Raw genomic sequence first — 63070 nt, 5'->3', positions numbered from 1 at the left:
ATCGCTTCCAATCGCTGCTTCTCTCCTTGATTATTCGGCTCACTCTTTGTCTCCTTTGGCATCCGCTCCCTCTCCCTCCTATCTCGCCAGCCCCTACCAGTTCCTTACTCTCCTTATTCTACCTCTTATTATGTCTCTCACCGTTTCTTGCTTCTCTCCTGTTATTATTCTCGTCCCCGGTCCTTTTTCTGACTCTGTATGCTATTTCAGCCTCTCTTCTTCCCCCTCCGTTCTTGTCTCTCTCCTTCCCCTGTCTCTTTCACCCAACGATGGGTCCGATGGAGAGCGCGGCCTTCACAGGCAGCGTGGCTCTCTCTCCCCGGATCGGTACCGTGGTTACCACGGGCTCCAGGCTGTTGTCAGGGACGTCGGTCCCGGCGGTGGGTGGCCTACCCTCACCAAGACCAACTACGTCGAGTGGGCTGCGGTGATGAGGGTAAAGCTCCAGGTGCGGCACATGTGGGAGGCAGTCCGGTACGGCGACGTCGACTACGACCTAGATCGACGGGCGCTGGATGCTCTCATCGCTGCAGTCCCGCCCGAGATGCAGTTCTCGCTTACCAGCAAGCGGACTGCCAAGGAGGCTTGGGACGCCATCGCTGCGGCACGCATCGGCAGCGACCGCGCCCGCAAGTCCACACTGCAGGCACTTCGCAAGGAGTGGGAGAACCTGGCCTTCAAGCCAGGTGAGGACGTTGATGACTTTGCTCTCCGTCTCAACACTCTGTTGCAGAAGATGGTGCAGTTCGGCGACGACACCTACGGCGAGGAGAGAGCTGTCGAAAAGCTCTTCCGCTGCGTCCCCGAGAAGTACAAGCAGATGGCTCGCTCGATCGAGTCGCTGCTGGATCTCTCCACGATGTCGATCGAGGAGGCGATAGGTCGCCTCAAGGTCGTCGACAGTGATGAGCCACAGTCCCTCTCGGGGCCCATCACCACTGGCGGGAAGCTCCTTCTCACTCGGGAGCAGTGGCTTGCCAGCCAGGTGACCGGAGGAAGGGGGAGCCTTCTTCCGCGACAGGCGGCCGCAAGCGTGGCAAGCCACGCAAGGCGCGCAGAGACGCCCAGGCCGGGGCGAGGACGTGCCGAGGGTGATGCCCGCGGAGGCGCCCAGGGCGGCGCCGCCGGCAGGCACAAGCCGGCACGAGACGACACCTGCCGCAACTGCGGCCAGCTTGGCCATTGGGCCAAGGACTGTCGACAGCCACGACGCGGCCAGGCCCACGTCGCACAGGCGGAGGAGGAGCCGGCTCTGTTCATGGCACATGCCAGCATCGAGCTACCTCCAGCGGCACCGGCCGCAGCGGCTCTCCTCCACCTTGACGAGCCAAAAGCACACGCCCTCCTCGGCGACAGCTCCGGCAACGACAAGACTGACGGGTGGTGCCTCGACACCGGCGCCACCCATCACATGACCGGTCGACGGGAGTTCTTCACCGAGCTTGACTCTAGCGTCCGAGGCTCCGTCAAGTTTGGGGATGCCTCCGGCGTGGAGATCAAGGGCGTCGGCTCCATCATCTTCACCGCCGTGTCTGGTGAGCACAGGCTGCTCACCGGAGTCTACTACATCCCCGCGTTGAGGAACTCCATCATCAGCTTGGGACAGCTGGATGAGAACGGTTCGCGCGTGGTGGTTGAGGACGGAGTCATGAGGATTTGGGATCGTCGTCGTCGCCTTCTTGCCAAGGTATCCAGAAGCGCAAATCGACTCTACGTCCTTAACGTGCAGGTGGCACAACCCCTCTGTCTCGCTGCTCGTCGGGACGACGAGGCGTGGCAGTGGCACGAGCGTTTCGGGCACCTTCACTTTGAGGCCCTGAAGCGGCTCAGTGCCACGGAGATGGTGCGAGGCCTGCCGTGCCTCGACCATGTGGAGCAGCTCTGCGACGTCTGCGTGTTGACGAAGCAGAGGCGACTCCCCTTTCCCCAGCGGGCGAGCTTTCGAGCCAAGGAGAGGCTCGAGCTCGTGCACGGGGACTTGTGTGGCCCGGTGACACCGGCCACACCGGGAGGACGACGCTACTTCCTGCTGCTCGTCGACGACCTCTCCCGCTACATGTGGGTGATGGTCCTCGGCAGCAAGGGAGAGGCTGCGGACGCCATCAGCGCGCAGGCTGCTGCGGAGGCGGAGTGCGGCCGCAAGCTGCGCGTGCTGCGCACCGACAACGGCGGCGAATTCACGGCGGCTGAATTCGCGTCGTACTGCGCTGACGAGGGCATTCAGCGCCACTACTCCGCGCCGTACAGCCCGCAGCAGAACGGCGTCGTCGAGCGGCGCAACCAGACGGTTGTGGGGATGGCTCGGGCCCTCCTCAAGCAGAGGGGGATGCCGGCTGTCTTCTGGGGAGAGGCGGTGGTGACGGCCGTCTACATCCTCAACCGCTCGCCTACCAAGGCGCTCGACGGCAGGACGCCGTACGAGGCTTGGCATGGGCGCAAGCCGGCGGTCTCCCACTTGCGGGTCTTCGGCTGCCTCGCGTTCGCCAAGGAGCTTGGCCACATCAAGCAAGCTCGGACTACAGGATGCACTCCGGGAGTGTTCATAAACCGGCTACGAGGAGGGCTCGAAGGCCTACCGCATCCTCGAACCCGAAGACGACAGCGTGTGCGCACAAGGCGCGCGACGTTGTGTTCGACGAAGGGCGGAGGATGGGCGTGGGACAAGGCAGTTGGACGACGGCTTCGACTCCGACGTACGACGACTTAGACTAATCGAGTACGTCCACATTCGAGGGAGTCTGGGTGAGTAGGCAGTTCTTCTTCGGCGAGCGCGCTACCCCAGTCCTCCGAGCCTCCACCGAGGCCCCAGGCACCTGCTACGCCGACAGCACCACTCTCTCCAGCCAGGACCATCGCGCTGATCGATGAGCTCTTCGCCGGCCTCCACCACAAGCCGGCAACGCCACGACACTACCAGCAACCGCCAGGCAAGCCACCACTCCGGGGCACGTCTACTCCACCACCAGCTCGTGTCGAGCACGGCCCGGTTGAGCTCGCTACTACTCCGCTCTCTCACACGAGGAGCGCGTCGACGCGTACCACGACGGTAGGGAGCCGTTGCGGTACCGTACGGTGGAGAACCTTCTCGGCGACCAGCCGGTGCCGGGACCGGTGGCCTCACGACCTGGAGGCGCAGTTGCACCTTGCGTGTGACGACGGCGAGCCTCGGTCGTTTGGCAGAGGCCGAGAGACACGCGGCATGGCGCGCCGCGATGCAGTTGGAGATGGATGCGGTTGAGAAGAACCGCACCTGGGAGCTTGCTGACCTTCCTCGTGGTCACCGCGCGATCACCCTTAGTGGGTGTACAAGTTGAAGAGGGATGAAGCCGGCGCCATCGTCAAGCACAAGGCTCGCTTGGTGGCACGAGGTTTCGTGCAGCAGGAGGGGGGTCGACTTCGACGACGCTTTTGCTCCCGTGGCACGAATGGAGTCCGTGCGACTCCTCCTTGCGCTAGCTGCCCAGGAGGGCCGGGCGTGTTCACCACATGGACGTCAAGTCGGCGTTCCTTAACGGCGACTTGAAGGAGGAGGTCTACGTGCACCAGCCGCCGGGATTTGCGATCCCCGGCAAGGAGGGCAAGGTGCTCCGCCTGCGCAAGGCCCATCTATGGCGTGCGGCAGGCACCGGAGGGGCGTGGAATGCCAAGTTGGATTCCACGCTAAAGGGGATGGCTTCGAGCAAAGCCCGCACGAGGCGGCCATCTACCGACGGGGCAATGGAGGAAATGCCCTGCTGGTGGGTGTCTACGTCGACGACTTGGTGATCACCGGCACCAAGGGATGCGGATGGTGGCGGCATTCAAGGAAGAGATGAGGCCACCTTCCAGATGAGTGACCTGGGGCCTCTCTCCTTCTACCTGGGACATCGAGGTGGCACCAGGATGATTCCGGGATCACGCTTCGACAGACCGCCTACGCCAAGCGCGTCGTTGAGCTAGCTGGGCTTCACCGACTGCAACCCAGCTCTCACTCCGATGGAGGAGAGGCCTGAAGCTGAGCCGCGACAGCACGACGGAGGAGGTGGACGCTACACAGTACCGCGCCTTGTGGGGAGCCTTCGCTACCCTCGCCCACATACGGCCGACTTGGCATTCTCCGTCGGCTACGTTAGTCGGTTCATGCAGCGACCGACAGACGGAGCACCAGCAGGCTGTGAAGAGGATCATCCGCTACGGTTGCGGGGACTCTCGACCACGGCCTCTACTACCCGAGGTGTCCTGGGGCGGCACACTTCGTCGGGTACACAAGCGACAGCGACCACGCCGGCGACATCGACACCAGCAAGAGCACGAGCGGGATCCTCTTCTTCCTCAGGCAAGTGGCCTCGTTAGCTGGCAGTCGGTCAAGCAGCAGGTGGTGGCCCTGTCCAGCTGCGAGGCCTAGTACATACGGCCTCCACCGCTTCGACTCAGGCGCTCTGGCTCGCTCGACTGCTTGGTGATCTCCTCGGCAGAGACACTAGAGCGGTGGAGCTCAGGGTGGACAGCAAGTCCGCTCTGGCCCTGGCAAAGAACCCCGTGTTCCACGAACGCAGCAAGCACATCCGGGTGAGGTACCACTTCATCCGAGGCTGTTTGGAGGAAGGGAGCATCAAGGCGAACTACATCAACACCAAGGACCAGCTTGCGGACCTGCTCACCAAGCCCCTTGAGAGGATCAAGTTCCTTGAGCTCTGCTCCAGGACCGGGATGGTTCAACTCTCCCACAAGACGACGCACAAGACTTAGGGGGGAGAATGATGGATAAGTCATGTGTGGCTGGTCTTTGTGGGGCTGTTGTTGCTCACATGGTCCTTGTGGCTGTTTTTCTGTTTTTAGGACAACATCTTAGACTAGAGGACAGCATATTAGCATCTTAGACTAGCATCTTGGCATATGCTTGGCTGGCTAGCAGTCTATAAATATGTAACCCACAACCCCTCAGGTTGGTATGTGCATTTGTGTGAGCTTGTGTGAGAAATAGACAAGAAAATTGCCCCAACTCCTAGTGTCATCCTCTACTCGATGAAGTAAGAATTCTCCTACTACCAAGAGTGAGAATTCAGCGACTAACAAACTTCAGTATTTGCAAGAATAACACTGTACAATCAGCATATTGGAGATGAGTTAAACCTCCATCAGGCAGGTGTGGAAGCAGACCTGAGATAATTTGGCTTTCTCTGACCTTGATTAGGATTTCATATAGTGAATCTCCAACGAGGTTGAACATAAGAGGGGACAGGGGACCCCCTGTCTCAAACCCTTGTAGCTTCTAAAGAATTCACCCCCTTTCCCCATTTAAGTTATTGGGTGTTTGGTACTTTGATTTGAGGAATGGAGTAGTCCATCATCTTTTCACTCACTTTTTTGTTTGGCTTGTGAAATGGAATGGGTTGATCCATCATCACTTCATTCCTCAAACCACAAGCTAATAATTAGTGTAAGCATGAGGAGATGGGAAATGAAGTCACTCCACCAAATTTGAGGGACGGACTCATGATGCACCACCTCAAGGATGGGGTGATTCCTCAAACTAAACACCCTATTAATAGATATTCTGCCTCCTTCAACAGCCTTTACCATGCAGCCTATCCATCTTTGAGAAAAGTTTTTCCTTAGTAATTAGTAATACATATTTCAGGAAATTGCAAGTTTGCAACTAACTATGTCATACGCCTTCCCCAAAATCCAGTTTCAAAATGATACCCTTCCCTAAGTTCACATAGGACTTCATGCAGAATAAGAACTCCATCCAACATATGATGGCCAGGCATGAATGGTCTTTTATTAGCTCGAGTTATCTTTTCATCCACTTTGGTCAATCTGATAGTTAACGCTTTGGTTATAATCTTATACACCACATTCCGTAGACAAATTGGGATGTTGATGACCTATACGGTTATTGCTTGTAATCGTCCCACTCCTATTTTTATTCATGTTTTGTATTGTATATATAATTGATATTATCCGTGCTTTCTAGTACTGATGCTGATGCCCTTTTGCTTCTTCGTGGATATATCTGGTAACAAGCCAGGAGATCTCAACGCTTGCAGTTTCCTTGTCAACAAATGCACTAAAGTTTTATTCTCCGGAAACTGGACAGTATCTAGGGGAATGTAAAGGACACGAAGGAACAATCCATGAAATCTCCTTCTCAGCTCCATCGTCACCACAAGTAATCTGTTCTTGTTCTTCTGATGGAACTGTCAGAGCTTGGGATACAAGAAGCTTTAAGCAGGTTATTTTCTAATACTTTATGTTTGATGAATATTCTTGTCAGCATGTCAGTTTTCGTTGTATGTGTGTATGATTGCTTAATAAATAATAAGACTACCACATCTACATATTTGACAAACAAAATGAAAAAGATAATCATATATTCATATTACCCTACAGGCTAGAGGCGTAGAACATCTGAACACTGTGACCATGACCGTGTGTCCCTGAAATGGTTATGTATTGTTCATGCTAATGGAAATTAGTCAATATTTCTGTTATGTTCTCTTAAGGGCGTACCCAGTGCAGAGAGCTCCCGCTCTGTGCGGGGTCTGGGGAAGGGTGTCAGTGGCAAGCCTTACCCTCGCCTGTGCAATGCGAGGAGACCGCGACTCGAACCCGGGACCTTCCGCGACTCGAACCCGGGACCTTCCGGTCTCTTATGTTCGAAATTGTTCATGCTAATGGAAATTAGTCAATATTTCTGTTATGTACTCTTATGTTCGATTTTTTTTCATGTTCTTGTTAACATAATGGCTATATTCATGTTCACTTCATTTAGTCATTTGCTCATTTGTTCTACGTTTAGATTAATATATGCTGGCATGTGCACTTTATTGCTACTGCTTATGCATTCATATTGGAATACTGCCCTACTCCTGCTTAAAACAGTTAGTGCCATGACTATTTCTTCTGTTCGCTTTGTAAATTCTACTACTCAAACAAGTTCTGTTTTTGTTTTCATGCTTGATTTGGGTTGGCATTGATCCCAGTTGATGGAAAACCGAGTATATTTATCCGTAGTTTGTACCTACTTTTCTTTATACTGGGCAACTCGAAACTATCTTCCCGTTCAAAAGAAAGAGAAAAATTAGAGAAGTAAATGGAAGTTCAACTCAAAAATGTGATGTCATTTTTGGATTGCCTTTGTGACCATCATTACAATGAACTTATGCAGTTTGCTGAACTTAGATGACATAGTTTTGTTACAACTTTATGACAGTATCAATTCTTCATTTCAATATGAAAAATGTCATTGCTGTTGAATATGATTTACATTTTTTATCTAATTAGCTACTAATGTAATGATATAGCACTTCATTAGATGCTACATGTGTCCCTGTTGTCAAGAGTTTTACCACTTTGCATGCATTTCAGGATTTGATATGCCATTAATGATCAGTGTGCTGTATGGCAAGCTTTTTTAGTTTTTTGTTTCTCTTTTTTGTACCAGTAAGTATGTCTGTTTGTGTAAAGTTCTGTATGTTATAAATTCAACCGTTCACCATCTCTAAATGTTACCCAGATATCTTTGCTAAGAGGAGGCGCGTCACAAGAAATGTTTACCTTCTCTTTTGGTGGATCAAGTGGTAGCCTACTTGCTGCTGGCTCTAATGCCCAGGTAACCGAGTAGATTTGTAATATTAGGGAAGACATATTAGCTTAGGGTTTTCTTGTATTCATCATAGACCTGCATTGTTCATGTTTCTATAGATATGTGCACAAACTTTTCATTTGTATATCAAACCAGTACAACAAAGATGGGTGGGCCTGCAGTCGTAATCTCTCTTCACTTGTGGCTTGGAGGTCGTGGGTTTGAACCAGCCTCCCTGTAGAATTATGTAAGGGTAAGGATGTCTAGAAATTCCATTCCCTAGACCCCACCTTGTGTAGTTGTGTGGGAGCTTTCAGCACTGCGTGCTTCCTATTAAACCAGTTCAATTACTTCCGACATTGAGGGTAACCAAGATGTGATATTTTGTCAAACATTAAACATAAATTTCATGTTCAATTACTGTCAACATTGAGTTTCGAGAAAAAAAAATACTGTCAATATTGAGGATAACCAAGATGTGATTTTTTTTTTATCAAATGTTAAATAAAAAGAACTGAAAAGGAAAGGTAAAGACAAATGTTAATATGTTATAGTACGGACCACATATCTCCGTTTGTTCTATTTTTCTTTTGGCACACTTTTCAATTTGGACCTGCAAATTCTAAAGTTTGATGCAACATCCAGGCGACTACATCTAGGAAGCTTTTGGTTTGACATTTTTGTGTTGCTTTTGTACAAACCACCAAGAAGGTGCATGTGCACCATGTGGTTCTTATGCACTAGATATTTAGTTGATCCTAGCTGTACATATTTCTTGAATAAAAATTGGAAATGTATTGGTGTTTTATAGCATAGGAATATCATGCATAATAGATTGGTAGATTAAACTAAAGGGTGGTGGGAGCAACAGCAAGGAGGGCACAGATGGACGAAGTGTCGGAAGATGCAATAGGTAGAGCGGGGCCCTGACCATCTGTGAAGGACCAAGAGAATCAAATTCCACAGAACAATTATTGTCAGTGGTGAACCGACGAATGGTCAGGTGGCAATAGCTCTGGCGGACAAATGGGATGAAGGAAAATGGGAATGTGGCGGACAAAACAAGGAGATGTTACTGGTGTATGGCGTCATATGGGAAGAGGCACGAAGTAGGTGGAAGCCAGAAGAGTGACGGTCGCCGAGCCGCTGGCAGAGCGATGCCAAGGGTAAGCCCGGGCGAGTCCAGCAACTCTTGCTGCTCGAGTGGGCCATGTTGCTGCTGCGGACCACCTAGTGAAGGGTGCACTAGGCATCTTGGATCGGGCCACATCTGGATAGTCCTAGTCGAGGATTGTAGAAGGATGGCCACTGAGCTAGCCCAGAGTTGGACGAGTAGTTGCCATGGCGCTGCCGGTGGCCAACGTCCGGTTGGTAACGAGCTCTCCTGGTTGGAACCCTGCTAGCCAGCAGGTGGCTCACCAGTGGGCACCCCATTTGCTGTAGAGGAGCCCCTTGGAGTTGGTGGCGATGAGGGCAGCTCGAAGGGCACCTCAATGAACGTGGGGAAGGGCTATTGCTGTTTGAGAATGGTGGAATGTACTGGAAGCACTTGAACAAAGCCACAAAGGACATTCAAGATGAGGGTACGGTCAAGAACAACTTCACCGAGATCGGCGAATGCATCGGCCATGCCCTTCATCTTTTGGTAGTAGTCGGAGATGGATAGGTTGCCTTGCACAAGATTGTGAAATTTAGCGACGAGGTGAAGGGCACGAGTCTCGTGATTACCTAGGAACTGCCACTCGATGTAAACCGATGTGTTGCATGCCATGGTGCCACTGTTGTGCATGATCTCCCTGAGCTAAGGGGAGACCATGCTGCACATCCACAAAAGGACAACACAGTTCATGGGATGCTATGAGGGGACGCAGGGGGAATACGGTATCATGCAGTACATTTTCAGTGAGGGAGAAGAGGCCGCAAGTGAGGAGCATGAGGTCGCACCACTTGTAGTGCGTCGAGAGGATATTGAGAACAAAGGCACGAGGGCCCAAATGTCTTGAATTCTCACAGCCTGGGCATGTAGGTTGGTGATGACTGCGGACTCGTATTGCTCGGTGTCATCGTGGATGGAGGCGCCGTCGTTGTCGAACACGTCGTCATACTAGCCGACAGAGTCACATTTGCAGGCTACAGTGGCCTCACGTTCGAGTGCAGTCACCAACTTGCATTGCACTCCAACCAAGTGATGGCGTGGCACGGGCTGCAACATTGGCAATGATCGTGTGGGTTTCGCAATTGCGACCAACTGCTGCGTCGTGTTCGTGGGCAGCAGTTGCCTCAGTGTTGTCGTTGGGTTGGCGTCGGTGATGATGGCATGACTGGCCATGGCAGCCAGGGCAAGTGCGTTGGGGTCTAGGGGTTGTGGTGCGGAAGCAGTTGCTCACAGGAGATGAACTCTCGTGATACCATGATAACATAGGAACTTCACATGTAATAGATTGATAAATTAAACCGATCAAGGGTTACAAACACCTACTAGCCTACACAAGCTAAACCAATCTCCCATGATTTATGGAATCAATATCAGAGAGGTCAACCAAGATCGGATATAGCTGGTTTTCTGCGAAATCTATTTCCCTAGAGCGTATGATGTCGATGGCCCGAGGTAGAGCACTCAATGGGCTAGGGTGGCCCCCATTTCGCTTTACCAAGTACCAACCCCAGGGAAACTCCGAATACAGGCTGTCATCCACTCATCCTTAGTACAGACAGACTGATTGGGTGCTAAGATCCAAAGTTGAGAGGGAAACAGCCCAGATCGTACGCTAAGGTCCCTAAGCAGAGGGAGGGAAGGGAGGGGAGGGAGGGAGGGAGGGAGACTTGGATGACCAAACAGGGATATCCATATCATTAGTTTTCCTGAAGAGTTAATCACATGTCACCGATAGTTTCCGTCATGATCCCTATGTATAGACACTCGCAATTAGTTTCTCTATTTTATCCCACTAGGCTTTAAGTTATATGTAGTTTGTCCTGAATTCTCTACATGTATGGTGCAAGTTAGGCGTTTGGATTCTCTTACCAAGGAAGGCATTTTTGCTGTGGGAATCCCATACTCCCAATGTTGCTAACCTTATATTATCCAAAAGTTATTATTCATCGTCGTAGTATATAACTTAAAGTCATTTGCTTCTGGTATCTTCAGCTTATAAACATTTCCAAGCTATCACACATGGTAGCTAGAATTATGCACTTTAGTTGGTCTGCGATCTGCATCTTTTGGCATGGAGGTGTTGTAATTTGGTTGATATGTTTTTTTAACTTTTAATTAATATTGGATCTCCTAATCACTTCATTATAGGTTTTATTCTGGGATTGGAGAAGTTCAAAACAAATTGCATGCTTAGAGGAATCCCACATGGATGATGTGACACAAGTACGTATTATTCTTGTTGATCCAAGTTTATTTGCATTTTTTCATTGATCAATTTGAAAAGAAATTCTCTCAAACCAAAGAATTGTATCATAGTATTTGTACTTGTATTAAATAATGCGATTCCCTCAGTATTTTTTATTCATACTAAGAACTGTTAGTATTATGACACTAATAATTAATGTGAAGCTGGATACAAACGATTATTTGTAGAGCATGACACATGCTGAACAAAAGCTCTGCTTCAGACTAATCAATTTATATGAAGGTTTAGCAGATGATATTCGCACCAACATTAACTTATCTTTTTTTAGGAAAAAAAATTCATGTGTCCTTGCAGTGTTGTTATTTTATTTTTCTTTTTTAGAAACAGTTATTATCCTAAGAATTGAACAACTTATACGTTCTTGTAACATGCTGAAGGGTCGAGATGGCGACTAGAGGGGGGTGAATAGTCTTTTCTAAAACTTAATCGCGTCGGCTAACCGATACAAATGCGGAATTAAAACTATCGGTCTAGCCAAGACTATACCCCACTATATATGTTCACTAGCACCTTGCAAAGATAACAATTATGCAACAAAGGTGCCGGGCTAGTTAGAGCTCTCCTAAACAATTATAGGAGCAAGGTTACACAAACCTATGCCACTAGTATTTTAAGCAACAAGGGAGCTCCTACACATGCTAGTAAGCAAAAGCACAAAGCTAACTAAGCTCACTAGCAATGCTCAATAACAAGACAACCAATGCCTAATTAGAGAGCGCAAATACTTAGCTACACAAACTAAGCAATGTGACTAACAAGGTTACTAAAACCAAATTAGCCACGCAAGGGAGCTACTTCTATGCTACACAAGCAAGAAGGTAATTAGCAAGCTACACAAGCTATCTAATTACAAGAGCAACTACACAAGCTTAATATGTATAAAAGTAATTGCAAGCTTGTGTAATGGGGATGCAAACCAACGGGAAGAACAAGGTTGACACGATGATTTTTCTCCCGAGGTTCACGTGTTTGCCAACACGCTAGTCCCCGTTGTGTCGACCGCTCACTTGGTGGTTCGGCGGCTAATTAGCATCACCCGCTAAGCCCGCACGTCGGGCGCCGCAAGAACCTACCCCTTGAGTGAGGGTAGCTCAATGACACGCTTTACTAGAGTTGCTCTTCGCGGCTCCCGCGGGGCGAGCACAAGTACCCCTCACAAGCTCTTCTCCGGAGCCCCGCACAAGCTTCTTGCGGGCTTCGACGGAGACCACCACCAAGCCGTCTAGGAGGTGGCAACCTCCAAGAGTAACAAGCACCACCGGCTTGCAACTCGATCACCTAGTGCCACTCGATGCAACCTCACGATGCAATCGCACTAGAATCGTTCACTCACACAATCGGATGATCGCTATCAAGTATGTGTGAGATGGAGGGCTCCTAAGCACTCTCAAGCATGGACACAAAGTCCCCCAAGGTGCTCCGCACCAGCCATGGCCGAAGGCCACTTCTATTTATTGCCCCAAGGGCTAAACTAGCCGTTACCCCTTCACTGGGCAACGGTCGGGCTGACCGGACGCTCCGGTCGTGTTGACCGGACGCTGGACCTCAGCGTCTGGTCGCCCGCAGACGGCCACGTGTCTTGGTTCCAACGGTCACTTGACTTGACCGGACGCAGCAGCTTTCAACTGACCGGACGCTGGACCCTCAGCGTCCGGTCGTTTCCAGTAAGCTCCCGAGCATGACCGGACGCGTCCGGTCGAACGCGATCGGACGCAGCACCAGCGTCCGGTCACTCTCCAACTACTGCTACACTCCACGTCAGCGCGACCGGATGCAGGCAGACAGCGTCCGGTGCTTTTGGATCCAGCGTCCGGTCACTTGACCGACGCTGGCATCTCCTTCATTCTCTTCACCCTTGCTCAAGTGTGCTAACCACAAGAATTTGCATCCGGCGCAATAGAAAGTAGGCATTCCATTTTCCCGAAAGCGCCGAATCCCGCCGAGCAAGCTCGGCGGGAGGGAGAGAGGGACCCAAAACCCATCTCACCCCTGCAAACACCACCTCCTTTGTAAATGTGCCAACACCATCAAGTGTACACCACCATGTGTATGTGTGTTAGCTTTTCACAATCATTTCCCAAAGGATGTTAGCCACTCAACTTGCCACGCCACTCGATCCTAGCGACGATGCAAAGTTAGATCACTCGAGTGGCACTAGATGACCGATATGCAAACAAGTTTGCCCCTCTTGATAGTACGGCCATCTATCCTAAACCTGGTCATAAACTTCTCTACACACCTATGACTGGTGAAATGAAATACCCTAGGTTATACCTTTGCCTTGCGCATTCCATTTCATCTCCTCCAACGTCGATGCAACACATGCACCAACACGATCAACAATGATATGATCCACTTCATATCATCACGTGATCATATTGGTTCATCGATCTTGACTTCACTTACTCTTCACCGTTGCCATCGTCCATCGGCGCCAAGTCTTGCTCAAGCTTCACCGCCACGCGGTCCATCACTCCAAAGCCTTCTACTTGCCCTTCACGCTTGCAACCGGTCCATCAAGCCAAGTCTTGTCTTGATCTTCTCCACCTTGATCACATGACTCAATGTCATGTCTCATGTGCAATAAGCTCCTTCATCATCACATGTGTGAGCTTTGCAACATCTCCAAGCCATTTTCACCTCCATGGCATATGTTGCTCATACACATGTACCTGTGGACTAATCACCTGTGTATCTCACATAAACACAATTAGTCCACCTAAGTTGTCACTCAATTACCAAAACCAAACAAGAACCTTTCACATGCACAGTGTATTTAAAGAGAACAAGATTGTGTCAGTTCTTTAAAGACAATCACACAATCTGCTTTTGCCCCTTAAGCACTATACACTTCATCAATATGCTATTTTTACGTTACATCTACTTTTGCATTGACTCAATTTATACCAGGCGCATGGCTCTTGCAACTTCTAGTGTGGATGATTTATTTTTATTTTCGTTCGACAGGTCAAATTCGCACCACATCAACAAAGTAAACTCATTTCTGCGGCAGTTGATGGATTAATATGTGTTTTTGACACTGATGGTGATATTGACGAGGACAATCATCTGCTATCTGTATGCTTATACTCATAGTTGTATCTTAAATACTTTGTCATCTTTAACTTGTCAAAAAAATTAAGTGTTCAATCTTCTATACTTGTTATAGTTAGTAGTGACCTATTCCAAAGAGCTTTGAGCAATATTCCTTGTGGTCCTCTATATCAATGTTATCATGCTGTTGAATCTTTATAGTGGTCCTGTGATCATTAAAAACTAATTCATTAAACAACTGATACAGCTTTTTGTAGCTGGTGCTCTTTCTAGCTTGTTGTTGGCAAGTAAACTTGTGCTAAATACTAATTCAGATGTTATACAAGATTGTGCTTTTAGGTTATCTTTACTTGTTGTGACATTTTTTCTCTCCATAATTTGTATCAATTTCTGGTGTTTGCTCTCTGATAATTGATCTCCCATAGGTTATGAATGCGGAAACATCTGTTGCCAAAGTGGGGTTTTTTGGGAATACATATCAGAAGCTTTGGTGTTTAACCCATATTGAGACATTAAGGTAGCTTCTTTGTGCATTGTTAGATTTTTATTTTATTACCCCATTTGGAGAGCTCCAGCTCTCAGCACCACGTCAGATTTGGAATCTGTAACTTAAAATAAAGTGTCCTCGATAACTTGAATTTGGGTGCTTGTTTCTTCTTAATGAAAACCCATTTTCCTAGTTCCTCCTAGTTTGGATCTCGTTTTTGCAAACTGAGCTGTAGCCTGGTGGTAAGAGTGCCTGGTATGCCCTCACCAATGTGGCCTTTGAACCCTGGTGCCACACCTTTCTTATTAACAAGCGGCCGGCGGCATGCGCCCCCCCCCCCCCCCCCCCCCCCCCCCCCCCCCCCCCCCCCCACACACACACACACACACACACACACAAAAAAAAAGACTACCACAAAACACTGCCCCAGGTAGCTCCACGAACTCTTGGTGCCTGTGATTACCCAGGTAGAGCTGTGCCGAATAGGCCCTTAATCATACACTTGGTAAAGACATTTGTTTGAGCTTTCTACTCATTGCCTTGATAGTCATGAGTTCATGACTCATGAGGCATCCCTTTTTTCCTACAGTCTGATTGGTTGCCTGTTTAGGCTTAGTCTGCACTAGACCTTATGCATCACAACCTAAGCCAGCATAAATGTATGCAGTGCCTTCGTGTTTGGTTGTCCTGCATAGGAAAGCCGCTTCTGGTAAAATTGTGTTTGTTTATTTACATTTTATTGCATATAGTCACCTTCTATGTTCTACTAATGGTCTCATGTTTCTAGTAAATGTACAGAATGTGTAAATAATTTATTTTTGTATGCCCATCGGCTTATGCAAATCTGCATTGTCTAATACGGAAAAAATTTAGCATACTAGTTAATGCATTGGTCTGCTTTGAGCACTGTGCAAGCCTGCACAAGAGCCTCTGCAGGCAACCAAACATGGGTAAACTGCACTGCACAAGCCTGAATACATGCTAATGCAGGCAACCAATCAAACCCTAAAAAATTCAAATAATCCAAGTATGAGAGCTTGAACATTGGACAATTACATTGTTTTCCTTACATTCTTGCAGTGTCTGGGACTGGAATGACGGGGCTAGAGAATTGAATATAGAAGATGCTCGTTCCTTGGCCACTGATAGGTGGAACCTTGATCATGTGAGTATTCATTAGGATCAGTAATGCATGTATTTGTTTTTGTACATTTATGATATTCGGCCTCGCATGGAGCTTTGATGTATGCTGATGGACAGTTTCATATATATTACTCTGCCAAAATCTAGGGACTTTTGAGTTTGTCTTAAGTCAATATTTTAGGTTTGACTAAATTTATGAAGGGTTTTAACATCTACCACATCAAAAGAGTAAAATATGAAAATATTTCATAATGGACCTAATGGTGCTCGTTTGAGATCGTAAATATTATTGTTCTTTTCTATAAGCTTGGTCAAACTTAGGATAATTTGACTTATGACAAACTCAAAAGTCCTTACTTTTTGGGACAGATGGAGTATTATAAAGCATTTCTGGTAATTAAATAAATATTAGTTTATTTAGAGATAAGGCCCCCTGCTTTATTTCAATGTGAAACAAAGCCAACAGAATAGCATATTTGAACGCGCACCCACCACACCACTCGAGTTCAGGTTATATTATATAAACTAAGTACCAGCAAGACTAATGCTCCCATCACCCTATCCTGCTCAGAATTCCTCAGATCTACACAGGAAAGGGATGCCACTCAGCTTGATACATTTGTCATGTCTGAACATCTTCCTAGCTCTGATCACCTTGACGTTGATTGCCATCCAATCCTGATTGGTGCTTTCATCAACTTGTCCAACATTCTTATGATATCCATTATCCACCCTTGGTAGGTCTTCCTGTCTGTACAGAATTCCACATCTTATCATCATCTTCACCTCAGCTCTTAGCACCCTCTTCACATCCAATCAGCATTCTCCCTGAAAACAAAGAGTATTTCGAGTTTTCTATAAGCTCCATAAAATATCTGCATAACAGACATTTCTCGTAGCATGTTTCTTATTAGATTTCTACTATTTGGCAACTGGCTCAAAATCAGAGCCGATCTGTACATCTAGAATCTGTGAAATTATATTCCAAACATCAACTGCAACACAACAGTTGAAGAACAACTGTTGTACAGTTTCCTCTACACAACAAAAGAACCAAGTCTTAGCTGGAATGCTGGACTATACACGAGTAATACCTCTGAAGTTCACTGCTGCATTCAAGGACTGAATAGAATAAGTATCCTTGGATGAAGTTCGATATAACTGAATCACACTCATTGGTAAAACTGATCGACTCAGCATTTCCATCAATTCTTAAGGTAAATTTCAAATTGACATGCAATATTAACGCCTTTCTCATTGACAATATTATAAAGCTGCTAGAACTGAATGGCTAGGCTTGATGAGCCAAATATACAGTCCTCCAAGGATATGATTTTTGCCCCATCTCCAACTTCCCATCTTTTATGTAAACCTCATTCTAGCAGCATTAGCTGCTCAGAGCACTCCTTGCCAGAATTAAATAATTACTTCCCATGCTACTTTTGCTCTTGACTCTTGTGGTTCAAGGTACGCAATGAAAAAGGCATTCAAACTTAGTGGTTACTTTGTTGAGAAAATTCCTTATACAGCACTGGAATTTATCGGCTTCCCTCCATGGCCTTGGAAAATATTTCTTCGCTATTTGACATTAGATTCATTATTTGTGCCTCATTTGGCCCTACGGTGAGCTCCATCCATATGTTTTCTTAAACTGAGATCAGATTATTCACAGAAGGAAGAAAATGCCCTTGATACATTCAGCTGCCCCTTAGGACTGAACAGCCAGGGTCGCATGCATGGCCCTCTCTATCTCTCCTTGTCATCTCTCCCAAATCCTAACATGCGGCAGTGATGGAGACAGAAGAATCTGGTGGGGCTGGAGCTCTTCTGGGCCCCCACGCAGAGCCCGTGTGACTCAGGTTTGCGGCACATGGAGTTCTTACCCGGATCATCCCCATTAACCAATGATTATGGGCAGCTGGATTTGGGTAATTTTGGGGAGGGTATAGAGTGGGCATCAGCTACTTGGATTTGAGTGTGGAGAAGCGCGGGTGTGCCCACACCCTCCCCAATGACTGGTCTACTGCTGAGGCTAACACTAGTAGACAATAGCTATTACCTTTCTTTTTTTTAAAAAAAATACGTGGCTGACACTAGTACCACAATACATTTCATCGTATTCTTTTTACCCCACTTTACATGCTACTACATCATAAATGTCACTTACATTAACAATCCATCAAAATAATATATGGTCTTAAAATGCTCAAAAGCCTGGTGTGGTGCTTCCTAGGATATATGGTGCCTAAAAACTCATGATGGGCAAAAGGGTCATTTCATCAATGATTTAACACTTTCAACAGCAAGAACTAACAGTGGGCTAAATAATGAACCCAGTGTCAAATAGATAAAGAATCTATTTTTTTCAAGGCCAAGGAGGGAAGACAGTGAATTTTGGAGACCAAATAAGGAATTTTCTCTACCGTGTTTGATTCTTGAGAGATGAGTCTTGTTGTACTTCTCTAGTAATGGTTATCCAGCTTTAGATATCTGTTCCTGGGATGACACTTGTCCAGTGAAACTATCTTGGTTGTCTTATTCATGCAGATTCAATTCTTGTTTCTGTTTATTTTCATATAATCCATCAAACTACTGTTTTATTTCGCTTGGGTTGCCTCGAGCCCTTTTTCCAAGGGCATAGTTAGCACTGAGGAAAATCATATCATTTGTATGTTTACTTTTGAACGTATCAAGGATATTATTATTTTTTGCACCTTCTATTGTTTCTTTTATATTTGGTATTTTTTCCATTTTCTCAATTTCTACTACTCTTTCTTTTCATATGGCAGGTTGACTATTTCGTTGACTGTCACTATTCTATGCCTGATGACCGGCTATGGTTGATTGGCGGCACAGCTGCAGGGACGTTAGGTTACTTCCCTCTAAGAAATGATCATGCAGGAGCAATTGGTCCAGCCGAAGCAATCCTTGAAGGAGGCCATACAGGAGTTGTTAGGTCCGTGTACCCCTCTGCAGGAATCCATGAGAGCCTTGGGCAAAACAGGGGCATCTTTGGATGGACAGGAGGTGAAGATGGTCGTTTGTGCTGCTGGCGCTCTGACGAAATTGCAGAGATAAACAAATCTTGGATCTCTAGTTCACTAGTGTGGAAGCAGCAAAAGAAAACCAAGAATCGGCATCAGCCCTACTAGCTGCTATGGATATCGTTTGTAACGTTTGGCACTGACAAGGGAAAGCCCTGTATGTGCTGTGAGCATGTTTTATCTTCTCTTTGAATTCTAGGCCGTGATGAAACATACATGAGTATCCCCTCCCCCGGAGCTATTGTGGGTGCAGTTTTGACGTTGCTTATTGTTTGAGAATCCTACCCTAGTTCAGCAACTGATTATCAATCTAGCAAAGATCATGAAAAGTTGGGTATTGAAGTTTTAGTACTCGGAACTTTTAGCAACCCTGAATTGAGTAGACGATGACGTGTCCATTTGGACCAGCTCAGCAAGACATTGTCCGCATAGTATAGCATAAATGGAGTAGCTTATAGTGCATTTGATTCTTGGATTTATTCCTGGCTAGGCAAGAGTTTAACTATGGCCCTAGCTAGGTAAAGGTCCATATTACTCACTCCAAGTTTGGCCTATGTCCAAATAATCCCTCAGACTAACATTTGGTTCAATTTACTCCATCCAATTATTTAAGTTGGTCCAATCAACACCTTAAAGAGATTTTTCTTTTTTGTTTCTCTATGTACAAATTATATTTTAGTTTTAAATTTTGTGAGGTGATAGAGGATATTGTATTTTGTGTTAGAAAAATGCACTATGAATTTATCATCATTATGTTTTATACGATATTGTATCTCTAGTGTTAATTTATTATTAAATTTCCTAAGCTATCAAAATAGTGGCAAAAAGTTAAGATATATTTTTCTAACATAACTTATGGTGTTCTCTATCATGTCACAAAAGTTGATATTAAGACTCAACTAATACGTTGAATTTTTTTTAACAAATTATGTTAAGGGGCAAACTAGACCAACTGAAATAGCTAGAGGGAGTAAATTGAATCAAATGTAAGTTTAGAAGGTAATATGGACCTATGCCAAACTTGAGGGGAGTAATTTGGACTTTTTCCCCCTAGCTACCAAGGGCTTGGTGTTTGGTTGCATGTCAAGCTCAGCTGGGTCGAACAAAACGCCCCGAGCAAAACGTAGGTTTAGATGAAAAGAAGCCGCCAAGCCTGGAAAAGAGAAGAGGAGGTGAAATTGCCGATACTCAACTACCACCTCTAACTTCAATTATAGATCGCTTTGGCTTTTTCTTAGTTATTACGCAGCTTTTGCTATGCACCTTAAAATATGTTTGTCTGGAAATGTCAAAAAGACTTATAAATTAGAACGGAGGGAGCAGTACAAAGCGGAGGACAACCAGAAACCAAACCGTCGGAACGCTTGGATTAGTACGAAGAACCCTAGGGAAAACTAGATGAAAAGAACCGCTATCGCTATGCAGAAAGTATCGGATTGAGTTACGGGCCTGTTCGGAAGTTGCTCTTAGCCCATTTTAGTGCTCCTATTTCGCATCCAAAACCCAAAACATTTTTTAGCCGTTACTTACGTATCAGAATCAGACACAAACATGCACCGACGTTGTTCCATGATGTGCAGAAAGTATCGAGCATCTCACATCACCGAAGACAGGAGGGAGGAACAACGCGTGATTCTCTCTGGAGCACACGGGAGGGAATCTCTCTGCTGGTGCCAGTGCAGAGTGCACGTACGTACGTACGCTGTGAGATCCATGATAAGATAACGGCATATATTCGTCGCACAGCTCGTTGGTTTCGTTTTCATTTGCAGCCCCTGGACCGTGGTGGTGCACCCCGAAACCAACGGTTGTGCTGCAGTGCTGCTGCTGCGTGCGTGCGTCAGCTGGGCTGGCTCGTCGGACTCACGCCTTTGGCTAAAGACAGTTAGACAGCTCCGTATCCTTTATCGCGATCGGGGTTCGCCGCGTAAACTGACCTGGCCCAGATTCTTGGACGTCTCTATCGCGACAGGCTGCACCAGAGATTCGAGTCCGCCAGCCCCGCCCACCCGCCCTAAAGACGGGTCGGATGTCGGGTTCGCGAGCGAACTGACCTGCATGCATGGCTGCATGTTTTAATTGTACAAAATATATTGCTTCCAGAACCCTTGACCGCTGATGATTAGCAGCAGTAGCTGCAGCCACCCCGGACGAAGAAGGCTTAATTGGTTGCTTATTACGCTCCAAGTTCCCCGGCTTGCATTGGGAGGAATCTCCTGTTCCTGTATTCAGCATTTGAATCAGAAACAAAAGTTTTTCTTCTTCTTCTTCTTAAGAAAACTCCGCTGAGAGGTGTGGACCTAGTAACAACTACTAGGGCTAGGAGGGTCTCCTGACTCCTCTCATCATCTTCATTCTATTCTAACCCTTTCTTTCAATCTTCTATCGCTGAAGTGGATGATCGGAGGGGTAGAGTAGAGGGCTTCAGCCGCCCTGGCTGGCCAGTGCTACATCCGCATTTGCCTCCGCTAATCTAACATTTGAATATAAATTTGTAAGCTCGTCCAAATAGGTAGGTTTGAGCTTTTAAAACTTCAGGCCTCTCGCTAATTAGCCACCTAGCTCTCATGGATCATCAGGAAAATACACTGATTCTAGGGCGTCGTCTTTACTTTGACGTTCCTGGGATGTTAATTAGCAGCTCTAGGTTATCATCCTCTGTTCAATGACGTGATCACCTTCTCCTATATCATCATGGCATGCAATTATCCGTGCTTACCGAACCGTACGTTAGCTAGCTATAGGCGGACATGAACGAGCGGCTAAACCAGATCGAGCATGATCAAGGGTCTTGTTGACGCCGATTTGGCATTATTAATATTATTGCGCTACTAGGTCGAGCTATCAATGTTCTCGTAGCCAACCTCCACACCAGTGCTTTCTTAGTTACTTTGATTTTAAATCGTATATACGTAGGTAAACCGAGGAGCAGCTAGCGAGGCCACAGATCGATCGAGACCGAGTAGCGACGAACACCACTGCCTTATCGTCAGGAAGATTTTTCACACACACTGTACATAACTGTACCCCCTTCATCAGAAAACAGATGCAACAACATTTTGGTTAGCTATGGCCGGTTTCAGAAATTAAACCACACGATACTGGTATACTCCAGGCTTTCCAGCTGCCGAGGGAGGCACCAATCCATCGTTACAATGTGCATCAGTGAGTGCATGATAGCAGTCCAGATAAGTCCAAGTGAAAGAGACGTCGTCGGCGTAGCGGACTAGCGATGCAGTGTTTTCCCGGAATTTCGACGGAGTCACGGGTCCAGCTGCTTGATTGATTGATTGGCAGGGAGGAAGAATAGGCTGATTGCTCACTCGTGCATGCAGCCCATGTGAGCGGCCCTCTTTTCGTACGACCGCACGAGAGTTTTGTGCGCATTGCATGCGCTCAGCTCGTTCCGGCCGTTGCTCGATGTTAATTTGGGCCCGACACTGCCGCGCCCAACTGGCAGAAGGTTTTAATGAGCACACGTACCGGTCGCCGGTGTGCAGGTGTAACAAACTTCCAGCGGTGACCAAAGGCCTGAATCATGAAAGGTATAGCGGCAGCGCTGGCTTGCTGGTGCCATAAAGAACTGATGATGCCTCTGTGTTACCAGGGCCGCTCGCTGTCTTCTCTTTTTCTTTTCTTCGGGTGTGTGTCCCAGTGTGCGGATGCAGACGTCATGCAGTGCAGGCTCACAGAAGCAGAGCCATGGGCAGGGCAAACCGCGAACCAACTGCTCCCAATACAGTGTGGTTTTGGGGGTCTCCAACCTGCGGTCGAGCCCTTGACCAACGATTCAGCTAACGGTTGGCTCTCGTCGCTGCTCGAGGCTGCTGCCTGGCTTGACCAAGCGTTCAAGGCTTTGCAGTTTCGAATTTCCAACTGGCCAGTCCCTCCACAATTCATTCTCCGGGTCGGAGAAAAAACTGCGAGAAAAGTATCATGCGGTGGCCGGGCCCGGGAGCCAAAAGGTGGGCACGGACGGAACGGAACCAGCTTGGTAGGCCGTAGGCCTTGGCGCCTTGTTGGCACGGCCAGTTGGGCTCCAGCCAGCCAGCCAGCCCTCGTGCCTGCGAATCCTCCTCCTCCTCCTCCTACGGCTGTAAAACTTGTTCCGCGGACTGCTACACCTGACCGTTCTGCGTGCGCCAAGTGTTTGCGTTTGCACGCTCGGATTCATTCAGATACGCTCCCACGTTCTTTTTCGTCTCGTCTGGCAAACGCGGAACCGAGGAAAAAGTGACGGAAATAAGGCACTCGGAACTCCACAACTTTCAGACCTCTTTTGATTTTATTTTATTCTCGACGACCAGCAATCACTTCTGGAAGTTTTAATTTTATTTATTTTTGTACTCTATATCCGTAGGGTCAGCTGGTTGCCAAGTTCTTCGGGCGATTATTGGCTTGAAGATTTATTTAGCGATCACGTCGCGTGTTTCAAATCATCTAGAAATCAAACTTTGTACTATGTTTAGACACATGGTACTCTAATTTGTATACACGAGGGTTAAAGACTTATTATTAGTCATGTCATGTGTTCTAATTTGTTTTGGGATCGAAATTCACGTCAATGACTGGACACTTACCTCGTACACGGAATGGAAGAGAGTGATGGACCATGGAAACACTCTGTCTTCAGGTTGTTTCGGAATCAGTTCCACACTTTAGACACGCTGGTGCTCTAATTTGTACAAGAGAAAGATTGAGTCCTACGGATCCCTAACAGTTGTGAGCGATGAAGGACCAAGAAAATTTTCGCTCTATATTATTTCCCAAGTAAATAGATACTATGTCCATTTGAAATGTATGTTTGACTTCCCAAGTAAGATCCCGTTTTGTTTTCTGTAAGGACCCATTTAGCACAATCCCAACTTCAAGATCTATGCTGCATCTACAGTTATCATCTAAACTAAAGTAATTTAATTTTTTATATGTTTAATATAACTATATAATAAATAAAATAAGTCATATAAATGTATTTGACATTCCTGCAGCTCTAGATACAATTTTTTTTTCTAGAGTTCCATTCCACTAAACAGGGTCTAAATAAACATCGTGTTAGCTTCTGGGATGTTAATTAGCAGCTCTAGGTTATCATCCTCTGTTCAATGACGTGATCACCTTCTCCTATATCATCATGGCATGCAATTATCCGTGCTTACCGAACCGTACGTTAGCTAGCTATAGGCGGACATGAACGAGCGGCTAAACCAGATCGAGGGGTCCTGTTGACGCCGATTTGGCATTATTAATATTATTGCGCTACTAGGTCGAGCTATCAATGTTCTCGTAGCCAACCTCCACACCAGTGCTTACTTAGTTACTTTGATTTTAAATCGTATATACGTAGGTAAACCGAGGAGCAGCTAGCGAGGACACAGATCGATCGAGACCGAGTAGCGACGAACACCACTGCCTTATCGTCAGGAAGATTTTTCACACACACTGTATATAACTGTACCCCCTTCATCAGAAAACAGATGCAACAACATTTTGGTTAGCTATGGCTGGTTTCAGAAATTAAACCATACGATACTGGTATACTCCAGGCTTTCCAGCTGCCGAGGGAGGCACCAATCCATCGTTACAATGTGCATCAGTGAGTGCATGATAGCAGTCCAGATAAGTCCAAGTGAAAGAGACGTCGTCGGCGTAGCGGACTAGCGATGCAGTGTTTTCCCGGAATTTCGACGGAGTCACGGGTCCAGCTGCTTGATTGATTGATTGGCAGGGAGGAAGAATAGGCTGATTGCTCACTCGTGCATGCAGCCCATGTGAGCGGCCCTCTTTTCGTACGACCGCACGAGAGTTTTGTGCGCATTGCATGCGCTCAGCTCGTTCCGGCCGTTGCTCGATGTTAATTTGGGCCCGATACTGCCGCGCCCAACTGGCAGAAGGTTTTAATGCCCGTTCACTTATCTACAGTGTTTTTCTCTCACAACAAAACAACTTTAGTCGATTTACCAGTCGACTTTAATACCGGCCGAACATGCCGTTAATGAGCACACGTACCGGTCGCCGGTGTGCAGGTGTAACGAACTTCCAGCGGTGACCAACGGCCTGAATCATGAAAGGTATAGCGGCAGCGCTAGCTTGCTGGTGCCATAAAGAACTGATGATGCCTCTTTGTTACCAGGGCCGCTCGCTGTCTTAGGGCCTGTTTAGAACGCAGGAATGGAAAACAGAGGAATAGAAAAAACACAGGAATAAGATGTAGTATAAAGCGAAAAAACGCAGGAATCTAAAACAGAGGAATACTTGAAGTTTGCTGTTTGGATTGCAGGAAAATTTTGAACATTCACGTTTTCCCATGCAAGGAGGAAATAGCCGTTGGCTAAGTTAGCCGTTGGAGCCCTGCAAGTGGCGTTGCTGGTCTGCATTTTTTTTTACCCTGGCATTGCTACATCACCCTGCTGCTCCTGCTATATATAAGCTTGTTCGGTCAGCATTGTGTGTTGTCCAGCAATATAATAACTTTGCCATTCTCTCATCCATCCATCACAGACAATAGATTTCTTTCTATGGATTCAAGCTACCAGCGTAGATCAAAAAATGAAGAGGAATTTTTTCTCTTCGTACTCCCTACCTTACAAGAAGCTAGTTCATCCCAATCACCACAAAGGCAAGCCATACATACATCAGTCCGGAATGGAGCCACATTTATTGATGAAACACTAAATGGGCATGAAGTCTTATGCCAAAGGCGATTCCATATGGAGAGAGAGATTTTCCGAGCTCTGGTTCAAAGATTGCGTGAAAAAGGACTTGTTGATTCAAGGTATGTCTCGGTGGAAGAGCAATTAGCTATATTCCTTTATGCAGTATCAAAAATGCAAGCAATCGAGTATTACAAGATCAATTCCAACATAGTGGGGAAACAATTAGCCGTCACTTTGCAGCAGTGCTCAATGCACTTACACAACTCACATGCCACTACATATGCTTGCCTTCTCCACACCCACATCGTATATTAAGGCAGCCTAAATTTTCTCCATACTTTCAGGTAATAAAAAAAATAGTTCACTTTCATGTCAATTTAATTATATTTAATACATGTAAAGTGGGCCTTTTATATTGACTTCATTAATATATATACAGAACTGTATTGGAGCTATCGATGGCACTCATATTCCAATGACTATTCCTGTTGCAAAACAAGAACCATATAGAAATAGAAAGCAAGGTCTATCACAGAACATGATGGTTGCATGTGACTTCGATCTAAAATTTGTGCTTGTCCATGCCGGTTGGGAGGGGTCTGTTTCTGATGCAAGAGTTCTACATGATGCACTTAACCATGGATTTAGTGTCCCCCCTGGTAAATTCTACCTTGTAGATGCAGGCTATGCAAATACACCACAATTTCTTGCTCCATACCGTGGGACTAGATATCACTTACAAGAACAAGGAAGAGCAGGTCAAAAACCACAAAATCCAAAGGAATTATTCAACCTTCGGCATGCACAACTACGAAATCATATAGAGAGAGCTATTGGTGTATTAAAAATGAGGTACCCTATACTAAAAGCTGCTTCAGCATATGCCATAGAGACACAGGTTGATATCTCTGTAGCTTGTTGTTTAACACACAATTTCATTCGGTTACACAATGGAGATGCTAGTTTGGTACATGGTGCTACCACAGATATCAATCAAAGCAACATGACTGATGTACCAGAAGGAGATGACCAATACAGTAATGATGTGCCAGCATTTAACAACTTGCGACAAGCTGGAAATGAGATGCGAGATCACATAGCAAACATGATGTGGGAAGATTACATTGCAAGACGTACAGTTCAGCGATAATGATGTACTACCATGTAACTTAACATTCCTAGGCATTAGAATACCTAGTTAGCTTGTACTATAGTTCAGTACTTTACAAATGACAGTGACAGGTACTGTAAACTAGTCACTACAGGATGCTAATCCTAAACATCCCTATGCATTAGCATACCTAGTTAGCTTGTACTGAAATTTCTTGGTAATTATCAGTACTGCAGTTTAGTACTTTACAAAAGACCAGTGACAGGTACTGTAAACCAGTCACTACAGGATGCTAATCCTAATCATGTGAGCATATATGCACATGAACCAAAAGTGTACCAAAATATCAGTTTGCTTAGGTAATCTAAATTTGTCTAAGCAACCATCCTACTCGTAATGCATCACAACCAATTGAGAGAAAAACTTCCCTGTTTGACGGATTGTCTTTGAAGATGTCTGCTGCTTTTAGCATATCTCCAGTTTGTAGCTCACTAAGCCCCTCAAGTACAGTGATGCATTTTTTTATACTGAAAGGATCATCTAGCTTCTTCTCCTCTATGGCAGCGAATCGTTCAATCTCTTGTTTTTTCAGCTTCAAGTACTTCTCATGAAAATGTTCAGTTGTAATAGTGTGCTTGGTCTTTTGCCTTTTATCACGCTTACCATCAACTGCCTCCGGAGTTGAACTAGATGGCCGGGCACTGTGACGAAGAGTTTCTTCAAATTGTTCAGAAACATGTGGTGCTATATTTATGGAAGATGGTCCATCTGGTGTTTCTTGAGTAAATGCATCATTACCAAACCAATTAGTATCATCCCTGTCCTCTTCAATATCAAAACTGAAAGAACCAGGAGCAGGTATACTAGCTGAAGGTGACTGCAGGTGCACATCAGGAGAAACTTGTGAAGGCGATATTGCCTTATTGGCATAATGATCCATACCACGACAACTTCTTCCTTCGGCATAACGCCCTGTAAAAATTATGACAATATTTTAGAGTGGTCGTAAGTACTGTAATCACATCCAGTGAAAATAATAACTAATCAGGCTCATATCAACTCACCATCATATAAAGCAAACAGATAATCATAGTACGGGAATGACTTGTCTCGCCAAAACATAGCGTCCTTATTCTTGCGTGCCTCCATTGCTGCCCAAACATCTGGTGGTGCCGTCACCATCATTCTATCGGAATCCCAGCCAAAACCACTTTCTGCCACCAAATCTTTTATGGTACGGAATTCTTTTTTCATATCCTGCTCCTTTTGTTTCACTTGTCCAATAGAGAACGACAAAGAAAATTTCTGATTGAACTGAGCCACAATACTAGTCCAAGCATCCTTACTCCATGCATTGTGTGTCCGAAATCTAGGCACATCATGGATTTTTAAGAGTTCAATAAGATATAGCCTCCTTTGGTGATTCCACTTAGCTCTATTCTTTGAGGTGCCTATGACAAACATGATGAAAATTCCAGTTTTAAAATAAGTTAAATAACAGATATTAGAGATCCTACCAGGAGAAAAAAAAATCTAGAGGCATAATATACAAAACGTAAGTGCTATCTCCTTGTGCTAACTGCTATAAAAGTAACCGGAGAGAGTGCTTCCTAGTTACAAGCACACAAAAATAACATCTATTACAGAAACTTAGGGAAAAGATAAAAGGACTCCATAGATCAGATCTTTAAATAGAACATGTGTTGCCGGATCCACAAATTCGGATCCAGATCCAAAACAAGGGCAAAATAAAACTACTTTTGAAGGGGAAGCAAGCCACCGGAATTCCGGAAAGGACCTATATGTACAACAATAATAATCGATGAAACACAGGTTGACAAAAACAAAAAGGGCAAGACAGCAACCCATGCACAAGTAGATCAGGCTGACAAAAGTAGTTGGAAGGCACAGAGCAAGCAGGCAAGTAGTAGTCCTAGGCACGGCCGTGGAACAAACCCCCTTCTCTCCTGGCGACACTACATGGAGTTGCATCAAATCCTACCTGGTTCGTGGATTTCTTGACTTCCTCCAGATTGGTGGACATCAAGCCCGATGGAGTTGCAGGGAGAGACGAAGCGGGGAGAGGGGGATTTCGTGGGGATGGGCCGATTCGCTGCTGCTGGTTTGCCATCTCCACCTGTTCGTGCCAAATTTCTCTAGGGTTCAATCACCATGGCAGGAGGGAGGAGTCAGAGAGAGAGAGGCGACGGAGAAAACGAGAGAGAAGCTTTCCCTTGGGTCACGGTGGATGTTTTATTTCCCGTGAAACACACGTAGCTGAAAGCCTTTCCTCCGGAACGGAAACTACGAATCCTACGTTCCAAACGTAGTCACAGGCTTTCTTTCCAGAGGAATGAAATCCTCCAAAATTCCTATGAAAAAACTATGTTCCAAACATGCCCTTACCTCTTCTCTTTTTCTTTTCTTCGGGTGTGTCCCAGTGTGCGGATGCAGACATCATGCAGTGCAGGCTCACAGAAGCAGAGCCATGGGCAGGGCAAGCCGCGAACCAACTGCTCCCAATACGAGAACCGAGCAGCGCCAAGTGTTTGCGAATCCTCCTCCTCCTCCTCCTACGGCTGTAAAACTTGTTCCGCGGACTGCTACACCTGACCGTTCTGCGTGCGCCAAGTGTTTGCGTTTGCACGCTCGGATTCATTCAGATACGCTCCCACGTTCTTTTTCGTCTCGTCTGGCAAACGCGGAACCGAGGAAAAAGTGACGGAAATAAGGCACTCGGAACTCCACAACTTTCAGACCTCTTTTGATTTTATTTTATTCTCGACGACCAGCAATCACTTCTGGAAGTTTTAATTTTATTTATTTTTGTACTCTATATCCGTAGGGTCAGCTGGTTGCCAAGTTCTTCGGGCGATTATTGGCTTGAAGATTTATTTAGCGATCACGTCGCGTGTTTCAAATCATCTAGAAATCAAACTTTGTACTATGTTTAGACACATGGTACTCTAATTTGTATACACGAGGGTTAAAGACTTATTATTAGTCATGTCATGTGTTCTAATTTGTTTTGGGATCGAAATTCACGTCAATGACTGGACACTTACCTCGTACACGGAATGGAAGAGAGTGATGGACCATGGAAACACTCTGTCTTCAGGTTGTTTCGGAATCAGTTCCACACTTACCAGCGGCGAATCTAGACTAAACTGCTGCCGGGGTCGTACAGATTCATGAACTCAATTTGATGGGGTCGTAGCTGACCGGAATACGCGGGGTTCCACTGATTCATACAAAGTTATCGGGGTCGCATGACCCCGACACATATGCACTGGCTTCGCCGCTGCTTTAGACACGCTGGTGCTCTAATTTGTACAAGAGAAAGATTGAGTCCTACGGATCCCTAACAGTTGTGAGCGATGAAGGACCAAGAAAATTTTCGCTCTATATTATTTCCCAAGTAAATAGATACTCCCTCCGTATATGTTTTAGAGGTCGTTCTGGGCGTTCGTTCGAGTTGCACAATACAAGTCGTTCGTCCCCGCGCTGGCCAAAGGAGACGGCTTTGCCCCTGACTCATCGGTTTCCAAAAAGGCAGCGAAGCAAAAAAACATGCAGCCCAGGGAATCGAACTCTTCTGTTAGGATCCTACTGAACACCCTATTTAATAAGGGCAAATATGGAAGATTAGACCCAAATTAAACACACCTTGGTATGCGTAAACCTGTCCAAAACGACCTCTAAAACATATCTGGAGGGAGTATGTCCATTTGAAATGTATGTTTGACTTCCCAAGTAAGATCCCGTTTTGTTTTCTGTAAGGACCCATTTAGCACAATCCCAACTTCAAGATCTATGCTGCATCTACAGTTATCATCTAAACTAAAGTAATTTAATTTTTTATATGTTTAATATAACTATATAATAAATAAAATAAGTCATATAAATGTATTTGACATTCCTGCAGCTCTAGATACAATTTTTTTTCTAGAGTTCCATTCCACTAAACAGGGTATAAATAAACATCGTGTTAGCTTCTGGAAGTTCACATGTTCACTTTGGCGCTGCGAGAGCATCAAACCAAGGGTGTGTTTAGTTCCACCAAATTCCCAACTTTGACACTATGCAAAAAGAAGATTTCCCGTCGTATCAAACTTGCGGTATATGTATGGAGTACTAAATGTTGACGAAATCAAAAACTAATTGCACAGTTTGGTTGTACTTTGCGAGACGAACGTTTTGAGCCTAATTAGTCAACGATTGAACAATTAGTACCAAATACAAACGAAATGCTACAGTACACTACAGTGCTATTCAGGAAATTTGCCGCCGCCGAATCGGGGCAACTAAGCGAGGGACAAACCGGAACCATGACTTCGAGTACGTGTAATAAAACCCTGCGGCCTGACCCCAGGTTGCAAAACGCGAGAGCAGAGGACTCTCCAACCCGAGAAGCGGTTTCCTTCCCTTTATAACCCCAGGTCGTCACGTCCCCGGTCTCGGCAACGGGCTTCCCCTGCTGTACCGCTCGCCCGGTGCACGCTCGCACGCACGTCGCCCCCCACGTCTCCTGTCCCGTCAAAGAATCTTCTTCACCCACGCCGCCGCCTCCTTCCACTCCCGACGTCGTCCCCGCGCGCGGCCATGGCCACGGCCGCAGACCGCCAGCTGGACGACATAGCGCCGGCCGGCGGCGGCGCGCCGGTGCAGAAGCGCAGGGGGTGGATCAAGCGGATGATGATGTACTCGCCCGTGGCAGCGGTAGCCGAGAAGGGGAGGCCAGCGACCGCCGCCGCGCGACGAGGACGACGAGGCGGGTGGCTGCGGCGACTGATGGTGCCCCCGCCGCCGCCGCGGGCCGCCGGCAGCGGAAGCTGGGCGGCGGCGGCGGGTCGGCGTCCAGGCTGCTGCCCGGCGGGCTGCTGAGGTGGAAGCGCGTCTCCATCGGCGGCGGGTGGGCGTCGGCGCTGCTGGACGCCGCCGCGTTCCGCGTCATGTACGTGGTGGAGGCCGTCGTGCTGGGCCTCGCGCTCTCCTGCTTCTTCTGCTGCTGCGGCAGCCAGATATGACAGGTTTATTATTTACCTTGTAATCTCTCCCTAATTATTGTTACTACTAGACTTTTTACGCCCTCCTCCTTCCTTCCTCGTGGATGAAAATTTCCAATCGCGGCTTCGACTTGCTTAATACACTATGCGTGTCCTTCGAGCGTTCTTGCTTGGATTGGATGGAAAAAAGACAAGGGCACCACTATGCATGCATCCGCTCGCGCATTGCTGCCGGGGACGACGCCCCTTGCTTGCATAAACGTGGGTGACACTTGCCGCGCGCCGCCGCCTGCTAACCGTTGTAGTATCCCCAACCCCAATCACCATGACCTCATAGGCTACCTAAGATCGCGCCGCCGTTATGGCGGATGTATCTATGTACGGCATGGTGTAATTGGCAGCTCATGGTCTCTGTTTCGTTTTAAGGAAATAGAAAAAGAAAAAGAAAATCCTATGTATGAGGACAATCCAATGCTAAAAACCTTTTTGTGTATATCAATTATTGATGTTGGCACTAGACATAGAAACATATGTTATTAATGGATACTTTCTACTCCCTCCATTTTAAATTATAAGACGTTTTGGCTTTTCTAGATACATACATAGTTTTGCTATATGCAACGAGGTATAAGCTATGTCTAAATACATAAAGCCAAAACGTTTTGTCCAATCACATGTCTTCTCTCTTCATCTACCTATCACATCTGTTCATGACTTGGTTCTGGTGTAGACATGGTTTCTTATTTAAGAAACCATTTTCTCCTCTTTCTTCTTATTGCAGTGCCACGTCATCATTTTGCTTAGCTGACACTCCAACTAATGAAAATAGAAACCATATAGTTCCTTGGTTGGTAGTGTCCTGGTATTCTAATTCATAACATGTTTTGTTGCAAAAATGAATGCCTGCTCACCCCTAGTCCACTTCTATTCTATTACAAAATAATAATAAAAAATGACCTAACCGTGCATGTGCTTAGCTAATCCTGCAAGTTTTAGCCAATGTGGAGCCACCTGACAAAAATCGGTGTAATCACATTTGAGTTTCATCGGTGATTCTTTTGAAGGAAGCTTAAAAAAATGCAGGGAACTCCGATAAAAAGCTGCATTAATGGCCTCACATTTTAGGGAAAAATTCAGTGCAATCAACTCAATGCGTGTGCAGTAGGGTGGGTTTTTTTTCAACAAAAACAAGTGGGGTGCGTATCTGTAACAAAATATGCTTTTTTGGGTTAGAATATGAGGATATGTTTAGTAGAGCTTTACTCTCTGATTATCTGATACAGCAAGTTTAGTGTGTGTGGGGGGGTGGGGGTAGAAAGCAGATGGGAAGTGATTCTAGCAAAAATTGAATATAGAGTGTTGAGAAGTGGGTTTTTATTTTTAGCTCTCAGCTCTTAATGTAAACCCGTTTGACTATTTAGAAGCATTTGCCATGGAGAATATGGAGATGGGAGCGCTGTCGAACAGCTCCTAAAAATGCAAAAATGGCTTGTGTGGTAATACGGGGTAGTTTTTCAAATTTTGGTTCGTTTTATAGTTTGAAAAGGTGGCATGCATCTTCTCTTTAGAGGAAACATGACATTTATAACGTAATGTTGTCGTTGTCAAAACACACCAGTAGATAACAAAAAGTACAGATGGTTAGGGTTAATTAATTAAGCATGATCACCGATATCATAACTCTCATGCTTTATGTTAGTTAGGAGAGGTGTTACTGTATAATGGTTGGTTAGTTATAAAGATTTCTAATTAATTAGGTAATACACTGGAAAAACCCTTAAGAATGCTTCTTCTTTGCTCATCTTGTACCTCTGTTTTGTCTAAACTTTTTTCAATGTTCTTCTCTGCTTGACCATGCTATTGTTTGTCTCTACACCTTGTTTGTTTCTCATGAATTACCACATGCCACTAATCAAGTCCAATTATTGTCTTCAGCTAGCACTTTTTTATCTAAAAAAATACTAGCTTTTTTTGAGAAAAAAAGTGCTAGCACTTTTAATTTGTCAGTGTACGTGGGATCCGGCCAACTCACGTGGGAGAGGAATGCACGCTTGTTGGACGTCGAGCACATCGTGCACCGGATCAAGCTGATCTGTGAGTATCCGTTTTAGAAGCCGTGCACCTTGAGCGCGATTCTCCAACGTATTTGGGGGAAAATAAGTTGTATATATGTTGTAGAAACCTGAGTTTATCCATGGGAGTATTAATAAAAAGAGTGTCTGATTTGTAGAATGAGTTACTACTCTAACATGTACTCAGTATTCACTTTTTTGTTTGATTTGAGAAATATAATGAGTTATCACCACATCATTTCTCGCAAAGCTAATAGTCAGTATTAGTATTTTTTTATCAAATTTAAGCGATTGACTCGTGATGTACCAGTGTACCACCTCATATTTGCATGTGGGAGGGGTAACTTGTAGTTGGCCGTAGAGCAACTGTTACACGGTACCAGGTGTCTATGTAGCTCGTGTTTTGCTTGTGTGTTTCTTTCCTTTTCCATTTTGTTTCTCGGTTCTTCGTATGCTTAATACTACAGGCCTGGCACACGGCACGGGCTCACTCTACCCAGGAGTAGACCTCACCTACGTAGCAATCTGCTTGTGCTTTTGTCCTCGTTTCACGTAAAACGGTTAACCAAAGGTTACTACTCGTTTTTGGCCTGACTATTTAAGTTGGTTCGACGAACTCAGAGTACTAACTGTGGGTGCACAGTGTTTTTTGCAGCTACAGTACTCGTCACTATAGTAGCTTGAATTCAGCCCAGGCCAATTTAACGTTATAGCTACAGTAGCCCTGGCCCAACCGTAATTCGGCCCATGAGTTGGGTCTCACATCCACCTGCCCTCAATAGGTTCGACGTCCTCGTCGAGCTATCGAACCAGCTTATCCATACGGGACAAATATCCAGGATCAACTCTCTTGACCATGTTCATATTCCCAGCTCCCCGACCCAAGTGCTATGCTCATGCAGAGCCATGCGCAGCTTGTCCGAGCTCCCGAACCATACGTCCGTGAAACTGCGAGAATTAGCTCTGATACCATTTGTAACACCCCTATATAGATTGAGTTACAGAGTTGCAGGATAAAAAAAAGAGAGAAAAGGAAGATGTGGGGGAGAACTCACTGTCAGGTTGGGGATCTGGTGCCGGATTCTGAACCCCTGCACACCACCATACAGTAGCACACACGGGTTCCTTGGCCCTGCTTGGGCGCCATGGCTGCCCAGCTCGACACCTTGGTGGAGCACTCCGCCGTCGCCGACGACCTGCACACATCAGAGAGGGGGGAAATCAAGGGAAATCAAAGGGGAAAACCAGTGTATAGCAGCTAGAAACCACAGAGATTTATTTTGGGTAGAAATCCTTGAGAGCCCAGTAGCTATGGTCGTCGATCTGAAGGAAGGGGAAAGAAGCATGGAGACAAAAAGGGAGAGAGGAGAGTGCTTATGTGTGTTGCCCCTTGCGGCCTTGACTGTTGACCTGACTAAGTGCTAGTGCTTTTGGGGCTGCAAAGTAGTAGTAGTACTGAGCTGTGGATGGCTTCAATCAATTGAGTGCAGGTGCAGCTCACGTGAGAGTAGAGAGAGCTTAACAATACTAAACTAATTCAATGATTTACTAAGCACAGCTATACAATATTCCTTTATAAATCACAGCATATAATTGACACTAAACGCCAGGAGGCTATTTCTTGACTGTAGGACGACCATATGGCTACGTATGTACTGTGTATATATATTTGTGTGTTTTCTATCCCTGCTAAATGTCAGTATATATATACTAATTACTAGAAGCGAGCAAAGTCAGACGCAGGAACCTTCAGCGAACCAAACTGAGCCCGAGTTGAATCTTAAGCGAACCAAACTCAGGCAAGAATCTTTGATCATTTTCTCCTTGAGTTTTTATACAAAGTTTGAGAAAATAAAAGTAACCTGCATTAAATATTATTTTCTAAAATTGACTATGGACGGATGAATGACATATGAATTTGATGACATGGGGTTAGCTGATGGAGCTGCTAATTCCCTATTGTATATTTAGATGGAAAAGTTTGGTTGGACTAATAACCAACTCTCACTTGTGTTATTAGGACGTATAAATTCGTGTCAACCATGAACTCGTTTGGGACGGGCCAATTCTAGTACCCATGGAGTTGTTGTATAATCCCTATGGTAAGTGATGAGAGGGTTGGTGAAAGCTCTAGTTTGGTTTTGATGAATTGATGAAACCCTAAGTGCTAACCTAGTTTATCAAGTGATCATGAGATAAGTAGCACACTTCAAGTAGAGAAGCTAATAAAGATCATAGCATGAAAATGGTGATGGCATGGCGATGATCAAGGGCTTAAACTTGAAAAGAAGAAAGAGAAAAACAAAAAGCTCAAGGCAAAGGTATAACTTGTAGGAGCTATTTTGTTTTGGTGGTCAAGACACTTAGAGAGTGTGATCACATTTAGGTTTGATAGCCGTACTATTAAGAGGGGTGAAACTCGTATCGGAATGCGGTTATCAAAGTGCCACTAGATGCTCTAACTCATTGCATATGCATTTAGGATCTAGTGGAGTGCTAACATCCTTGAAAATGTTTGTGAAAATATGCTAACACATGTGCACAAGGTGATACACTTGGTGGTTAACACATTTGATCAAGGGTAAAGAAAACAGAGGAGATGCCAGCGTCGGTCAAGTGACCGGACGCTGGATCCAAAAGCACCGGACGCTGACTGCATGCGTCCGGTCGCGCTGACTGGCGGTACAGTGGCTAGGGTTTACCACCGGACGTTGTGCTGTGTCTGGTCGAGGTGGACCGGACGCGTCCGGTCGAGGAAGACCGGTTTTGACCCTTACTGTACTCGACCGGACGCTAAGGCTACAGCGTCCGGTCAGTTTTGCCGGAGCGTCCGGTTAGGTTCGTAGCCGTTGTAATCTAACGAACAACGTTTGAAGCTGGTGACGCGTGGCGTCCATCAATGGACCGGACGCTGTGTCCAGGGTCCGGTCAGTATGACCGGAGCGTCCGGTCAGAGCGCAGTGTACCCAGTGAAGGGGTACAATGGCTCTATTTCATGGGGGCTTCTATTTAAGCCCCATGGCCGGCTATGGCTCATATCTTTGGCCATTTTCATTGACATAGCAACCTTGTGAGCTAAGCCAAAGCCCTCCCACTCATCTCCATTATTGATTCATCATCATAGTGAGATTGGGAGTGATCCAAGTGCATTGCTTAAGTGATTGCATCTAAAGGCACTTGGTGTTCGTGTTTCGCTGCGGATTTCGCTTGTTACTCTTGGTGGTTGCCGCCACCTAGACGACTTAGAGCAGCGAGGATCGTCGAGCGGAGGTGGTGATTGTCTCCAGCTCCGATCGTGGTGATTGTGAGGGGTTCTTGACCTTTCCCCGGCGGAGAGCCAAAAGGTACTCTAGTGAATTGCTCGTGGCTTATGTGATCCTTATCTTGTGTTGGTTGTGCGGCACCCTATTGAGGGTTTGGCGTGTGAAGCCAATTAGCGCGTGAACCTCTAAGTGAGTGAATCGTCACAATGAGGACTAGCTTGCCGGCAAGCAAGTGAACCTCGGTAAAAATCATTGTGTTCATCATTAATTCCGAGGTGATTGGTCTTCATTGTTATTCATCCTTGTGATTGATTGGTTCACACCTCTACACGGCGGTATAACTATCTTGATCACTCTCTTTACATTATCACAAACTAGTTGACAAGCTCTTTAGTGTAACTAGTTGTGAGAGCTTGCTTGGTTGGTTGGTGTGGCTCTTTAGTTAGCTTTTGAGAACACACTAACATAGGATAGTGCCATACCTCTTGTGTGAATCGACACTATCTAAACTAGAATTATGGTAGGTGGCTTGCATTTTGAGTAGGCTAGCGCAACACTTGCTTTGCCTCATAATTGTCTAACATTTTGTTAAGTGTTGTTGTAGAATTTTTTATTAGGCTATTCACCCCCCGCTCTAGCCATTAGGACCTTTCAATTGGTATCGGAGCCAAGGTCACCGTTATTTGAGGCTTAACACCCTTCGGTGTTAAAATGGCTCAAATCAACAACACCAAGAAGCCACCCCAATTTGATGGCTCCAACTATCCTTATTGGAAGGCCAAGATGACAACTTATATCAAATCAATCAATAGGAAGGTTTGGAAGGTGGTAGAAACAAAAATTGAGATTGAAGATCCAGAGAATCCCACCGCGGCCGAAGAAGTACTTCTCCAAAATAATGACATTGCTCTAAGTGCTATTCATGATGCAATTGATGAAAGAACATTTGAGCAAGTCAAAAATATTGAGATGGCTCATGAGGTATGGAAGAAGTTAGAAGAATCATTTGAGGGCACTCAAGCCATGAAGGGTGCAAAGGCTTACATTCTCAAAGAAAAGTTTGTAAGCTTCAAGATGAAGGATGATGAGAGTGTGCCGGAGATGTTCCATAGGCTCCAAGTGCTTATCAATGATCTCAAAGCACTTGGAGAATAAGTGAAGGATAAGGACTTCTCCCACAAGTTCTTGAGATGCTTACCTTCAAGATTTGGTACATTGGTCACTATTCTAGTGAGGAGTGGTTTAGACACAATGACACCAAACCAAGTGTTGGGAGATATAATGACCGATAATACTTATAGAGATGATGATGAGAAGGAAGAAAAGAAGGAGAAGAAAGATGAGAAGAAGGATGACAAGAAGAAGAGCGTGGCATTCAAGGCTACATCATCCAAGGGCAAAGCCAAGCAAGAAACATCTAGTGAAGAAGATGATTCATGGGATGATGATGATGATGAGAAGATGGCTCTATTTGTCAAGAGATTTGGCAAGTTCATGGTGAAGAAGGGATATTGTGCAAGAAGAAAGAAATCTTCATTCAAGAACAAAGAAGAGTCAAGAAGGTGCTTCAAGTGTGGAAGCAAAGATCATTTTGTTGCTCAATGCCCATACAATAGCGACAATGATGATGACAATAAGAAGAAGGACAAGAAGGAAAAGAAAGAGAAGAAGGACAAGATGGCATTCAAGAAGAAGAAGGGTGGTTCATATGTAGTCACTTGGGATAGTGATGCTTCCTCAAGTGATGATGATGATAGTGATGATCACAAGACCACCAAGAAGAAGGTTCTTGCAAGCATTGCCATCAATGAGAAGCCTTCTCTCTTTGAATCTTCATCATGCTTCATGGCTAAGGCCACTAAGGTACAATCTTATGATGATGAAAGTGATGAAGAACATGATGATGATAATGAACATAAAAATGAAAATGATAGTGATAGTGATGATGATGAACCTACTAAGGATGAATTATTTAACATGCTAGAAGATGCTAGAGAACACTTTGATATCAAGAGAAGAGAATGCAAAAGCCTGCGTAAGGAACTAAAAGCCCTTAAGCAAGCCTTTGATGAGCTCAATGCATCTCATGGGAGGCTAGAGGAAGCCAATGAGAAGCTTGGCAAAGCTCACAAAAAGCTTGAAAAGGCTCATTCCTCTTTACTTGATGAGCAAAATAAAAAGAAGCATGTTGAAACTTACAATATTGGTTTAACTTATGAAATAATTGATGAACCACTATCTATGCCTATCATTGTTGCTCCTACTAACCCTTCTTGTAGTACTTCCACTTCTACCTCATCTAGTAGTGATGGTTTCACTTGTGATCCCTCACTAGTGGTTGAGAATGAGAACCTCAAGAAGGAGGTCACTAAGCTCACTCACAACCTAGCTAAGGCTTATGGTGGTGAGGACCGCTTGCTTATGTGCTTGGGTAGCCAAAGAGCTTCTCTCTATAAAGAGGGATTGGGCTATACCTCCAAGAAAGGTAAGGCGGCCTTTGCTCCTCACAAGACAAGTTTTGTGAAGAACAATGGTCGGTTTTGCACTAGTTGCAAGCAAGTTGGTCATAAGGAACATGAATGCACCAACAAAAGTAAAAATGCTAATGTATCCTTCATAAAGCTTGATTCATGCTATATGCTTATTAAGGGTACAAATGGTGTAAAGGCTAAGTTCATTGGCAAACCATGGATGGGCTTAAAGAAGAAAGCCATTTAGGTGCCAAAGAGCTTGGTTACTAACCTTCAAGGACCCAAGCAAGTTTGGGTACCTAAAAAGAATTGATCTTCTTTTGTAGGTCAATTACAAAGCTGGAGGAAGGCATTGGGTTCTTAATAGTGGGTGTACTCAACACATGACCGGTGATGCAAGAATGTTCAACTCAATCAACACCAATGGCAATGATGGTTATGATAGTATCACATTTGGTGATAATGGTAAAGGCAAGGTCAAAGGGCTTGGTAAGATTGCTGTAACACCTCGGTGTTATGCCAGCATTTAGGCACTGCAAATCATACATATCATGCATTATCAAGCATCCAAATCATACATGCCTAATCATGTAAATAACAACTGAAACACTGCTTCAAAACATATGAAATATGTTGTAAAACCTGAATGTTGCATACATTTGTTAGAGTTGTTTTGCCCTGATTTTGTTTGCTAGGCTAGTAAAACATGTTTGGCTACTATTGTAAATCATCTAGGATTAGTTAGTTCAATTTTTGGAGCAAGGTTTGTATTCAAATTAATTCAAAATTTTGCTTCAAAAATAATTCCCCAAAAATTAGGGTTTTGAGTTAAACATTGACTTTGATTTTATAATTCAAAATCTAGATAGAATTGGACTTTGGTCATAAAAGCAAAGTTGTAGAGAATTAAATTCTAATCAACTTTCATTTTTGGTACATTTTCAAAAGATGTCATTTTCTTGCTCAAAATAATATTTGAAAGCTGGCATTTAAAATTTTCTTGAAAATATAAATGGAAAAAGGGTTTTTCTCATTCGCGGGTCGCCGCCTCGTTTCCGGCCCACGGCCGAAGCTGGCCTGGCCTGCAGTCGCGAGCCTCCCACGCCAGCGCCGCGCGCCTCGCCAGCCCAGCCCAGCCCAGCGCCGCGCCTGGCCTGCCTCCGCGCTCGCCCGCCCGCTGACGCGCCGCGTCGCGTCCCGACCGCGGCAGAGCTCGCCCGGCGCGTGGTGGCCATGCGCCGTCGACGCCGCCGCGCGTCGCAGCCAGCCTGCGCCTGCGCCCATGCGCCTGCCTACTTCTGCTAAAGCCGGTGCGCTCGCTTGCTCTCTCCCGCGCTGCCTCTCCTCTCCACAAGCGCCGAGCTCCCCCACTCTCCCCCTCGTCGTGCCACCGCACCCGCCAGCCAAATTCACCGCGCCTTCTCCACCTCGGCCAGCAATCGCGCGCCAGCAGTTCCGCCTCGCTCTCCAGCACGTGGTGCTCGCGCTTGTGCCGACCGATCGAGCTCAGGTAGTGCCTTCTAGCGCCTCGCCACCGTCGGCCATGGCGCCGCCGTGCTCGGCCACCGTGGAAGTCGCCCTTCCTGCTCTTCTCCACCCTGCCTAGCTACCTTCCTGCCTTCGCCAGCCTCTCGCGAACCGCATGCTCCCTCTAGCTTGCCCTAGCACGGCCGGCAATGGTCGCCGGCCTTGTTGGCCGAGCCGCGCCGCCGTGGTGTCACGGCGCCGACGTGGCCTTCGCCTCGGCCGAGCCAGGCCGAGAGGCCATGGGCCGACGCCCTGCCGGGCCGCCTCCCCCTTCCCTTCGCTCGGGCCGCACAGGCCAAATGTGGCAGTGGGCCGATTGATTCCCGCGGGCTGGCCCAGTAGCAATAGGAGTATTCGGTTTCAATTTTTCTTTATTATTTGAAAATAGAAATGGTTTGGAAAATGTTTGGGTACTCAAATTTGCTCCAAAACTGTTGAAATAAATTTTTCTAGGTTCCTTATCATCAGATCTACTTGGAAAAATTATTGCATGTCATTTTTGAGATACTTTTATGTAGAATTTTATTTAATCATGTATATTGCTGATAACTTGAAAAATAGGTAGAAAAATCTATAGGCTTCAGAAAAATATGATTCCAAGTTTGTTAATCTTCTTATGTAATGTACTTCCTAGGAAAAATATGATTCATGCAAGTGCTGTGGGAAAATTTTGAGGTGTAGTTCGAGTACCTTTAATGGCTGATTTTTGTTATTTTAGCTAGGGAGCAAACTTTGTATAAAACATGCATGTGATAATTTTTGTACAGTCATTGTATGCCATGAAGAACATAGGAAAAATACTAACTCTGTTGTTTGACACTTTTCACAGTACAAAGTATTTTTATGTTCATAATTATGCCATAGTTTGTTATTTTTGTGTAGGCTAATCCACTCATTCAAATACCATGAAAATCTGATAGTAGACTACTTAGGGTAGTATTGTGCTAGGGTAATTTTCTAAGATTTTTCTAAGCAAGAAAAATAGAGGTTGCTATTCAAACCTATTATTAATTAAGGTTTAATTAAGTGTTGCTTTTTGTGTGATTAAGAAATTGGTAAAGCTTTGGTGTATCTTTGAAGCAATTAATAAGATGTGTTGATTTAGCATATTAGAAGTAGAAGAGAATGCAGTAGATGACATGTGTTTGTAGTATATGTTCTTGGATGATGTTGACTACCTTGCATTCAAACATATCCATTGTATTCATCTCATTCGATGCACCGTTTGCATACGCGCTTACGCACATTGCATCATACAGGATCACAAACCGAGAACCCAGTCGTCATACCCGAGGAGCTCGAGGAGCAGTTCGAGGTGCAGCCGCAGGAAGTGCCCGAAGCCGACGAGGAGGACATTGAGGAACTTCCGAAGTGCCCCGATCACCGCCCGAGCTCCTTCGAGAGCGGCAAGCCCCGGAGCATTTTCTCCCGGTTTGCAATTATTAATTCAATGCTTTACTTTAATTGATGCATTACGTTCAGGAGTTGTTTGCAACCGTTGCTGCATTATACCTTATTTATCTTTGTTATACTATATCCTTGTTACCCTGGTATCCGCAGTCGAGTTAATGCTTAGCTGGCTTAGACCGGTAGAAGTCAGGTGATTTCCTGTCACCTGCGAGCTATAGGTGGTTACCTAGATCTGCTTGGATGACTATGAAGTCATGGTATAACTAAGTGTTAAATGAAATTGAGACCGGACGAAGACTTGCAGAGTTTTGGACTATAGTGCTTTCCGTCTGTGTCGATTAAGGACCGACCATTATTGGGCCTCGAGTCATGTTGAACGCATGCCTTACATTTAGCTGGCCGGATAAAGTACCTTCCGACCGTGAAGCTGGGAGATTATTTAGGCCGAGTAGATTGCCCACAACGTACTGTGCTGGAGCAGGTGTGGTAGGACACGGGGGCGAGATGATAAGACCAAAGTGCAGTCGGTCGGTCCCTGGGTACATGTGGTTCCTGGCAAACTCAAGATTCCTGGATAGTTGACTCGGTGATCAATATCTCACTTTAGCGGGTGAGTGAGGTTTGTGTAAGGAATAAATCACCAGCTGGTTAGGAATCGATTCGAATCGCCATCGCTCCTGGACATTGAGCACTTGACTTGAGTTACTTCATCGTAGTAAATGTTTATGGAACACTTGGACAGTTATAGTGAATATGACAGTATGGAAGTTGTTTAATGATCATTGGTTATCATTATCTGCTTAATCACATGTTTGCTCTAGTATAGGTGCAAATCTAGTCGATAGGTTAATAACAATTAACTTGACAATAATGCTTTAAAAAGGGTCTTGAAATGCTAAAATGCTTCTTTTTGCAAATGAGTCAGCTACCCTACTATAAAGCCCTTCATAATCCTTGGTGTCACTTATTTTCGGTTATGTCGGGTAAGTCTAGCTGAGTACCTTCTCGTACTCAGGGTTTTATTCCCACTTGTTGCAGATGGGCAGATGTATTACGGCTACTGTATCAACTGCCTTTATCCTACGATGGGTGATGCTTAGGACCATGGGCATGGTTATTCCTTACGTCTCATCTGATGTTTTTCTTGGAGATGATCATTTGCTAGCACTATATTTGAACTTCGCGTGAGTGTGTGTGTGTGGTTTGACAAATGACTTCCGCTACTTTTATTCGAACTTGTTTTGTAATAACTACGTTGAAACTCTGATGTATCTGAGATTGCGAACTTTTATGTAATATATGATGGTGACCGCTAAACTTATTACGATCTTGGCTGGAATGGAAGTTGGTTTGAAATCCTTCATGATTTCATGGACTACCGGGTTATACGGCCTTAAGTTTGCTAAATCGTCTGCTCTGGCGAATGATTTTCTTAATTAATTTCGTATAATTGGTTGGTTCTGTTACAGCTGGCATCAGAGCATGGTTTAGCGTGTTACTGTTTACAAGTGTATTTAAAACAAAAAGGCATTTGAAAAACGTGATTTTCAAACTATAAAGTGTGCCAGTGATCATATCCTTTATGCCCAGTTAAGGACTCTAGGTGGCTTAATTAAGTACTGACTTGGGGTTCTTGCATCATATTTCTCTTTCGTCGCTCATATGGCGTGCTATTGTATGAGTGCCACTTGTTTGAGTGGTAATGTATGGATCATTTGCCTCTACGCCTTGGTAAGTGTGAGTTGTGAGAGCATGATCGGATACACCGCCGATCTAGGGTGAATGCTTATATGATGCTGGAGTAATTACATGTTCTACGCATGTTTTACAAAGGTATCTCATGTATGGGTCTTCCATCTGTTGAGGCGATGCCGTCAATAGGACGATGGTTCAGGTAGTTACTACCGTTGTACATGTATCTGAGGATTCGTGTAGAACGTGTAGATAAAATTTACTGCTTTTATGCATTCATTGGGAATTGGGCTGAAATGAATCTTCTGTAGGTACATAACAACGCTATCGTATAAAACGTATTAGTTACGTATTTGAGAGATCGTTAGTATGCCACCGAATTCGTCGTTAGAAATTATTCATTTCATAAGTTTGTGAGAACGTACGGCACGTACATACATCATATTACTTGTGCATTTCATTCATGTCATGCATTCCTCCCCTTATAAATTGATTATCTCCTTTTGATAAAAGTTGTATCACCAAAAATATGTTTTCCCTGGGGTAATAAAAGAATTTTTGCTACAGATGGCCTGCACGAAGCAGACCGCCCGTAAGTCCACCGGAGGTAGAGCACCTCGACGTCCGTTGGCCCTAAGGGAGCATCGCACCATGGACACCTTCTTGAGCGAGTTTGGCATGCCAACTTTGCTTTGGAGAGTGCTCCATGATGTGGGGTACCCAGAGGGTCAAGAGCCGGTGTACTCTTGGAATGAGAGCCAGTTAACAGAGGATGGACTTGCAGTGGTGGAGATCATGGTTCCTGCTCTCGGTGATGCTCTAGATTTTGGCATTTGGAGTTTGAGGGTCGCACTCCCGCTGAGGGGGCAGAGGGAGCAGCCTTCTGTGTCATCAGGGATATTATGAGCAGATTTCCCAGTGAGCTTGCAGTAGCTCTAGCTAGCACTTTTCCTAGGGATGATCCTCATGATGCCATTTGGGTTCAGCCTCAGGGAAGTGCCTTGGTCAGAGGTCCAGCTGAAGGACAGGCTAGCGACAACTAGGCAATGAGCGCTATGTTTGCCGCCATCAGAGCGTATGAGGGTCTCGAGAGTACCTACTGGACTTTAACTGGCTTGCGTGGTCAGGATAAGCTCAAGGGGAGAAAGCAGAAGAAGAGACAGGCACGTGCTATAGCTAGTTTGCAGGAGTAGTTGGCTGATATGAACTTACAGCGAGACCAGGCGGTTGAGAGAGGTGATAGAGCTATGCAGCAGGTGCATACGTTGACTCAAGCCAACAACAATGCAGACCGCATGATTGGACAGTTGGTTCAGGAAAGGAATGAAGCCTGGGACGAGAGGGACCTTCTGCTGCAGAGGGTCGATGAGCTAGAGGAATACAACGGCAACCTGCATGAGGAGTTTCACACGCTCTACAACGGGGTTGGCCCATATGCTCCACCAGACGCCGCTGGCATGGACATCAACGACGACAACAAGGACGAGCCTGTAGTTTCACCTAGGGGCGATGGTGACGTCTCTGATCCCGACGATGGCCCTAAGGAGTAGGCTAGTTGCCTTGCGCTAGTATCTAGGTCCTGTCGTGATGACCTTTCTTTTGTTGGCATGTAACCTATTGTATGTTGCTTCGAACGTATGAGACTTGGCATGTGGTTGGAACTTGATTTCGAATGCGATATCTGAACGCATAGAAAGTCCAGTGTATGTATGCTGGCAATTTGGTGGTATGGACACGATGTTTGCCGTTGGAGTGATTTGATTTAGTGATGTTGTTTTAATTGGGATGCGATTATTGTGCCTCTGTTTTATTGTATGAATTTATTCTCTCCAGTAAATTCAGTACGGCATAATTTTTTCTTCATTCGCAATTATTACAGCTTCACTCAATCATTCCTTGTTGCTAAAATATGCAGATGACAAACACTCGCCGAACCACGTATGAGGCCGCTGAGACCGGTGCTAACGGTGCAAGGACCGGTGGTGGTGGTGGAAACCACGGCAACAACAATGAGCCTCCCCATGAACCGCATTTGCCACCTCCTCCCCTGTTTACCCCTGAGATGTTCCTCGCACAGTTGCTCGGGAGTCAACGCAACACGGAACAATCCCAGAAGAACATGGAGGATTTTCTGCGTACCATCGCCAACAACGTTCAACGCGATAACAATCAGGGTGGTGGCATGGGAGTGAACCAATATAGCAGCTTCAAAGATTTTATGGACACCAGGCCACCAGTATTCAAGGAAGCAACAGAGCCACTCGATGCTGAGGAATGGATCAACACGACGGAAGATAAATTCCGTGTGTTGAGGTTGACTGAGGTGTTGAAAATGGAGTATGCTGCACTTCAGTTGCAAGGACCAGCGGGAATGTGGTGGAAGCACCATCGCACCACCTTCCCTCCAAATGCTTAGATTTCATGGAGAGAGTTTGCTGAGGCCTTCCGTAGAGTCTATATTCCACCCGGGCTGACCGAGATGAAGTTGGGAGAATTCTTGGCGTTAAATCAGGGCACCAAGACCGTGACGCAATATCTGCATGCCTTCAACAACTTATGTCGCTATGCTCCCGACATGGTTGACACAGATGCTAAGAGGATAGCTAGTTTCAAGAGGGGACTCAATCCAAAAATGATGAAGCATGTTGGTACCAACAACCGCGTCAGATTCAATAACTTCATCAGCGACTGTCTAAAGCAGGAGAAGAATAACAACGCCAGTACCGCAGCCAAGACACGCAAGAGAGCCCTTGAAGGTGGTCTGTCCCAAGCTAGAGCACCTATGGGAGGTCGTCCTCCATATCGCCCGTCGGCACCTGGCACTAGGTTCAGGCCACCTCAGCAAAGAAGTCAGAATTTCCGTGGACCCCAGAAGCCTTACAAGATGGCAGTACAGCCCAACAAAGCAGCCGCAACTGCGGTACAAGGCAGTTCCAAGGGAGCTGTGGGATCTACTGGGACAGTGAGGGGACTCTGCTATAACTGTGATCAACCCGGCCATTTCTCAAGGTTTTGTCCGTACCCGCCCAAGAAGAAGCAGCAGACTTATAATGCTAGAGTGCATAGTATGACCGTGGATGAAATTCCTGAGGGAGAGCCCGTCACTGCTGGTAAGTTTCCTATTAACGAAAACCCTGCAGTTGTTCTATTTGATTCTGGATCATCACATTCTTTTATGAGTCAAGCATTTGCACAGAATTGGGTTATGGTTACCACATAAGTTCAGCAGGGGCTGATGTTTTGACCAACCGGATGGTTCGAGGGGCAACCCTTGAATTAGGTAGCAGGAAGTTCCGAGTGAACTTAATAGTTATGCATGGATTAGTTTTGGATGTCATTATAGGGATGAATTGGATGAAGGATTGGGGAGCAGTCATAGATACTGGAAGTCAAGTACTTACCCTTAAGGATCCCTAGGGTGAGGGTACTTTCCAAGTACCATTGCCTCGAAGAACAGACCTTATAAGTGTTACATGTGCTACGGCAGTCATTCCTATTCATCAGATTCCGGTAGTGTGTGAATTTCTGAATGTATTCCTGGATGAGCTACCTAGTCTTCCGCCGGATAGAGAGATTGAGTTTGGAATTGAGTTAATCCCCGGAACAGCTCCGATTTCAAGGAGACCTTATTGGATGCCTCCAGATGAGTTAGCTGAGCTGAAGAAGCAATTAGAAGATTTATCAAAAAAGGGGTTTATCCAGCCAAGCAAGTCTAAATGGGGATGTCCTGCCTTGTTTGTGAAGAAGAAGAAAGAGGGCACATTGAGAATGTGCGTAGATTACAGGCCACTCAACGCTATAACCATAAAGAATAAGTATCCCTTGCCTCATATTGATGTTCTGTTTGACTAGTTAGCCAAGGCCAAGGTGTTCTCAAAAATAGATTTGAGATCCGGTTATCATCAGATCAAGATTAGGCCACATGATATACCAAAAACTGCATTTTCCACTAGATACGGGTTGTATGAGTATCTTGTCATGTCCTTTGGCTTGACAAATGCTCCTGCATACTTTATGTTTTTGATGAATACAGTTTTCATGCTAGAATTGGATAAGTTTGTGGTAGTGTTCATCGATGACATTCTGGTGTACTCCGAGAACGAGAAAGATCACGAAGAGCATCTGAGAACTGTCTTGACCAGACTTAGGGATCATCAACTGTATGCTAAGTTTAGCAAATGCGAATTTTGGTTGAGGAAAGTTCCTTTCCTTGGTCACATTCTGTCAGAGAATGGAGTTTTAGTCGATCCAAGTAAGGTGCAAGAAGTTATGAATTGGAAAGCACCGACCACAGTTCCTGAGATTAGAAGTTTCTTAGGACTGGCGGGTTATTACCGTCGCTTTATACTAGACTTTTCAAAGATTGCTAAACCAATGACAAGTCTCCTACAGAATGATCACAAGTTTGTGTGGACAGAGGAGTGTGAAGTAGCTTTCCACACTTTGTGGAAACTGTTGACCACTGCTCCTATTCTAGCACAATCAGATATCGAGAAACCATTTGATGTGTTTTGCGACGCATCGAAAACTGGATTAGGCTGTGTTCTTATGCAAGAAAGGAGAGTCATTGCCTATGCCTCACGTCAATTGAGGAAGCACGAGGTCAACTATCCGACACATGATCTTGAACTTGCTGCAGTTGTGCATGCCCTAAAAATTTGGAGACATTATCTACTTGGTAATATGTGCAACATTTTCACAGATCACAAGAGTCTTAAGTACATCTTTACCCAACCAGAGCTGAACATCATTGATCAAGGATTACAACTTGAATGTGCAATATCATCCTAGAAAAGCCAATATAGTGGTAGATGCTTTGAGCAGAAAGTCACATTACTTGAATGTGCAGCCATTACTTGAAGATGGGTTCGATCTAATGCATCCTGCTGTGTTACATAGTATTCAGATTAGTTGCTCTTTGGAGAGTAAGATAATAGAAGGCCAGAAAACCGACAAGGGAATATTCCACATCAAAGAGAAAATAAAAGAAAAGTCATCTCAACACTTTAAAGTGGATGAACAGGGCGTGTTGTGGTTTGACGACCGTCTTATGGTTCCGAAGGATCGAGAGCTTAGGAATAAACTCATGGATGAAGCTCACCTTTCTAAGCTATCTATCCATCTCGGAAGTAGTAAGGTGTATCAAGAACTAAGATCTCGTTATTGGTGGACCAAAATGAAGAAAGAAATTACAGCATATGTTGCCAGATGTGACACATGCTGTCGAGTGAAAGCTATTCATATGAAACCTGCCGGTATGTTGCAACCCTTATCAGTCCCTAGTTGGAAGTGGGACGATATAAGTATGGATTTTATCTCAGGTTTGCCCACTACTCAAAAAGGACATGATTCGATTTCTGTAATTGTGGACCGTCTTACCAAGACCGCTCATTTCTTGCCTGTCAAAACAGAATATCGACCACCTCAATATACCAAGAAGTATATCGCAGAAATTGTGAGGTTGCATGGTATACCGAAGACCATAGTATCTGATAGACGCTCATAGTTCACGTCTCACTTTTGGGAACATTTACACAAAGGCTTAGGAACTAGTTTGATTCACAGTACCGCTTATCACCCTCAGACAGATGGTCAGACTGAACAAGTGAATGCTGTTTTGGAGGATATGTTAAGAGCCTGTGTATTGTCTTCTAAGGGATCATAGGAGTCATGGTTACCGTTAGCTGAGTTTTCTTATAATAATAGTTATCAAGAAAGCATCAAGATGGCCCCATTCGAAGCTTTATATGGCAGAAAATGTAGAACACCATTGGATTGGGTTGAGCCTGGTGATAGAAGGTATTATGGCATTGACTTTGTATAAGAAGCCAAGAAGAAAGTTCATATTATTCAGCAGAATATGAAAGCGGCCCAATCACGACAGAAAAGTTATGCAGACAGAAGAAGGAGACCCCTTGTGTTTGAAGTTGGTGACTATGTTTATCTGAAAGTCACGCCAATGAAGAAGAAAAGGTTTGGAGTCCGAAGAAAGCTTGCCGCGAGATTCGTAGGACCATACAAGATTCTGGAACGAAGAGGTCCGGTAGCCTACAAGTTAGAGTTACCTGAGACAATGAGTACCGTTTCCCAGTTTTCCATGTATCACATCTCAAGAAATGTTTGCGTGTTCTGGAGGAAAGAATAGAACCTCGAGGTATCCAACTCAAATCAGATTTGGTGTACCGTGAACAACCAGTCCGGGTGTTAGACACTAAAGAACGTGCTACTCGGAATAGTGTGGTAAAAACATACAAGATACAGTGGGATCATCATGATGAAGGAGATGCAACTTGGGAAACGGGAGAGTATCTACAAAAAGCTTATGAAGATTTTTATAACAAATGGTTCGTAACCCAAATCTCAGGACGAGATTTTTATAAGGGGGGAGGGCTGTAACACCCCGGTGTTATGCCAGCATTTAGGCACTGCAAATCATACATATCATGCATCATCAAGCATCCAAATCATACATGCCTAATCATGTAAATAACAACTGAAACACTGCTTCGAAACATATGAAACATGTTGTGAAACCTGAATGTTGCATACATTTGTTAGAGTTGTTTTGCCCTAATTTTGTTTGCTAGGCTAGTAAAACATGTTGGCTACTATTGTAAATCATCTAGGATTAGTTAGTTCAATTTTTGGAGCAAGGTTTGTATTCAAATTAATTCAAAATTTTGCTTCAAAAATAATTCCCCAAAAATTAGGGTTTTGAGTTAAACATTGACTTTGATTTTATAATTCAAAATCTAGATAGAATTGGACTTTGGTCATAAAAGCAAAGTTGTAGAGAATTAAATTCTAATCAACTTTCATTTTTGGTACATTTTCAAAAGATGTCATTTTCTTGCTCAAAATGATATTTGAAAGCTGGCATTTAAAATTTTCTTGAAAATATAAATGGAAAAAGGGCTTTTCTCATTCGCGGGACGCCGCCTCGTTTTCGGCCCACGGCCGAAGCCGGCCTGGCCTGCAGCCGTGAGCCTCCCGCGCCAGCGCCGCGCGCCTCGCCAGCCCAGCCCAGCCCAGCGCCGCGCCTGGCCTGCCTCCGCGCTCGCCCGCCCGCTGACACGCCGCGTCGCGTCCCGACCGCGGCAGAGCTCGCCCGCCGCGTGGCGGCCATGCGCTATCGATGCCGCCGCATGTCGCAGCCGGCCTGCGCCCACGCCCACGCGCCCGCCTACTTCTGCTGAAGCCGGTGCGCTCGCTTGCTCTCCCCCTCGCCGCGCCACCGCACCCGCCGGCCAAATTCACCGCGCCTTCTCCACCTCGACCAGCAATCGCGCGCCAGTAGTTCCGCCTCGCTCTCCGGCACATGGTGCTCGCGCTTGTGCCGACCGATTGAGCTCAGGTAGTGCCTTCTAGCGCCTCACCACCGTCGGCCATGGCGCCGCCATGGAAGTCGCCCTTCCTGCTCTTCTCCACCCTGCCTAGCTACCTTCCTGCCTTTGCCAGCCTCTCGTGAACCGCATGCTCCCTCTAGCTTGCCCTGGCACGGTTGGCAATGGCCGCCGGCCTCGTTGGCCGAGCCATGCCGCCGCGGCGTCATGGCGCCGGCGTGGCCTTCACCTCGGCCGAGCCAGGCCGAGAGGCCATGGGCCGTTGCCCTGTAGGGCCGCCTCCCCCTTCCCTTCGCTCGGGCCGCGCAGGCCAAATGTGGTAGTGGGCTGATTGATTCCCGCAGGCTAGCCCAGTAGCAATAGGAGTATTCGGTTTCAATTTTTCTTTATTATTTGAAAATAGAAATGGTTTGGAAAATGTTTGGGTACTCAAATTTGCTCCAAAAGTGTTGAAATAAATTTTTCTAGGTTCCTTATCATCAGATCTACTTGGGAAAATTATTGCATGTCATTTTTGAGATACTTTTATGTAGAATTTTATTTAATCATGTATATTGCTGATAACTTGAAAAATATATAGAAAAATCTATAGGCTTCAGAAAAATATGATTCCAAGTTTGTTAATCTTCTTATGTAATGTACTTCCTAGGAAAAATATGTTTCATGCATGTGCTGTGGGAAATATTTGAGGTGTAGTTCAAGTACCTTTAATGGCTGATTTTTGTTATTTTAGCTAGGGAGCAAACTTTGTATAAAACATGCATGTGATAATTTTTGTACAGTCATTGTATGCTATGAAGAACTTAGGAAAAATACTAACTCTGTTGTTTGACACTTTTCACAGTACAAAGTATTTTTATGTTCATAATTATGCCATAGCTTGTTATTTTTGTGTAGGCTAATCCACTCATTTAAATACCATGAAAATCTGATAGTAGACTACTTAGGGTAGTATTGTGCTAGTGTAATTTTCTAAGATTTTTCTAAGCAAGAAAAATAGAGGTTGCTATTCAAACCTATTATTAATTAAGGTTTAATTAAGTGTTGCTTTTTGTGTGATTAAGAAATTGATAAAGCTTTGGTGTATCTTTGAAGCAATTAATAAGATGTGTTGATTTAGCATATTAGGAGTAGAAGAGAATGCAGTAGATGACATGTGCTTGTAGTATATGTTCTTGGATGATGTTGACTACCTTGCATTCAAACATATCCATTGTATTCATCTCATTCGATGCACCGTTTGCATACACGCTTACGCACATTGCATCATACAGGATCGCAAACCGAGAACCCAGTCGTCATACCCGAGGAGCCTGAGGAGCAGTTCGAGGTGCAGCCGCAGGAAGTGCTCGAAGCCGACGAGGAGGACGTTGAGGAACTTCTGGAGTGCCCCGATCACCGCCCGAGCTCCTTCAAGAGAGGCAAGCCCCGGAGCATTTTCTCTCAGTTTGCAATTATTAATTCAATGCTTTACTTTAATTGATGCATTACGTTCTGGAGTTGTTTGCAACCGTTGCTGCATTATACCTTGTTTACCTTTGTTATACTATATCCTTGTTACCCTGGTATCCGCAGTCGAGTCAATGCTTAGCTGGCTTAGACCGGTAGAAGTCGGGTGATTTCCTGTCACCTGCGAGCTATAGGTGGTTACCTAGATCTGCTTGGATGACTATGAAGTCATGGTATAACTAAGTGTTAAATGAAATTGAGACCGGACGGAGACTTGTAGAGTTTTGGACTGTAGTGCTTTCCGTCTGTGTCGATTAAGGACCGACCGTTGTTGGGCCTCGAGTCATGTTGAACGCATGCCTTACATTTAGCTGGCCAGATAAAGTAGCTTCCGACCGTGAAGCTGGGAGATTATTCAGGCCGAGTAGATTGCCCGCAATGCACTATGCCAGAGCAGGTGTGGTAGGACATGGGGGCGAGATGATAAGACCAAAGTGCAGTCGGTCGGCCCCTGGGTACATGTGGTTCCTGGCAAACTCGAGATTCCTGGATAGTTGACTCGGTGATCAATATCTCACTTTAGCGGGTGAGTGAGGTTTGTGTAAGGAATAAATCATCAGCTGGTTAGGAATCGATTCAAATCGCCATCGCTCCTGGACAGTGAGCACTTGACTTGAGTTACTTCATCGTAGTAAATGTTTATGGAACACTTGGACAGTTATAGTGAATATGACAGTATGGAAGTTGTTTAATGATCATTGGTTATCATTATCTGCTTAATCACATGTTTGCTCTAGTATAGGTGCAAATCTAGTCAACAGGTTAATAACAATTAACTTGACAATAATGCTTTAAAAAGGGTCTTGAAATGCTAAAAATGCTTCTTTTTGCAAATGAGTCAGCTACCCTACTATAAAGCCCTTCATAATCCTTGGTGTCACTTATTTTCGGTTGTGTCGGGTAAGTCTAGCTGAGTACCTTCTCGTACTCAAGGTTTTATTCCCACTTATTGCAGATGGGTAGATGTATTACGGCTACTGTATCAACTGCCTTTATCCTACGATGGGTGATGCTGAGGACCATAGGCATGGTCATTCCTTACGTCTCGTCTGATGCTTTTGTTGGAGATGATCATTCGCTGGCACTATATTTGAACTTCGCGTGAGTGTGTGTGTGGTTTGACAAATGACTTCCGCTACTTTTATTCGAACTTGTTTTGTAATAACTATGTTGAAACTCTGATATATCTGAGATTGCGAACTTTTATGTAATATGTAATGGTGACCGCTAAACTTATTACGATCTTGGCTAGAATGGAAGTTGGTTTGAAATCCTTCATGATTTCACGGACTACCGGGTTATACGGGCTTAAGTTTGCTAAATCGTCTGCTCTAGCGGATGATTTTCTTACTTAATTTCATATAATTGGTCGGTTCTATTACAATTGCAATATCCAATGACATGAGCATATCCAATATGTTGCTAGTAGAGAGCTTGAATTTCAATTTGCTATCCGTAGCTCAATTATATGATCTTGGATTCAAATGCATATTTGGAGTAGATGATGTAGAAATCATAAGTATAGATGGCTCTAACTTGATCTTCAAAGGCTTTAGATATGAGAATCTATACTTGGTTGATTTCAATGCTAGTGAAGCTAAATTATCTACATGCTTGTTCACTAAGTCTAGCATGGGTTAGTTATGGCATAGAAGGCTTGGTCATGTTGGAATGAAACAATTGAATAGATTGATTAAGCATGACTTAGTTAAAGGCTTGAAAGATGTTGTGTTTGAAAAGGATAAGCTTTGTAGCTCTTGTCAAGCCGGCAAACAAGTTGGAAACACCCATCCTAAGAAAAGCATGATGAGCACTAGCAAAGCATTTGAGTTATTGCACATAGACTTGTTTGGGCCAACACAATACACTAGTATCGGTGGTAACAAGTATGGCTTTGTGATAGTGGATGACTACACTAGATACACATGGGTATTCTTTCTAGTGGACAAAAGTGATGTATTTGCAACATTCAAATCATTTGTCAAAGGCATTCACAATGAGTTTGAAACAACCATCAAGAGAGTTAGAAGTGATAATGGTAGTGAATTCAAGAATACTAGAATTGATGAGTTATGTGATGAATTTGGAATTAGACATCAATTCTCGGCTAAATACACTCCTCAATCAAATGGCCTTGTTGAGAGGAAGAATAGAACACTCATTGATATGGCAAGGTCTATGCTTAGTGAGTACAATGTGAGTCAATCCTTTTGGGCCGAAGCTATCAACATGGCTTGCTATTGTAGCAACCGCCTCTATTGTCACCGATTGAAAGAAAAGACACCATATGAGCTCTTGAATGGTAGAAAGCCCAATATTGCATATTTTTGGGTCTTTGGTTGCAAATGCTATATCTTGAAGAAAGGCACAAGATTGGGAAAGTTTGACAAGAAATGTGATGAAGGATTCCTACTTGGTTATTCCACTACAAGCAAAGCATATAGAGTTTGGAATTTGGATAGTGGTACTCTTGAGAAAGTTCATGATGTTGAATTTGATGAAACCAAGGGTTCACAAGAAGAAGATGAGAACTTAGAAGATATTAGAGGCATTCAACTTTCAAATGCCATGAAGAACATGGATGTTGGTGAATTGAGGCCTAGGCAAGTGAATGATGATGAAGATGATCAATTGCAAGTGCTCTCTAACTCAAATGTGCAAGATGATACAAATCAAGCTAGTGCAAGTGACTCTCATGATAATAATCAAGATCAAGTGGCTAGTACATCATCTCAACCCAATGATCAAGCAAATGCAAGCAATCAAGTTCCATTACTCCAACCAACAAGTATTGCAAGAGATCATCCTTTGGATACAATCATTGGTGATATTTCAAGAGGTGTACAAACAAGATCAAGATTGGCATCATTTTGTGAACACTTCTCATTTGTGTCATCCATTGAACCAAAGAAGATAGATGAAGCTTTGAAAGATGTTGATTGGGTCAATGCTATGCATGAAGAGCTAAACAACTTCACAAGAAATCAAGTATGGGAGTTGGTAGAAAGACCAAAGGGACACAATGTGATTGGAACCAAATAGGTCTTTAGAAACAAGCAAGATCAAGATAGGATAGTAGTAAGGAACAAAGCAAGATTGGTAGCACAAGTATATACATAAGTTGAAGGTCTTGACTTTGGAGAAACATATGCCCCGGTTGCTAGATTGGAAGCAATAAGAATCTTGCTAGCCTATGCTTGTGCTCACAACATAAAGCTCTATCAAATGGATGTTAAGAGTGCATTTCTCAATGGCTACATCAATGAAGAAGTATATGTAGAGAAACCTCCTGGTTTTGAAGATGACAAGAAGCCCAACCATGTGTATAAGTTGAAGAAGGCTTTGTATGACTTGAAGCAAGCACCTAGAGCATGGTATGAGAGATTGAGGGATTTCCTACTCTCTAAAGGGTTCACAATGGGCAAGGTTGACACCACTCTTTTCATCAAGAAGATTGGAAAAGATCTATTTGTATTGCAAATCTATATTGATGACATCATATTTGGATCAACCAATCAAGAATTTTGTGATGAGTTTGGAAAGATGATGGCTAATGAGTTTGAGATGTCCATGATTGGAGAGTTGAGTTACTTCCTTGGTCTTCGAATCAAGCAATTGAAGAATGATACATTTGTGAGTCAAGGTAAGTACATCAAGGACATGATCAAGAAGTTTGGCATGATTGATAGCAAAGTCATTAGCACACCAATGGGAACCAATGGCAACTTGGATAGTGATGCAAGTAGAAATATGGTAGATCAAAAGTTGTATCGGTCTATGATTGAAAGCCTACTCTATGTGACCGCATCAAGGCCGGATGTTATGTTTAGTGTATGCATGTGTGCAAGATTTCAAGCCTCACCAAGAGAAAGTCATTTGAAGGCTACAAAGAGAATATTGAGGTACTTGAAGCATACACCAAATGTTGGTTTGTGGTATCCCAAAGGAGCAAAGTTTGAGCTAGTTGGTTACTCTGACTCGGATTATGCGGGATGCAAGGTTGAAAGAAAGAGCACCTCGGGCACATGTCAATTGTTGGGAAGATCACTTGTTTTATGGTCATCAGAGAAGCAAAATAGTGTTGCATTATCAACCGCCGAAGCCGAATACATATCCGCCGGTAGTTGTTGTGCACAAGTACTTTGGATGAAGGCCACTTTGAGTGCCTTTGGAATCAAGTTCAAGAAAGTGCCATTGCTATATGACAATGAGAGTGCAATCAAGTTGACAAACAATACGGTTCAACATGCAAGAACTAAGCACATTGATGTCCGCCACCATTTCATAAGAGATCACCAACAACAAGGGGACATTTGCATTGAGAGTGTAGGCACCGAAGATCAACTTGCCGATATATTCACCAAGCCATTGGATGAGAAAATGTTTTGCAAGCTAAGGAATGAGTTGAACATATTGGATTTCTCAAATATGTGTTGATGCACCCCCACTCATATGACATGCCTCTCCTTCGAGCAATCCAAGGTAAAAGTTGATTGGCATGACATACATCCTTGCTATGGACATGTTTAGTGAATCTAGTCATATTTTCAATCTTATAAGGATCTTGCAAGTGGTTCTATCTTATTAGGCTCATTCATGAAAAGCAAATGAATTTTGATGTCAATATGGTATCACTATTGCTTCTATGCTTGACTTGATCTAGTGATGGCATATGACATGTTTATGGGCTTGTAAACCTAGTGTTTAATCTAGAAAATGCACTACAAGTGTTTAACTCAACATGGTACAAGATAACCCTTATTTGGCGGTGTGAAGAAGCTTGTCCTTGGATCAACCCGAGTTAAATATCTTTGGGAAATAATCTAGAATTAAACCAAATTTGGAAAAATGACCCTCACCCCATTGATTGACATTAATAATCTTGACCCTACAAGTAATTCTATCTATATTTAGAACCTTTGTGGTCATTGATGACAAAGGGGGAGAGAAACAAAGATAAGGGGGAGAAAGAAACAAGGGGGATAGAGAAACAAAGATAAGAGGGAGATAAACAAACATAAAGATATCCTGTTATATGACATAAGGGGAGAGATATAACAAAGGAAAGGGATCACTAAAATTTTGAGCACATAAGTAGGGGGAGCAAGCTCATGAACTTGTATGGTGCATTTGAATGTGCATCTCATATGTTTGCTTGCATGGCACAAGTATTAAATTTACACATCCATGCTTGTGTGATGAATGTTAGTTGTAAGATTGAATGGTGAAATGAAATCACTAGATAACTTTCATTTCCAAGTAAGTTTTTACAAGTGATATATTTTCAAAGTATGTTTCCAAGTGATATTGAGCTAACCATGGTGCTAAGGATGGTATATTGGTGCACTCCGATTGGTATCACGCTTCAAAGGTCCATCTTTTATACCTTAGCATCATTTGGTAGACATTGACTCCTACATTTTCTATCTAAGCATATGTGCAAGCTATAATCCAAACTCTTAGCACATATGTAGGGGGAGTAATTGCTACCATTTGGGGTTCATGAAACTTGTCCATATCCTTTTACACATGGTAAATATGCTTGGGCAAGCAATATGGATTCAATTAAATTCCAATTCATATCTTTGTATAAGGGTTGTCATCAATTACCAAAACGGGGAGATTGAAAGCTCTAGTTTAGTTTTGGTAAATTGATGAAACCCTAAGTGCTAACCTAGTTTATCAAGTGATCATGAGATAGGTAGCACACTTCAAGTAGAGAAGCTAATGAAGATCATAGCATGACAATGGTGATGGCATGGCGATGATCAAGGGCTTAAACTTGAAAAGAAGAAAGAGAAAAACAAAAAGCTCAAGGCAAAGGTATAACTTGTAGGAGCTATTTTGTTTTGGTGGTCAAGACACTTAGAGAGTGTGATCACATTTAGGTTTTGTAACACCTCAGTGTTAAGCGTGCATTACCATTTCATCCCACGAGCATAATTATCATCACCTCCTGCATAAGCCTCATCCATGCATTTCATTTCAAAAGAAATGAAGTATCATTTCATGTGGTGCTTAAGTTGATTGAAATTCATTATGTTTAAAACAATGTGAGTTGCTATGCTCATGTTTGGATGCCATGATTTCTTATTTTGATCACTAAGATAGCTTATAAATATTTAGGATGCAATTTGGAGCAAAGTTTATATTCAAAGTTTTGCCAAATTACGTTTTTAAAATAATTCTTCAAAATTAGGGTTTTGGGATTTAATTGACTTTAAATCTATAATTCAAAATATATTTGGAATTTGACTTTGGTCATAAAATAAAAGTTGTAGAGAATAAATTTTTGAGCAACTTTTATTTTTGAACCAAAGTTTGAAACTGCTTTGAAATTACTCAAAATTTGCATTGAATGAAATCAAAATAGAAAATAATTTGGAAAATCACATTTTTCACTTTACTGGGCCGCCGCCTCGCTTTTGGCCCAGCCGCTCAGGCCGGCCCGACCTGCCTCCGTGTCGCTCCCCTGCTCCCGCGTGCCGCGCCCGTCTGCCGCGCACGCGCCCAGCCGTATCAGAGCGCGCCCGCCGCATGGCCGCCATGCGCCGGCGAAGCACGCCACGCGGCAACACCGGCCTGCCGTCCCGACCAGGCCACGCTGCCTTCAAGGCTCGGCCGACCACACCCGGGCACTGCACTCACCCCTCCCTTTTCGCTCTCTCCTCCGCCAATGCAAGCAGCAGCCGCAGCAGTGCTCGCTCCTCCGCGTGCCATCGCCGGCGTAGCCGTTCTGGCCACGCCTGACCACCGGAGCCCGCTATGTCTTCACCACGCCTTCGCCTCGGTCTCACGTAGCTCGTGCTCATCTCCGTTCGACATGGTTAGGCTCAAGCCGGCCGCTATTGCTCGCCGGAGCACGGCCGAGCTCACCGGAGAGCTCCACTTCCGTGGAAACCCCCTCTCTGCTCCACCTCTCGCCTTCCTTTCTCGCGCGTTAGCACCACCGTGCCCTCGCGAACCTCGTGCACGCCTCCCTGTGCCTTGCCATGGCCGAGAAGTGCCCGCACGCAGGCATGTCGTGCCGCCGCTCCGCCATTGCCGTCGGCGAGCCTCGCTCCGGTGAACCACCCCTCCATATTCACCTCTATCCGATGCGGTTTGACGTGTTGCCAGATGTGACACGTGTTGTAGAGTGAAAGCTATTCATATGAAACCTACCGGTTTGTTGCAACCTTTGTCCGTACCTAGTTGGAAGTGGGATGATATAAGTATGGATTTTATCTCGGGTTTGCCCACTACTCAAAAGGGACATGATTCAATTTGGGTGATTGTGGATCGTCTTACAAAGACCGCTCATTTCTTGCCTGTCAAGACAACTTATCGACCACCTCAATATGCCGAGAAGTATATTGCAGAAATTGTGAGGTTGCATGGTATACCAAAGACTATAGTATCTGATAGAGGGCCACAGTTCATGGCTCACTTTTGGGAACATTTGCACAAAGGTTTGGGAACTAGTTTGATTCGTAGCACCGCTTATCATCCTCAGACAGATGGCCAGACTGAATGAGTGAATGTTGTTCTAGAGGATATGTTAAGAGCCTATGTGTTGTCTTCTAGGGGTTCATAGGAGTCATGGTTACCATTAGCTGAGTTTGCTTACAATAATAGTTATCAATAAAGCATCAAGATGGCTCCATTCGAAGCTTTGTATGGCAGAAAATGTAGAACACCACTGAATTGGGTCGAGCCAGGAGAAAGAAGGTATTATGGCATTGACTTTGTAGAAGAGGCCGAGAAGAAAGTTCATATTATTCAATAAAATATGAAGGCGGCCCAATTGCATTAGAAAAGTTATGCAGACAGAAGAAGGAGACCCCTTGTGTTTGAAGTTGGTGACTATGTTTATCTGAAGGTCACGCCAATGAAGAAGAAATGGTTTGGAGTTCGAAGAAAGCTTGCCGCTAGATTCGTAGGACCATACAAGATCTTGGAAAGAAGAGGTCCAATAGCTTATAAGTTAGAGTTACCTGAGACAATGAGTACCGTCTTCCTAGTTTTCCATGTATCACATCTCAAGAAGTGTTTGTGTGTTCCGGAGGAAAGAATAGAACCTCGAGGCATCAAACTCAAATCAGATTTGGTGTATCATGAGCAACCGGTCTATGTTTTAGACACTAAAGAACGTGCTACTTGAAATAGTGTGGTGAAAACATACAAGATACAGTGGAATCATCATGATGAGGGAGATGCAACTTGGGAAACGGGAGAATATCTACAAAAAGCTTATGAAGATTTTTATAACAAATGGTTCGTAACCCAAATCTCGGGACGAGATTTTTATAAGGGGGGAGGGCTGTAACACCTCGGTGTTAAGCGTGCATTACCATTTCATCCCACGAGCATAATTATCATCACGTCCTGCATAAGCCTCATCCATGCATTTCATTTCGAAAGAAATGAAGTATCATTTCATGTGGTGCTTAAGTTGATTGAAATTCATTATGTTTAAAACAATGTGAGTTGCTATGCTCATGTTTGGATGCCATGATTTCTTGTTTTCGTCACTAAGATAGCTTATAAATATTTAGGATGCAATTTGGAGCAAAGTTTATATTCAAAGTTTTGCCAAATTACGCTTTTAAAATAATTCTTCGAAGTTAGGGTTTTGGGATTTAATTGACTTTAAATCTATAATTCAAAATATATTTGGAATTTGACTTTGGTCATAAAAGCAAAGTTGTAGAGAATAAATTTTTGAGCAACTTTTATTTTTGGACCAAAGTTTGAAACTACTTTGAAATTACTCAAAATTTGCATTGAATGAAATCAAAATAGAAAATAATTTGGAAAATCATATTTTTCACTTTACTGGGCCGCCGCCTCGCTTTCGGCCCAGCCGCTCAGGCTGGCCCGGCCTGCCTCCGCGCCGCTCCCCTACTCCCGCGCGCCGTGCCCATCTGCCGTGCACGCGCCCGCCGCGCCCGTCCGCCGCGCACGCGCCCACCGCGTGGCCGCCATGCACCGGCGAAGCACGCCGCGCAGCAACACCGGCCTGCCGTCCCGACTAGGCCGCGCTGCCTTCAAGGCTCGGCCAACTGCACCCGAGCACTGCACTCACCCCTCCCTTTTCACTCTCTCCTCCACCAACGCAAGCAGCAGCCGCAGCAGCGCTCGCTCCTCCGCGCACCATCGTCGGCGTAGCCGTTCCGGCCACGCCTGACCACCGGAGCCCGCTACGTCTTCACCACGCCTTCGCCTCGGTCTCTCACAGCTCGAGCTCATCTTCGTTTGACGTGGTAAGGCTTGAGTCGGCCGCTATTGCTCGCCGGAGCACGGCCGAGCTCACCGGAGAGCTCCGCTTCCGTGGAAACCCCCTTCTGCTCCACCTCTTGCCTTCCTTTCTCGCGCGTTAGCACCACCGTGCCCTCGCGAACCTCGTGCGTGCCTCCATGTGCCTTGCCATGGCCGAGAAGTGCCCGCACGCTGGCATGCCGCACCGCCGCTCCGCCATTGCCATCAGCGAGCCTCGCTTCGGTGAACCGCCCCTCCATATTCACCTCTATCCGACGCGGTTTGATGTGGGGAGCACGTTGGTGCCCTCCGTTTCACCGGGAACCTCGCCGTCGGCGAGAGCCGACCAGTCAACGACGGCCCTGCCTCGGCTCCGGCTGACGTGTGGGTCTAGCTTGACCGCGGGTCCCGTGTGGCAGCCCCTATGGGTGTACTGCACCGGGTGCATCTAGCAGTTTTGAACATGGATTTTTGAAAGTATTTAAGAATGATTTTCATATTTCTATTTAAATGCTTTGGGAATTTATAACTTGCTCAAAATGGCTCCAAATTTGTTGAAACAAATTTTGTTGTGTTCCTTGTCACCAGATCTACATGATAAAAATATTGCATGTCATTTTTGAGATACTTTAATGTAGAGCTTTATTTAATTCTTGATATTGCTGATATCTTGTAAAATGTGTAGTAAAACCTATATGTATCAGAAAAATATGCTTCCAAGTTTGTTACTCTTCTTGTGTAATGTACTTCCTAGGAAAAATATATGCCATGCATGTCCTGTAGAAAAATTATGAGATGTAGTTCAAGTGCCTTTAATGGCTGATTTTTGTTATTTTGCTAGAGAGCAAAATTTGTATAAAACATGCATGTGATAATTTTTGTGCAATGATTATTCACTGTATAGAACATAGGAAAAATATTACATCTGTTGTTTGACACTTTTCATAATACAAAGTATTTTCATGTTCATAATTATGCCATAGCTTGTCATTTTTGTGTAGGCTACTCCACTTATTCAAATGTCATAAAAATTTAATGGTAGACTACTTAGGG

The 63070-nt window shown here is 44.9% G+C and overlaps 1 protein-coding gene and 3 pseudogenes across 1 annotated transcript; 3 read left to right on the top strand and 1 right to left on the bottom strand.

The window, feature by feature from the left end:
- The first annotated feature begins 3486 nt into the window (after window positions 1-3486).
- On the top strand, window positions 3487-19222 carry LOC136460840 (WD repeat-containing protein GTS1). The gene is made up of 8 exons (XM_066460391.1): window positions 3487-3582; window positions 6002-6217; window positions 7502-7597; window positions 10875-10949; window positions 13960-14070; window positions 14472-14563; window positions 15614-15698; window positions 18466-19222. Exons 1-8 carry the CDS (start codon window positions 3487-3489, stop codon window positions 18826-18828), a joined length of 1134 nt encoding a protein of 377 aa, XP_066316488.1. The 3' UTR covers window positions 18829-19222.
- A 6013-nt stretch (window positions 19223-25235) lies between these two features.
- Window positions 25236-26547, top strand: LOC136458680 (uncharacterized; annotated as a pseudogene).
- A 49-nt stretch (window positions 26548-26596) lies between these two features.
- LOC136458681 (L10-interacting MYB domain-containing protein-like) lies at window positions 26597-28615 on the bottom strand (annotated as a pseudogene).
- Window positions 28616-30894: 2279 nt separating this feature from the next.
- LOC136458679 (uncharacterized) lies at window positions 30895-33796 on the top strand (annotated as a pseudogene).
- The last annotated feature ends 29274 nt before the right edge of the window (window positions 33797-63070 follow it).

Source organism: Miscanthus floridulus, chromosome 6 (genome assembly GCF_019320115.1).
Source record: "Miscanthus floridulus cultivar M001 chromosome 6, ASM1932011v1, whole genome shotgun sequence".
Taxonomy (NCBI): Eukaryota; Viridiplantae; Streptophyta; class Magnoliopsida; order Poales; family Poaceae; genus Miscanthus; species Miscanthus floridulus.
Note: the sequence above shows the minus strand (reverse complement) of the source record. Positions and strands in the feature narration are given on the sequence as shown.

Excerpts from the sequence above, each read along its gene's own strand:
- LOC136460840 (XM_066460391.1), top strand. The coding sequence starts at position 3,487 with ATGGACGTCAAGTCGGCGTTCCTTAACGGCGACTTGAAGGAGGAGGTC. Across the intron at positions 3,583-6,001 it reads TCCCCGGCAAGGAGGGCAAG|GTAACAAGCCAGGAGATCTC; the intron begins GTGCTCCGCCTG and ends TGGATATATCTG. Across the intron at positions 15,699-18,465 it reads ATAGGTGGAACCTTGATCAT|GTTGACTATTTCGTTGACTG; the intron begins GTGAGTATTCAT and ends TTCATATGGCAG.